The sequence below is a fragment of the Eulemur rufifrons genome, chromosome 7 (assembly GCF_041146395.1).
Source record: "Eulemur rufifrons isolate Redbay chromosome 7, OSU_ERuf_1, whole genome shotgun sequence".
NCBI classification, from domain to species: domain Eukaryota; kingdom Metazoa; phylum Chordata; class Mammalia; order Primates; family Lemuridae; genus Eulemur; species Eulemur rufifrons.
Genome location: NC_090989.1, coordinates 162,128,279 through 162,187,726, shown reverse-complemented (window position 1 = coordinate 162,187,726; position 59,448 = coordinate 162,128,279). Strand labels below are relative to the sequence as shown.

Here is a 59,448-nt window from a genome sequence, read left to right as displayed (position 1 = left end):
GTAACCCTGTGCACGCCTGTGCGTGCCCGCATGTAGATGCGCCCCCACACGCACACACACTCACGCACGCCACGCGGAGTCCCACACTCAGATACGCACACGGTGACTCTGCTCTGCCATTGTGTCCCGCACTTGCCAGGGGCTTTTTGCTCCTGTGGGCTTTTCCCTTTGAGTGAGGCGTTCTCATTCGAAACTACCCCAGCCCTGGGGAAATCATCTTCAGATTAATTTGTCTGCCTGCCAGAAACACCGGACTGTGCTCGATAAAAAAGTAACTCATTTCAGGAAGTGCCAGGGGCCTGGGGTGTTGGGAAGCCCCGGGGAAACTACTACTGCAGCATCCTGGCGCCCTCACTGCGGATGCCTGCGGCTCCCTGGGGAGGGGCCTGTGTGTATCCCTCTCTTCTACTTCCCGCTTGCTAGCTGTGCCGTCATGAACATTTTACTTAACCGCTCTGTGCCTCAGTTTCCCCATTTGTAAGTTGTATGTAATAATAGTACTCCCTTGGACACTGTTGTTAGGATGTGTTAAGATTATGCATGTATCGTATTTATTGGAGCACCCAGAAGGTGGTAAGTGCTCTATAACTGTTGAATGCTGTTATTGCTGTTATTCCTAGTTCCACACTCACCTGTCTCCCAACTGCTGAGGAACACACACACACACACACAACACACACACACACACACACACACACACACCTCTTAAAGAGGCAGTACTCAAAGTGTGGCCTTCCATTTGGAAGACATTTTCCCCCACGGTTTTTAAAGCACTTTGATATCTCTTTCCTCCTTTGAGCCTCATAAAAACTTGTAGGGTGGGAAGGCTGGAATTATTCGTCCCATTTTTAAAGAGGAGGAAATAAAGGTGCACAAAGTTCATAAGATATGCCAGTAAAGGTTCATTGTAGCATATTTGTAAGCACACACACATTCGTGCATACACACACACACACACACACACACACAAACTCTCTCTCACACCCAGAAGCCATCTAAATGCTCAGCAGTTGAGGTAGGGAGATGAAGGTGGTGCTTTATAACATGCGATCATGTGCAGTCATTATGAAATCACAACAACAAGTTTCTAATGACACAGGGAAATACGTCCGCTATGACAAGTGAAAAATGAAGGCTATGAAAGCGGAAGAAGAGCTCCACACCACAGCCAGTGGGGAGGAAATAGGCCAAGATATTAATACTAAAATCATCCCCAGGGGAGATTGTACTTGCCTGAGTTTTTTCCTTTATGCTATTTGATGTTTTCCAAAATTTCATGATGGGACTGTATTATTTTTATAATTAAATAAAATAAATAGGCTTTGTGTTACAGTAACTTCCCTAAGCGTATACAGCTGGCTGGTGGCAGAATCAGTGTCCAAGCTCATTGGCAATGAAAGAGATGGTGACAGTTCCTCCCTCCTCCTCTCTGCCATATCAGCCTTTGGCACCAGCGCCCTGGGATATGATGAAGCAACTGTCAAACACCAGTCATTGCCCTTTCAAGACCTCCTGCTGAGCTCTGCATCCAGACTTGACACTGATCCCCACTCTCTCTCGGTGTTGCCATCTGAGAGAGGAGAGAAAGCATTCTGGCCTCTTTCACCAGGAAAGTCAAGTTCACAGGTGACATTGCACCAATTAAGAAGTGATGATGATCACAACTCAGTTTACTGAGCATCTACTATGGGCCAGGCCCTTCCAATGCACTCTCTTACTTTATTCTCATGACCCCTGTAATACGGTGATTATCCGACTTCATAGAAGAGGAAACCAAGGCTTGGGAAGGGGAGGTCACCCACCAAGGGGACCCAGCTGGCCAGCAGCAGAGTGAGGACATACAACCAGAGCTGCATGAGCCAGGGCTCACATTCTCCACCCGTGTGCTGGGCTGCGGGAGGCTGGCATGCACAGGAACCAGCGCCAATGCCAGACCCAGCTGATTCCTCTCTGATGCCTGTTCAGGCTGAGACTTCAGTGGGGCCTCAGCCATTGAAAGGAAAACAAGGGATGACTTCATGACAGTAATTAACTTCTCTAAGACATGAAGCACTCAGGAAGACTGCCCTGAGTCATCCCCTCCTCCCAGGGCTGTGGTGAAAATGCCCGAGACTGAGACCCAGAGAAGGCAGGAAGGCACCAGGTCTCACAACTTGGGGGTAGAATGGGGGTCAGAGCTTCTGGCTCTCGGATCAGTGCTGTCTGCATTGACCCTGATGCAGAAACGAGCCAGCCCTCAGTCATCCATTCATTCACCCGGCACGTCTTTATTGAGCACCTGCTGAATCCTCGGCACTGCTCTAGTGAGCGGCACCAGCGAGGCCCTTGCCCTTGGGGGATTCACTTTCCAGCAGAACAAGACAGGTGACAAGTAAACAATAGTCAGAAAATATCATTTCAGGCTGTTGTAAATGCTGTGAAGAAAATAAAACAGGATTGCACTTGCGATTGGCAGAATAATGGCCCCCTGATGGGATTAGGTCCACATCCTAATGCTTGGAGCCTGTGAATATGGAACATTACATGGCGAAGGGGAATTAAGGTTGCAGGTGGAATTAGTTGCTAGTCAGCTGACCTTGAGGTAGGGAGGGTATTCTGGATCATCTGGGCAGGGGGCCCAGTGTTGTCACAGGGTCCTTAAAAGTGGAAGAGGGAAGCAGAAGAGAGAGTTGGAGGAGACGTGAGGAGAGAAGAATGGTCACAGAGATGCAATGTGGCTGGCTTTGAAGAGAAAGAAGGGGCCACAAGCCAAGGAGTGCAGGTGGCTTTTAGAAGCTGGAAAAGGCAAGGAACGGATTCTGCCCTGGAGTCTCCAGAAAGGGACAGAGCCTGGATTTTAGCCCCATGAGACATGGGTCAGACTTCTGACCTCCAGAACTGTGAGATAAACAACAATGGTGTTCTAAGCCACCTGGTTTGGGTTAATTTGTTTCAGCTGCCCTAGAAACCAAGTATAGCACCTCAAAGCACTTCCCCACAGGGAGGCCCTGCCTGACCACCTGCTGAAGAAAGTGCTCCTGTTACTCTCACAGGTTCCTTTATAGCAGCAGTCCCCAACCTTTTGGGCACCAGGGACCAGTTTCATGGAAGACAGTTTTTCCACAGACAGGGGCAGGGGGGCAGGGGGGAGAGCTCGGGCAGTGACGAGAGGGATGTGGAGCGGCTGTAAATACTGATGAAGCTTCATTCACCCGCCACTCACCTCCTGCTGGGAGGCCTGGTTCCCAAGTTTCATGGAAGACAATTTGGGGTGGGGGGCTGTGGACGGAGCTCAGGTGGTGATGTGTGGCCAGGTTCCTAACAGGAACCCAGGGGGTAGGGACCACAGCTTTCCAGAAGCTATCGATTTTAAATTATTTGCTGGTAAAATAGTTCAGGAGATGAAACCCCAAAATATGCCACTTCGGACTTTGAACTGAGGTCAATTGGGGAACAGCAAGCTCAGGGAGAGGCTTTCTGAGACCCTCGTATCTGCCTAATGACAGATCCTCCAGAGGGAACACTATCCCCTCCAGGAGTCTGCTCAGTCGGGGGATTGGCTGGCATCGCAGGAGGCTGGAGGGCCGCACCACACCTGGACAGACCTGTCTCGGGCTGTGCTGCTCTTCTGAGGGCCCACTCATCTTTCCCAGAAATCATTTACTCTCCCCTAAGTTGCCTACATCCCTCCTCCTCTCCCCTGTGAAGAAGGCATAGAAGCTTCTAGATCTCACTGGGTTTGGGGTATTCATTTTGCTTTCCTGTGACACCCCTATGAACGTAATAAACTTGTATACTTTTTCTCCTGTTCCTCTGCCTGCTGTCAGTTTAATCCCTGGCTCAGCCAAGGAACCTAGACCGGGGCGGCGGCGGGGGGGCGGGGGGGAGCCACTTCACTGCCTTACATACTTATTTGCTTGTTTGTGTCGGGAAGCAGGGGCTATGGGGGACAGCTGTCTGAAATGAGATCAAGGCACCATCCAGGCAGAGGGGAGAGGGTGAGAGGCAAGGGGCAGAGGACAAGGCCTGTCCTAAACCAGCCAGGACACAGGAAAGCACTGCCTGCCCCAGGTTGCACCCCCAGGGGCCCATGTGCCTACCTGGGGACAGTCAGCCGGAACAGCAGCACTGGGGCCACCCCAGGCACTTCTCCTGCAGGGACCACTCCCTGTTCTTTATTTCGTGACCAGCTACTGGACCCATATCCCTGGATATTCACTCCTAGGGGGCCACACATCTTTTTGGAAGCAGTCAGGGTCAGCAAATGAGGGGGAAGCCCCCAGGAGCCTGTGCCGAGGACCAAGAACTCATTCTAAGGGGAAGGAACTTGGGGATGAGGATCATAATTTGTGACAAAGCCTTGGGGTGCTGCATGGCGGGGGGGGCACAGAGCCCCTCCCAATGCACCTTGTGTCCTAGGAAGAGAGAGGGACAACAAACACTAAAAGTCTGCCACCCACCAGTCTCTTTTCTCCCTCTTTCCCTTTCTCCCTCCCTCTCTCTCTCCAGCTTTAGCCTCTGATCCAATGTGCCCCAACCCAAATCCAGAATCTTCCCCAAACCACTTCCTTTCCTTCTTCCTCCCTGTTGATCAAGGGGTCCCCCTTTACCATCATCCAGGCTCACCCTCTTGCAGTCGCCTTTGCCCCTCCTCCTTTGCCCCCCAAAGTCTGCCTTTGGTTCTTGCCCAGGTCCCACCCCCACCCCACCCGCCCCTCCAGGCCCCCACCCCAGTCCGGAGCCCTAGAGCAGGTGACCTGCACCTTCACCAAGGCCTCTACCAGCCCCACCCTTCCCCAGGGTCTGCAGAGGTTATCAGCATGGGGTCAGATTTTTTTTTCAGGGAGTTTTGTGGTTGATTTTAAGGCAGATTGTGGTATCTCATTCCTGATTAAGTTGCTTAGATCCCTACCCAAACCTCCCCTGCAGAGGCCAGGATAGCTCTGGGGGAAGAGAGCAGGCACAGCCCTTCTCCCTGCGTGTCAGCCAGGCTCCAGGCCACTCCTCCGCCAGGCAAGACTTTAGACCAACTTCCTGCTTCCTGGAGAGATTGTTTAACAGGGCAGGGAGAGTCTATGGTAAACTTCCTTGAAGGAGGGCAGAGCCTGGGCTGAGCTGAGCCCACTCGCAGGCCCATGAGCCATCCGGTCTCTCCCTCGAGATACTCTGCAACTACAGGGCCACCTGGGAGGCCCCAACCCCTCCAAGAACCAGGAGGTGGGTCTTTTAGCAGCTGGGTCAGGGACCCACGACACCTGCTGGACCATCTCACCTTCTCCACCGAAGCAGGGAAGCGAGAGCGTTGAGCCCTCAGGTACGTCTCCACCAGAACAGAGAGGGCTATTCCTCTGGGTCCACGTTATTGAGAGAAGGGGAAATGGAGGTGGGAAAGGTGGGAAAAGAGTGAAAGAGCCCGAGAGAGAAGGATGAAAGGAAAGGAAGAAGGAAACCACACAATCAAAGAGATTTCTGAGATCAGACTGAGGAAGGCACGTAGCTTTCATCTGAGGGGCCAAACCGGATCAATTGAGAGTGGACTGTGATGAAAAGGATTCTGAGGCTGAGTTCAGGCTCAGAGCAAAAGCATGCAATGATTGACTAGTTATGCCTGCCATGGGCACAATGAGATGTCAGGCACTCAAGCCAGGAATGTGATAACCCACACTGCAGGCTTTTTCATTTAACCACAGGGGCTCCCTGGCATTTATTCATTTCATTCAAAAAAACACATTCTGAGCATCAACTATGAGCCACACAAATATCTGAAGAACGAGTAAAGAAAGGAATGTTGTTCTTTGGCTCCCAATCTCATTTTTCTCTGAAAATAATGATCTGTACATTTGTGACAAAGATGCACAGACTTGAGAGATTTTTCTAGCTGTGTAATGTCAGGTTAGTCCCTTCCTTTTACTCTAGATAACACTCAGTTTTCTCACCTGTAAAATGGAAATGATAGTCTGAATATCTCCTGTCAATCCGTCATCCTCACTGTCTATGCATCTATGATATCCATCTCTAAAACACATAAATTAGCACCTAACATGTGCCAAGTGCTCTCTATATAATAACATTTACTCTTCATATCACCTCTATGAGGAAGGTACCATTATTATTCCCACTTTGCAGATGGGGAACCAAGGCACTGAGATTTAATAAGAGGCCCAGGCCGTCTGGCTGCAAAGTTTGTGTGTCTGACCACTGTGTCACACTGATTCAATGATGCAGTTGATTCTAAGTCCCCAGATAGAAGCAGGCAATCTAGGTACAGGAATGTCCTTCCAGATGATTCATCCAATGACTATTAACTGAGCGGTTCCTGCTTGTCAGGTAAACAAGATACAATGATTAACATGACAAGGTGACTATCATACATGGTTCCAGCCAGAAAGAAAAAAACTTGCATAAATAGTCCTCTTCAAAACAGTTTTGATTTATGTCACGGAGCTAGCCTGGAAGTCAAGACAGGCTGCTCCAAGGAGATTAAATTTGCTAAGGAAGGACTGGGGAGGGAAGTGTTAGGCTGGTGGAAATCTCAGAGAAGGGAGAGTAGGAGACGGGCGGGTCAGCCAGGTGGTCATGCCCAGGCCTGAGTGCCACCTGGGGAGGAGCTCAGCTCTGCCCAGCAGTTGCCCCAGATAGTCCGTCTGTCTGTCTGCTCCTGTGCAGCTGGAGGTTTGGGGTTTCTGTCTATGGTCGTCATTTACGCAGCTCTTCTGAGCTCAACTCTGTGCTGACACACAGGCGCAGTTGCTTACCCGGCAACTCCATTCCAACAGGAACTCTGGAGCCCACAGGGCTGAGGGACCTAACCTCCTCACTGGCACTTCCCTGGGTGAGGGATGCTTGAAGTCCTTGTTTGCCAACATTTCCTTGGGCTGCGGCCGCTGTCCTTGGATAAGACCAGCCCATCCAATATTGGCAGACCCGGCCTGACTTCAGGTGGGCAGGGGACAGCCTGTATGGGGGGCTGGCAGCCCCTGCCCAACCTGGAGTCCCATAGGGCAGGCCCCTTGCAGAGGGGCAGACACTGCCTATGGTTGGTATCAATCTCATGCCTTTGGAGGCCCTGGTAAGCGGGGATGGGAACTCCTAGGTTTGCTCCCCCAAGGGCAAGGCCTGGGGAGACAAAGATGTGAAAGGCGTGAGGAAAGCACCCCCTACCTTTGGATTTGCATCCCAGCTCTGCCTTTTCTCCAGGTGTGTTACCCTGGGCAAGCTGCCTCTCTTGTGGGCTTGTCTGACCCTCCCTGAAGTCAAAAGAATGGCGGCATTAATAAATTCCTTGGGGGATTGACTGGTGTGAATTTTGAAAAAACAATGTGTGTAAAGTACCTGTCATGAATACGGGCTGGTGCTGTTGTCAAAGCTGAGCACCTACTATGCACTGGGCACTGTGCACAGGGTTAGGCATTTAGAAACGATGAGACACTATTTCAGGAAGCTTGCAGTCCATCAGATAAAATAGTCACCTTGACGACTGAGAGTAAAGGGAATCAGGGTGGGTTGTAAGAGAGACATGATCAAGTTCCATGTGGTCCCTGCAAACAGCGATCTCAATAACAGGCGACACCTATGGAGGGTCGACAGTGTCTAGTGTCTTTGAATGGTGTGGAGCACTGTGCATGGATTCACTTGACTAAATATAACAGCAGCTTTGCATGGTAGGTCTTATTACTCCCATTTTACAGATGAACTACTGAGGCCTAAGGAGGTGAGGTAACCCCCCCAAGGTGGCAAGGCTGCAGACGGTAGAGAGAAGCTTTGCGCCCAGGCAGTCTGGCTCCAGGATCCCTGCTGTGGAGCGCTGCACTCCACTGTCCACGCCCCCACACAAATGCATTGACCAGAGAGCCATGCAGGCTGTACAGATCGCAGCAGGGACACCAGACAGGAGGCCACATTCCGCAAAGCACAGGGTTCCCCTGGCGGGAGGAGGTGAGGGCAGCCCCGGTGGAGGAAACTGCGTGAGCAGAGGCATGGATGTGGCAGCTGAGAGTCAATCTGCAGGGCGAGGCAGAGGCTGAGCCCCGGCACGACGCCAAGGACTTGGATCTTTCTGCAGGCATGACGGGTTCTGTCTTAGAGGCATATTCTTCTGGTGAAAATGTCAAGAGCAATGTGGCTTCTGGCGGGGAAGCCATCAGGAAGGAGGCTATTGCTAAAGGCAGAGAAAAAGCCAAGAGTTGGCCAAATTTTTAGGGCCCACAAGGATTACGGTATTCAGCCCTGAGCAGGGAAACGGTAGCATGGGAATTTAATCTGAGTCTTTCTGTTACTGTGGTTTGAAATGGGAAAAATCCTCATTTATCAGGTAGGACTCTTCTAGGTGCAAGTGACAGAAACACACTCAAACCAGCCCAACACATACAGGACATGTCTTGGCATACATAACAGAAAAGTCCAGAGATAATTCTGACTTCAAGCCAGGTGGATCTAGGGACTCAAATGACACCTGCAGAACTCTGTCTCTGTCTCAGGGAGCCTCTCCTCCATGTAGCTTTATTCTCAAGCAGGCTGTCCTCATATGGTGGCAAAGATACCCATCAATGTCCCCAGTTCTGAGTCTTCTCGACTCAGCGACCCTGGCAGGAAGGCAGCTCCTCTCTCCTGGCAAGTCTAGCGGAAGTCTGATCCCATCTCTGTGATCAAAGGATGGAGCACACTTATGAGCTAGACCTGGACCACATGGCCACCCCTGGAGCCAGAGGAGGAGGTCGACCTTACCTCATGGGGCGGTGGGGTTGGTTCCCAAAGGAAAATCAAGGTGGTCGCCAGAAGAAGGGGGGAAAGAGGCCCAACACACCCTGACTCCAACCGCCCCTGCTTCATTTAACTGTAGTTACTAAAGTAACAGATAACAATATCACACAAGTCATTCTGTCTATGTGACCCTAGGCAAGTCGATTACTTTCTCTAAACCTCAGTTTCCTCTCTGGTAAGATATAGTTCATAAAAAGAATCTGCAGACAAGATTCAGTGGAAACACTCAATGAAAAGACACAGGGCTCAGTATTGGCAGAATACTAATAATACTTACTAGAATCATTACTGATTATCATAAAGATTATCTCTTATTCAGTGAGATCTCTGGATCCCATGGCTTCCTAGGTAAGACTTATCCCCTAATATCTTCCCAAGGCTCCACTGACCTCACTATAGAGGCTGCGGCTGCCATCTTGGTTGATCAAAGAGGCCAAGACCTCTGATGGGCAGGAACGGAATTAGCCACTGGCTCTGAGGCAAATGTCTTCGTGCTTGACCTGCTGAAATGATTCAGACAGGCCAGCAATAGGCCTGCCCTGGCCAGGGCATGAACCCAGATGCTCTGGGCAGCCCCACCCTGATCCAATTAGTCCTCTGTTGACCCAGAGCCAAGCTTGCACACAGCAAAGAGAAGTTCTGGTGGCAACAACTGGCCTCTGGGGCTAATGGGCCTGAAGATGTCCAGTGTCCTGAGATGGCTCCATCGCCCCAGACACTGGGGGGAAGGGAAAGGGCCAGATAGCCCCTCCCATCTCCAGCTGCTCTGTCTGGACCTGGAGGAATCTATTACCTCTTGGGGCACACCCTGTTCTCTCAGCCTAGAGGGATTTCTGCCTCCTTGGGACGGTCGGAGGGTGAGGAACAATAGCTGTCCCTTGCAGAACACTTCCTCCACCCAGGTGCTGTGTTTTGAGTGCATTCTTGCATTTAATCTTCACTAAATTAGAGATCGTGATGGCCATGTATGAGGAAATCAAGGCTAAGAGAGGCCTGGGTCCACAATTCCACGGCAGAACCCAGAGTGGGCACCAAAGCCCCCGCTCGTATCCACCAGGTCACATAGACTCCCAACTCCAGGCCCTAGGAGGCCTCTGCAAAGTCAAAGGGTGTGACTTCGACTAGAGCTGCTGTTCACTGAGGGTCTCCTGGGCGCCTGGCACTGGGCGAGGCACCTTCAGAGGATGATCTCAGTCAGGAGAACTGGGAGGAAAGCCCCCTTAACACCCTTGTGAGGACAGGAGACAGGCAGTGTACACCTGCAGAGTGAGCAGGGGGCTCATAGATCCGCCCCGGAGGAGGGCACTGGCTGGTGATGGGGAACAGAATCTTAGAAACTTTCTTGGCCCACGGAAGCCTCCCTTCTGCCTCACCTTGGCTGAGCCAAACCCAGGCAGCTGAAGCCCAGTGTAGGGAGCACCTGGGACTTGGGTCCACCTGGAGCTGAAAGAGGCTATGCCTAGAGCAGAGGCTGGCAAACCACAGCCTGTAGGCCAAATGCAGCCTACCACGTGTTTTTATAAATAAAGTTTTATTTAAACACAGCCATATTCATTCATTTATCTATTGTCTATGGCTGCTCTCCCACTACGAAGGCAGAGTTGGGTAGTTGTGACAGAACATACCTACAGCCTGCAAAGCTCAAAATACTAATCTGGTCCTTTCCAGAAAACTGCCAACCAGTGCTCGAGAGGAGCAGGGCAAAGTGGTTAAGAACGTGGGCCCCTGGCACACATTGCCTGGGTTTATTTCTGGCATCCTTTCTATCTCTGACTCTTACCAGCTTGTCACCTCACCCCTCTGTGCCTCAGTTTCCCCTACTTCCTCCTTGAGCTGTTGTGAGATTAAATTAGTTAAAAGAAGAGTCTCAGAGCAGTGTCTGGAACGTGGTGTTGTTGTCTTATTCTGGGAGGTGCTCCAGGAACCTGAGGGGTGAAAACCCTCAGAATCGTGCACTTTTTCATATCTTCTCGCATTTCCTGCTGCACAGGTCTGACCAGCCCAATAATTCTACTACTGGCCAGAGCGGGAGGAAACCACTGAAACCAATAAATAAAATTATAACAGGGCATAATGGGAAATAAGGGGCTTATTTCCTTCCAAAGTAAATGTCAATGGAACAAATTGTCTGAGCCACCAGCCTTATTGTTTGCGGATTTATTTGCTGTTTATCTCCCTCTGTATTGGTGACATGATCAATAATTGCCCCTAAATACTGGGGGTTTCCAGAAAGACCATTTAGAGAATGAAAGGTGGGCTCTGGTTACTTTGAATACTTCCCATAAGCCTGGGCCAGATCATGGGAGTTCAACACGGCTTCTAGGGAGGATGGGAACTCAAGGCAAGGGGCAAGTGGGTGGAGCAGGATGTACATCCCCCAGTTCCAGGGGACTCTTGGCAGTGCCCTGACTCGTCTATGCTTGTATGCATGTGTGCACACGCGTGCATGTGTATGCCCATGTGTCTGTCAGTATATTGGTCACTTCCAGTCTCTGAGTGTCTATTTCTTTTTTGTTCTGTTTATGTCTGTCTATTTCAGTCTTGTCTGAGTCTGTCTCCCTCAGACCCTGTCACCACCTCTGTGGAGTTTCCACCTCCCACACGCGGCATGCGGAATGCATCCCTGGCCGTGAATCCCTGCCCACACGGGGTTGCTGGCAGAGATGAGTGGAAGAGAAAGGAGGAAGAACAGACAGCACCCCTGGCCTTTCGTGACCATGCTTGGTCTACATAATTTCCAGGGATGTTGAGGAAAATGGCCAGAGCTTGAGTTTCCAGAAGATTCTAAAGCCTGAGCACATCCTCTGGCAGAGTTCCACTTTGGAGAACAATGTTGGGCATGATGGGCAAAGGAAAAAGCCATTTAAATAGAGGGAGCAGCTCCTAGAGCTTTTCCTGCCAACGTCCTTTCCCAAACTGAAAGCTACTTGCTTCCTTCAAACACCACTTCCTGCACACATACTCTGTGCCTGGGTGCCAGCACCAGGCCACTGAAAAAGAAGGCCCTTGAGGGCAGCTGCCGGAAGGAGAAGCTGGCCCCCAAATCAGGGCTGACCATGGGGCACGGCAAGGTGCCTTCATGGAAGGATGCTTGGAATTCCCAGGGAAGGGCCAGGGCCAGGATTTAAGCAGGGAAAATAGCTGCTTATTTCTCCACCAGGTTGCTCTGCTCAACCGTCCCAGCCTGGAGAGAGAGTGTTCCTTTCTTTGTCCATCTTGGCCCTGGGGCAGGTCTTGGTTGAGATGAAAAGCACCTACAGTACAGAGAGCTCCAGGACACAGGAAGAAGCTGATGTCTCAGCTCCTGTAGGGACGTTAAAAAATGTCACAGACCAGCAGGCAGGCAGATGCTGTGATGGCATTTTGGTTCCACAGCAAGGACACACATCAATATAGAAATCCTGCCATGGAGGTGCACCAGCAGGAAGCAGCAGGAGTGCAGGGGGCCTGTCAGCAGGGAAGAGATGGGCCGATGCTGGCAGGCCAGCAGACCCCTTCCAGACAGGCAGCCTCACTGCCTGACACCCCTGGCAGGACAGGTAGACAGCATCACCCTCATTTTACAAAGAAGGAAATCAAGGACCAGACAGCTATACCCCAAAACATATAACTAGTATGTGGCAAAACCTGGTTTATCACATCCCCAAATTCATCCTCTTTCCCAATATCACAGGCTTTCATTGCTTGATTCTTTCAAGACCAAGACCAAATGCACTGCCCCAGCTGCTCAGCCCCTGGGTTTGCATCTCCTGGCAGAACGTGTCTACAATAGGAGGTGATGTATTGTGGCAGCTGAGAAAGGGACCCCAGTAGCCCCAGACTTACAGGTGTCTAGCTTAGCATCTCCGGGGAATAGCTTCCTTCTCCCCAGTTTCCATGTATCTATCCCAGGGAAGACTCTGGTTGGCCTTATTTGGGTCATGTGGTCACTCCTGAACCAATCACAAGGAGATCACAAAGCTCTGATTGGCCAGCCCCTGAGACAGGACAGGGTGCCATGATGGATGTGCCCCCACCCAGGACCACGGGGTAGGTGTTTAACCTTGACTTGGAGGGTCAGGGAAGGCTTCCCAGAAGAAGGGATTTCTCCACTGAGTCCTGAAGGATGAGTAGAAGTGTTCCAGGTGAAGAAGCAGGAGAACAATGTTCAGACAGAGGGACTAGCAATTGCAAAGGCCTGGGGATGCTCCAGAGCATGTCTTGCCTGAAGCCATATCCCCCATGCCTGGGGCCCAGCCTGCCTTCCCACGGATGCTCAGAGACACTTTAGGAATGAAATCCACAATTGGCTGTGTGGCTTCAAACAAGTTACTTGCTCCCTCTGGACTTCAGCTTCCTTCTTTATCTGGTGATTTTGCCATCCCGACCTTTTAGGACTATGCAAGAATCCAGTTCATTCAGTCTCCAAATATTCGTCCAGCACTTCCTCAATACTCATCATCCTAGGACTTCAGGAGACAAGGCATGGCATGGAAAGGAAAGCTGTGCTTGGGGCTTCTGCGCACGGCTGACCTGCAGCCAGAAATCAGAAGGGGGCTGTGGGGAGGGGCAGCACAGAGCAAGAGAACCTAGGACAGTGAGGGTGGATAATGGGGTCTCCCGTCAGGGAGGAGTCGGGCAGCTCCCAGCGATTCATGCCCTCCCCCGCCACACTGCCATCGCCCCACCACCTGCCCACTTGGGAGCTCCTGCTCCCCTGGGGCCACCTTATCTGTGCCTAAGCCAGCTAAGTAGGCATCCAGGGCAAAAGGACTTTTCTCTCTGTGCCTTTGCCAGGCAACTTTCTAACCTGAGCAACAGGTTGCACTGATCTCCAGCAGGAAGGAGAAAGGAAACCATTTCAGGTTTGGGTGGCTGCAGAGGGAATTCTTACCCCACCCTGCCTACCTATGTCTCTCCTCCTCCCCACCCCAGCAAGCCAGTCCTGGGGTCCAGCGCCAGAGCACCCATATGCTGCTAAGGTGAACAGGTTGGACACTTGGGAGACCAGGGAGCCCTGCAGGTGATGGGTGGGTAGCCGGGGACTCGGCCAGGGACTCAACCAGGAAGGACAGCAGGTGGGGAGAGCCCTCGCAGCCCAGCCAGGACTGAGCTCTGCCCCTCCCCACACGGTGCCCTGAAGCCAGAAGCCCTGCTTGGCATGGGAATGACAGCCCCTCCCCAGGTTTGTGTCCCCCAGTCCCTCTCTCTGTCCCTATCTCTCTCTCTCTGTCTCTCTCTCTCTGCTTGTCTTGCTCTTTCTTTCTGTCTCTTCCTCCCTCTCTCTCTGTATCTCCCTCTCTCCATCCCCTCAACCCCTGTCCTGGACTTGATCAGCCTGGGTGGACTCCGTCTCTGTGCACAATCTCTCCGAGAATATCCACGTCTGTCCGTCCTTCCATCCTGCCCGGCCTCCAGCTGTCCTGGCTCCTCCACACACAGGGGACCCCACAGAACGTCCTTCAGGTCTCACCCAGGGGCCCAGGCTCCTGGACTATAGGCCAAAACCTGAGCACAGTCGTGATAATAATATACTTTTGTATCTGGCAGGGGGGAAAAGGGGGTAACTTGAACTTCAGGAAGTTGAAGTGTCACAAAATGTCTGTGGGTAGATGCAGGGACAGCTCAGGTTTCTAACCCGGAAGGCCCTAAAGGAGCAGGGCCAGGTGGGAGGCCTGTTACAATCCATAAAAGGACATGTGGTTCTGCAGTTGCTGCTGTTCAAATACTAACGGCCGAGCCAGCCCGGGCACCCCCGTGTACATACAGGGAGGCCCGGAGTGGAGAGACTTGCCCAGGGTCAACGAGGGTGTCGGGGCAGGGCCAGGCATGAGCCCAGGTCTCCTGCCTCAGGTCTGAGCCCTCGGCAGTTGGGCTCTGGAGACGATGTCTGTTGAGATGGATTCTTAGCATAAAGAAGATTCTGGGGTGGAGAGGGGGCAGGAAGAGTGGTGGGAGCAAGGTCACTGCAGTCAGAGAAGGCTACCTGCTGTCCCCAGGCTGGCTGTGGCTCTGAGACCCGAGACCACCAACCCTGCCCTCCCCTCCCCTCCCCTCCCCTAAGTCCACAGACCACCTAGGGGCTTTCAAAGCTGCCGAATCGCTGGTAACTGCCCAGCACCTGGGGGTGACACAGGGGAAAGGTGGGGAGAAGGATGGCCCTGCCCCTGCCTGGGACTCAAGAAGGAAGGAAACCTTGTTTCGACCCTTGTCTGAGACAGAAAGTCCTGGACCCTGTGGGGAGTGTCAGGGAGCGTTCAGCAGCTGGAGAGGTGCATCCCAATTCTGGCTCCCACCCTTGCGAGCTGAATAACCCTGGGCTCAACCATGCTGGGTCTTGCTTGCCCGTCCCTAAAATGGGGGTTGTGAGGGCTAAAGGAGACACCGTGTAGACAGCACCTGGTGCAAACTCACCCGTAATATGTGAGTTCTGAGTACTTTTCATTTTGGCACATCAACAAAAATCACACAAGCTTCTGCTTTCTGATGGTGTCACTAATGTTGGCTGGCCAGCTCAACATCCCTTGGCAGGCAGGCAGGAAGGAAGGAAGGAAGAAGGAAGGAAAGAAGGAGGGAGGAAGGAAGGGAGGGAGAGAGGAAGGAAGGAAGGAACAAATGGATGGATGGAGGGATGGTTGGATGGATGGATGGAGGGATGGTTGGAAGGATGGATAGACGGATGAGTGGACAGACAGATGAATAAATGGATGATTGAACGAGTGAGTAAATCAAACCCTCCCGAAGACAGTGGCTAACCAGGCTGCACCTTCCTCTCCTGTCTAATCTCTGCACTTAAAACAGACATAGTAAATTGAATATAGAATTCCAGGGGCAAGAGTGAAGGAGAGGTGGAGGCAGAGAGGAAGGAGGAAAATTGCCCCCGATCCCCATGGTAGGTAGTGAGAACCCAAGTGACAGGATCACGGTCTCTTCAGCTCGAGGTACCCGTCTCTAATCTTCAGTCCTGTTCATTTCAGACCTGATGCCAGTTTCCAACTGGATTTTCTTCTCTTCATAGGTTAACGCTGACCTCAAGCAGCTCCTCACCTGGACAGGATGAGAGTGTCAGGTAGGCCCAGATCCTGAGGATTCTCCAGGGTGGGCCCTGAAGTTGGTTTGGGGGGCATCTTTCTGTCAGTAGTATGCGCCCGTCCTGGGCTCAGAGGTGGTTTGGCTTTAACTGTTCTCACACACTCAGGCCAGAATTCCCGGGAAACCAACCCGGCGGGAGCTGGGAAGAGGGAGGAGGTGACTCCCTGTCTCTAGGCCAAAGAGCAGGAGAAACTTTGGCAGGGCGGCCCCACCTGGCTGGGATCACAGGAATTAGCCTCATGTGGGAAACACCTGGCCCTGGTTAGAAATGAGGGATGAAATATTTACCTCAAAGAGGACTATTCTAGAATCCTCACACTATAGGGCCAGGCACGAGGAAGGCAAAGGCCTTCTGGTCCACACCCTCATACTGTACCCCCTTTGTACAGATTGGGAAACTGAGGCACCAAACAGGAAGTACACGTGCCTAATTTCTATTCCCAAACAGCTGTGAGGAGTCAGGAGCACATGCTTTGGAGTCAGCTGACTTCTCTGGGTTCTAACCCTACTTCTGTCACTTACTAGCCAAGTGACCTTGGGGAAGTGACTGCCTCCCCAAGCCTCAGTTTCCTCATCTGTAAAACAGGGGTAGGCAACAGTGTCCAGCACACAGGGCTCCTGGGAGGATGAATTGAGACCATGTATTGAAAAGCTGCTCACATGGTGCCTGGCGCAAAACGAGCTGCGTCACTGTGAGCTGATGTCCAGGAGGAGCGCTGGCTGCCCAGGGCCACGCTGTGGCCTAGGAGACCTGCACCCCACCTCACAGGACCCAGGGGGGCGCCTTCCTCACCCCGAGTGGTCAGAGACTAGCACGAGGCCGCAGAGCTGAAGTCAGGGCTGAGGGGCAAAGGCGGTGCCGCCAGGGAGGCCGGGGAGGAGAGCCAGGCTTGCCCAAGCCTCGAGGGTCAGAGAGAAAGGAGTGGGCCCGATTCAGAAGGCAACACGGAAGTGAAATGGACCCGCCTTTTGGTCCTTGTAAGGAAAGGGAGCGGGACAGGGAGCTCCGAGTGGCTGACCCCGTGTGTGGGGTTGTTTCACCGTGACATGGGGGATCAAGGAGTGAGCGGGCTGTGAGGCAGGGGAGGCCGGGAGCTGCGGCTTGACTGAAGCTGCACAGCAAGTCCAGTGTGTGGCCACTTGTGGTGGCCTTGAGGGGGAGTTGATGGAAACTGTAGGGGGACAACCTCACTTCCAAGCCCCCCTGGAGGCTGCCTACTGTGGACAACATCCCTCCCAACAAGCCGTGAGCTCAGTGGCAAGGGCATTCCCATGTCTGCTCTGTGACTGAGGGACTCCAGCTCCGAGAGGCTGAGCTCCTGCTCGAGGTCACACAGCACTGCTGGCTGCCCTGAGCACTGGCCACAGCCTTCCTGACTCCTGTTCCAGGGCTCCCCCCCCAGAGCCGGCCTCCTGCTCTTCTGCTGCAGTCCTCAGGCCTCACCTCAGGGGGTGTATAACAGTGCAGATTCCCAAGCCTCATATTCCTAGAGATTTTCTCTTGGAGGGCTAAGTGGAGCCCAGAAAGGTGCATTTTTAACTTTGTCTCCCAGGGGACTCACTTGGGGGAAAGCTGACACGTGACATGGCAGCATGATGTCACCATTTACCATTGCACAGATTCACACGTGGCCTTACCACATGGTCCCACAGTAGGGTCCAGGCGTGGGTGTGTCTGAACCTACAACATGGGGTCTTGTGATGTGGTCTCATTATGGGGATCTGGGAAGGACTCGCATGGTCTTGTAACATGGCCTTGCGGCATGGCCTAGCACTGTGGTCTCCTGGCAGCGTCTCCTTGCTCCGCAGGTGTGCTTCGCCTCCTGGCCTTCATCTTTGCCCTGACCACCACGTGGCTCTTCATTCGCAACTATATGAACTTCAGCATGGAAACCATACGTCTGCCACGCTGGCTGGGTGAGTGGGACTCACTGCCGGGGGCAGGGAGTGCAGACTTCCATCCCTAGGTGACCCAGGAGACAGACATGGCAAGGTGTGCACCTGCCTTTGGGTCCCCTAGCCATTTGAGGGGACAGGGAGCTTGAGGGAGGAAGCCCCCAGGCTGTCAGGAAGGCTGGAGCCTACGGGGAACAGAGGAGTGTTCGAAGGAGCTGGGGAACACACATGCCTGCACCAAGGGCTGCTTTGGAAAGGTGACGCCAAGAAGGAAGGAAAGAAAGAAGGAAAGACGGAGGGAGGAAGAGGAGAAGGAAGGGAGGTAGGGAGGAAGAGAAGGAAGAAGAAAGAAAACGGTCTCTATGTTGAGCGGCTCCACCAGCACTTGCTGTTCCTCCGCCTGGAACCCTCTTTGTGCAGACCCCACCACAACCAACCTGCCCTCCTGCCCAGCTCTGTGTCAGCCTTCAGCTCTCTGCCCAAATGTCACCTCCTCAGAGGCCTTCCCTACCCCCCAGCTACAGCCACACCCCTCCCAGTTTAGCTTCTCTTGATGTCAGCCTATTTCCTTCAGAACACCATTATCATCTGTCATTATGTTTGCTTATTTATTTATTTGTTTCCCTGGTCATTGCCTGTCTCCATCCCCTAGCATGTGGGCTTTCTAAAGGCAAAGATTTTATTTTGTGTATTTCTACCTCTCTAGCACCTGGCACACAGCAGATGCCTAGTGAACCCTTGATGAATGAAAAAAAAAATGGATGGATGGATGGATGGATGGATAGATAGACAGATGGGTGGATGGATGGAGGAATTAGTGGATGGGTAGGTGGGTAGATGGATGGATGAGTGGATGGATGGATGGATGGATGGGTAGATGGATGGGTGGGTGGATGAGTAGATGGGCGGGTGGATGGATGGATGGATGGACAGATGGCCAAGTGGATGATGGATACTATCTACTTTACATGTATAGTGTCATTTAATCTGCACAAATGCCCTATGGAGTAATTCATGGTGTGCCTGTGGTGTGGACTCAAGCACAATCCCTGATGTGGTTTCACACGTGATCTGAGAAAATAGAAGCTCAGGGAGATTAAAAACCTCACTCGAGCTCCCCTTTGAGATGTCAGACAAGAATAGAAACTCAGGTCTCCTAGATTCAAATCCTTTGTGATCAAGGAAGGAGGGAAGGGAAGGGATTTACACTTCTGGATTTGTCCTCCTTGAAGACCAAGACCCACCTCCACTGACAGAGTCAACATAATGGTCTGTAGTGACCCAGGCCAGCTCACAGCTTCCTAAGGCAGCAAGAAACCAGTCACCCCAACTTTAGCACAACCCCACAGTGAAGTGTCTGAGTTCCCTCACCTCATCTGCTGCTTATCAAGCATGATCCATGACCCACGATTTATAAGTTTATATTGGCCAGACGCGGTGGCTCACACCTGTAATCCTAGCACTCTGGGAGGCCGAGGCGGGTGGATCATTTGAGCTCAGGAGTTCGAGACCAGCCTGAGCAAGTGCAAGACACCATCTCTACTAAAAATAGAAAGAAATTATATGGACAATTAAAAATATACAGAAAAAATTAGCCGGGCATTAGTGGCGCATGCCTGCAGTCCCAGCTACTTGGAAGGCTGAGGCAGAAGGGTTGCTTAATCCCAGGAGTTTGAGGTTGCTATGAGCTAGGCTGACACCACGGCACTCTAGCCCGGGCAACAGAGTGAGACTCTGTCTCAAAAAAAAATAAAATAAAATAAGTTTATATAGATGCTTGGTGGCCAGCATGTCCCCAGCCCCAGGGCACGGCTTTTATAGACTAGAGATTGACTTGGCTCCACTGATGGCCTCAGAAAAGAGGGGCCCAGGTCAGGGTGGGAAGCTCAGGGTAAGTGTGGAGCGCAGGAGTGTCCTGAGGAGAGAGCCCCAGCCTGGGGTGGGAGACAAGCACTGGTTGAAAGGAGACCCCAGGAATTATTTCTCTCCCAGAACTCAACTGCCTGGGGTTTGACAAATCAATACCTCCAACCAACAGTCATCAAGTGACTGCTGGGTGTTGAGCTCTGCGTTCAGTTCCAGGGACCTTGAAATGAGGAACATGAGGCCTGTGCTCATGGTCTGAGTCAGAGAGACAAACAGACTTGATTACAAAATACAGAAAAATGAACGTGCGTTGACATGAGCCAGAGTCTCGAGAAGTGTAACCAGTGGGACAGATGGCTGTCAAAACCATTCACAGGCCAGCACTGACAAAGGGGTAACTTTCGTTTACTTAGAGCTTCCTAACCTGGGTACACATGCCCCCATTGTGTTATTTAATGCATTAATATAGAATTACATGTATTACTATAGCACAAAATTTTTTATTATGCTGATATATATTAATAATTGGTTTCCTTTGTAATTCAGTCTATTTTATTTTATGCATTTAATAACTTGCAATTCGTTGGAATAGAAAGTGCTCAGTGGGAATAAATTTATTCTAAGGGGAGTTCATAGTCAGAATCCAAACCACCAAAGGGATCTGTGGCACAGAAGTCAGGAGATTAAGAAGCCCTGATTTACCTGGCAAGTTAGGCAGGGTTCTTTCAGCTCTAACCGGTTTCAACAAGACAAGATGTCTTGATGTCCACTATGGGCATCTGGCTTCAGGTGTGGCTGGATCTAGGGGCCCCCTCCAATCCCCCAGAGCCTGTCTCTCTACACCCCTGGCTTTGTTCATTTCTACTTCACCTCAGCAGGTTAGAACCTCCTTCCATGGGCAGCTTCCTCCCCAAGGCAGGCGTGACGGCTACTGTCCGGATGCTCATCCTCCAGCCTGGCTGGAAAAGGCACTTCTCTCTCTCCCCACCAGGGCCATACAGCAGCCCAGGGAAGGGCTCCGTCTCCAGAGGAATGTAACATTATGATTGGCCCAGCCTCGGTGACATGCAACTCCTGGGGCCTTGGAGGCAGGGGTAGGGACGCTCCAGGATTGGGCAGCCCCCTGAGGACCAAATGGAAGTTGTGTAAATGTGAGGGTCCCCCAGAAGAGGATAGCTCCCTCTCCTGGCATTTCTGCTGCCACTGGGGCCCTGTCCAGTGTGATAGGAGATCTGACGTGGAACAGCAGAAACAACTAGGACACAGCAGGAGATGAGATGTCAGGAAGTGACTGAGGCCCTAAAGCCCAGCACAGTTGGTGCTGCAGGCAGTTAGGAAAGAGATGCCCCAACACGGTCCAAACCACCAACAGCAGCACAATCTACCCTTCGCTGGGGGCCGGGGGCCAGGCACTGGGCTTGGCCTTTACAGATCGACCTCCCTGGATCCTCTCCACAGCCCACTGAGGGTGGCTGTGCTGGTCTCCACGTGCAGTCAAGGAAACTGAGGCTCAAGGAGGTTAACTGCCACGTACAGTCACACACTAGGAGCTAGGGCTCAAACTCCAGTGGGTCTCAAACAGAGGCCGGCTTCTTTTTAACCATGGGAGAGTCATGTATGTATGTCTGTACGTGTGTATGTGTGTGTGTATCTGCACCACGTGTATGTCTGCATGTGCATGTGTGTGAGTGCACGTGTCTCTGTGTGTGTCTACAGGTGTGTATGTGCATGTGTATCATGTGTACATGCATGTGTGTGTACACATATGTGTGGGTGTGTGTTATGTGCACATGTGTGTATGCATGTATGTGAACAGGTGACAGTGGCAAGGGACTTTTATTTCATTTCAATAGTGCCATTTTAAAGTCCCTTCTTCCAGCCCCCCAGCCCCCAGCCCCCCAGGTCCATCCTGCAGGGGGCGCCAAAGTGCTTTCTCTCTAACCAAATTCTGTCTTCTCTCCAGCTGACTCCGCCCTCAAGGAGACCGGTGAGTATCCACCCAGCTCCACCACCTCACCCCTACCCCAGCCGCCCCAGCGACCCCGCCCCCTGCTCCTGTTTGCCCAGGGCACCAAGGCCCAGGGTCTCCACTCATAGCCCTGCAGGTCCCAGAGAAATCTGGGTTTCCAGATCCATCCCAGCCCTCTCCTCCCACGGCCCAGTGGTGCCCTCTGAAGCCCCCAAACCTCGTAGCAGGGGTGGGTCCCTCTCAGCCATTCAGACTCTCTCTGTTCCCCAATCCTCCCCACCCCCGGCCCTGCCTCCCCTCTCTTACATCCCCGCCCAGCGGGGAGCCTCGAGGGCTGGGTCTGTCCTCATCACCACACAGTGACCCAGGCCTGGCACAAGGGTCCTGCTCCAAAGTGCCAGCGGCCACGGCAGGCACCACAGAAGCCCCCAGAGACGAACAGAAGCAGGTGCTGACTGTCTGTTGGGGTAGAAACGCCAACTATGCCGGGAAGGGCGGGGAAGCACGCAGGGTCCCAGGAGGGTCACCTCCTTCCAGTGGGGCGGGGGCAGGGAAGGCTTCAGGGAGGAGGTGGCCTCGCAGCTGTGCCTCCTGGAGGAAGGAATGGCCTATGCAAAGGCCTGGAGGCAGGAATGTGTAGGGCTCCATGGGGGACCTCGGCTGGAGAGTCAGAGCAGTGAGGAGAGAGCCCTGGGAGGGCAGGAATGCTGGGCTCCCCAGGGGCAGACAAGGGGGGAGGGAGGGACAGCTATGACGGTAACAGTAACAGTGACTGAGTGCCTACTGCGTGCCAGACACTGTTTTCAGAACTTCCAGGGCATCTCTCGTAACCCTGCATACAGCCCTATGTAGGTGCCACAATTAGCGCCTTTTTGTAGGTGAGAAAACTGAGGCTCAGAGAGGTGAAATCTCTTGGCCAAGGTCACACAGCTTTAAGTGGTGGAGCAGAAGTCAAATCCCCACCCCCTCTTCTAGTCCAGATCCTACCCCCTCAACCCCTCTCTGCAAAAGACCCCTCCATCTTCCTTCTCAAGGTGGTGCCTGCCCCTCCTAGGGTGGGATTTTACCTAAGAAGGGCTTGGGTGCCCCAGTGCACTGCGGGATTACAGACCGCAAAGACTCGGAATCAACACAACATGCCCTTAGCCCCACCTCCCTGAAGCCTCCTTAGTCATATTCTGGAGTAGACACAAAGTGTCACAGCATCGTGGTGCCAACCACACACTTAGACATCACCTGGTGCGGGAATGACAAATTCAAGCACACGTGCTACCCTCCACCCTGCCAGCTCCCGTGGTAGACATCACCAATCACTCCCAGCATTCTTTCCCTCCAAGCCCACAGGCAGCCTCAGAGCTTTATTACTAAGCCTCTAACAGTAGGTCCAAAATGACATTTAAGAGGAAACCTGTTTGACAATCCTGATCTAAACCAACTCCCTGATTTCACAGTTGGCAGAGATAAAGGGAGAGTTTCTGGCAAGTCACACAGCAGATTAAGGGAAGAGCAGCCCAAGCCCGACTACGTGCCCACCCCAGTGCTCTAGGCAGCACACTAGCGCCACACCTTGAGCCATGGCCAAGGGTCCCAGGGAAATTGGGCCTCAAGGTTTGAGGCAGCTGGTGGGGCAGCCTTCCAAGCCAGGGCCCGTGGGGCAAATCGTCTGCCTCCCTATGGCAGAGACCTCCTTGGCATCACCTCCCTTCATCCAGCAGCTCGGCCGTGAAGGCTGGATGGTCAGAAAATCAATTCCAGAAAAGCCTGCTTAAGCCAGCCTGTTGACAACAGGTTTATCAGACTTAGCTGCAGTTGATTAGGCTCTGGGCAAAGTCCAGGGGTGGTTCCTGAGGCCTGAACCCTCTGGTCTCAAAAGTAACCGGCCTCTGGGTGAGGGGTGCCGGTGGCCGGAGGGGGCCCTGGCACACGCTCCTCAGCAACCCCGCAGGCAGAACTGGGCGTCTTCCTCGTGTCCTGCCCGCTCCCCGGCCCAGGCGTGGCAGGCCACTCTGCCCTGACAGCCCGTCCCAGGTGTCTCCACTCCCTGCCCTCACTCTCTGGGTGATCACGTCCTGGTTTCAGCTCAGTCACACCCATCGGGTGGGTGTGCTGAAACCGGACCGGGAGGGACCCTAGGAGAGTCACTTCCTCTCAGACAGACCCTCAGGGCTGCCCGCTCAGCTGAGGGGCCCCACCCCCAGCAGGGTGCCCTGGTGCGGGCTGCATTCACTTCTGCTTTCCCTACTCAGCGGTGCCTCGGGCTTGCCAAGCCTTGCACAGTGGGCTGTGTCCCCTCCAGAGGGGCATATGTTCCTGATTCACCTAAAAGCTCCCTTTAGGCTGGTGAGGGCCCTGGAAACCGCACAGTCCTTCCCAGCCTAGGCACAGCCTGGCCCAAACGCTGCATGCGTTCCTGCAGTGAAGATTTATTGAGCGCCTACTACACGCCAGGCACAGGAGTTATGGGGACAATGTAGCAAGGTAACAAATATAAAGTGCTTGCCCCAGTGCCCAGCACCCTGCAAGCCCTTGGTGTGTGCCAGATTCCTGGAGGAGCCTGAGGGTTTGCTCCAAAGCACACACCAGTAGACCTTGGCCAGACACCTGACACAGGGGCTGGAGAGCAAGGCTGCCCCATCCTGCTTCCCTGTGCAGGTGAACATTCTCTCACTCCACGTTTACCCAGCCTCCCTAATGCTGCCTTCCAAACTGTCAGGTGCTGCCAAAAAGCAGGCATTAGTATAAATTAGACCTGCCAAGCTAAAAGGGTAGATGTCCTCCCAGCTCGCAGAAAGCCCACTGAGGACGGAGCTCCTCGGCAGGGGCACTTGTGGTCCTGTCTCCTGCCCATCACCGACCTCCTGGATTTGCCCTGAAGGCTGTGTGGAGAGGACACTGGTCTCAGTAACAGCCGCGGTCACCAGAGGTGCCACATAATGAGTGCCCAGTGGGTTTTTCAAGCACCGTGTTGAGCTCTGAGTGGGAGACCCTGTTCTCTGTTGTAACCCAGGGTCCAGCACTTAGTAGGTGCTCAGTAAACAAGTGATGAATGAATAAAAACAATAGCCAATATGTACTGCACATGCTCATTTGCTCCTCACAAGAACCCAGAGGGGAAGGCACCATAGTTAGCCCATTTTACAGATGAGGAAGATGAGTGTGAGGAAGTTGAAGACTTCCCCAAGGGAGCCTGGCTAGTGTGAGGCGCTCCCAGCCACCAGGCTGGGGCCCCCAGGAGGCTGTCAACAGGGGCCTCTAGGGACTCAAAAGGCTGCTGTGGCCTGAGAGAGAATCCCTTACTCACGGTGCCTCTGGTCATTCAGTCTGGTTGCACTCAGCGTGCTGCGCTGTGCCTGGAGCTGTGACAGGAAGCCCCAAAATCAATTCAGACACACAACCAGTGTCCTGTGTGCTCTGATGAGGGACACTGGGGGCTCCGTGGCAGATCTCCCCGACTCAGTGGTCAGGAAGGCTTCTCCAGGAGGAGACCTCTGGGCTTTGTCCTGAGCCTGATCCCCGACCCTGTCCCCCACTCCTCCCATCTTCCCCACCCCTCTCCTCCTCTCCCCTTCTCTCCTCCCCTCCTCCCCTCCTTACCTCCTCCCCTCCTCCCCTCCTGCCCTCCTTCCCTCCTTCCCTCCTCCCCTCTTCCCCACCCCTCTCCTCCTCTCCCCTCCTCCCTTCCCCTCCCCTCCTCCCCTCCTCCCCTCCTCCCCTCCTCTGCACCTCTCTCCTCCCTTCCCCTCCCCTCCTCTCCTCCCCTCCTCCTCTCCTTCCCCGGGCCCTTCCTGACCTGCTGCCCACCAAGGCCGGTCTGTTCCCTCCCCAGAAGTCATAAAGACCAAGTGTGACCTCAGCAAGCCCTGCCCAGTCAACTTCTTTGCATTTAAAATCTGCAGCGGGGCCGCCAACGTCGTGGGCCCGTCTATGTGCTTCGAAAACCACATGTAAGTTCGTGAGGGGGCCTATGTTTCTTTTATTTCATTCATTCATTCATTCATTAGAAAATTCAGAGGCTGCAGGGGGCAGGCCTGTGAGACCAGTGATACCTTCCCCAGGCTTCCTTTTACTCGAGTACATGAGTCACAAATAATAATCCAAACAGCTTCTGTGTCCGCCTGTACCTTGCTAAGTGCTTTACAGCATATCTCACCGTCCATTCCCCAGTGCCCTGGGAGGTGGGGCTGTTATAAACCCTATTGTGAAGATCAGGAGAATGAGCCAGGATTTGACCTCAGGTCTGTCTAACAGCCAAGCCACTGGGCTTCCCACAAAAGGAGGTACCCGTGTAAAGGGTTCAAGATCAAGACCCAGGCATCAAAGCCCAGATGTAGCAGGTGCCAGGACTTCCGCCCAGGTACAGGAGAAAGACTGTATATCCATTAACCAACTTAGAGAGTAAAGGCCCTGGGGCAGCAAGTTCGCCCTACAAAAGAACATAGACAGGTCTTTAAACCAGGATTCTGAACCTAAATACAACTTATTTAGGCAAAACAAGGAACTTGTTGGTTCACATATCTAAAAGGGCAGAGGTGGTGGACTTCAGGACCAGCTAGATCCAGGGTTTCAAACCATGTCATCAGGGCTCCCTCTCACACCATCTTCAGCTCTATTTTCCTCTGTCCTGTTTTTTTCCCTACTAAAAATGGACTTCTTCATGTGGACAAGGGGAGAGGCCACCAGCTGGTTTGACATAGTAGCCCAGCCACGCACCCCATTGGGAAGAGAGCTTTGCTGTCTGAATTAGGCCTACAAAAATCCCAAGACTGACTCTCATTGACTAGCCTGGGTCAGTCACATGACCACGCCTAGCCCAGTCACTGTGGCCAGGCACATAGGACATTCTGCTTGTCCCGGCCTGGGAGGGAGAGGTCGGTCCCGGGAACGACCTGGCCTGAGGGTGGGGAAGGACAGAGCTCCCAGCAGCCCCAGAAGACAGGTGTGCAGGCCAGGCCAGCAGAACGCGACTGTGCCCCACGTGGGGAACCCAGACACCCGGGAATGGCAGAACTTTCTGGGTTCTGTCTCCTCGCAGCAGCCAGTCCTCACAGCCTGGGAAGGGGGGCTGGCCTGTCCCCAGCAGCTCAGAGCCCCAGGCAGGGACTTTACCTCTTCTCTGAGCAGACTGTTCTAGTCAAACATGCCACGAGAAACTCTTCAGAGAGTCTGGCCCACCACTGGTTTCCGGGAGAAAACAGATGGCCCGAATCATTGCATGTGTTTCCTGATGCGTCTGCATCGCGCCACGTGGGCCCTTTCGGAGTCCCCCGGTCATGAAAGGAGGGCATTCACTCCACACTCGGGACGACTATTGTATTGTGTTTGTCTTCTTCACCTTCAGAATCATGAGTCCTGTGAAAAACAACGTGGGCAGAGGCCTGAACATCGCCCTGGTGAACGGTGAGTTGCTGGTCCAGCCCCCGCCAGCTCCCCCCAGGCTCTCAGCACCGGGGAGGGCAGGGGGTGGCCTGGCTGGCCTGGGGGAACAGAAGGTCGCAAAGACCTGGTTCTACTGCAGACCTGGGAGGACACATGTCTTGAAACATGACCCATCCTCAAAGCCACCCCAGCTTAAACCAACACAGTTGAAGCCACAGGGGACAGCCAATGGCAATGCGCGATCACATGCTGAATGCACACCTTCATTCTTTCATTCATTCAACAAATATGGGCAACAGCGACTGTGGGCCAGGCCCTGTACAGGGTGCTGGGGTCAGCAGCCATGAACTGGAAGGACAGATCCTGGCTTCACAGCGCCCACGGGTGTCAGTGAAGCCCACAAACAATGCCAGTGCGGAGAGCATCTCGGAAGAACAGCTACGGGAGCTGGGACACAGAGTGGGCCAGGGGGAGTCAGGGGAGGCTTCCAGAGGGAGGTGGTGGTCCACAGAGGCATAAAGAAGAGTAGAGGTTGCCAGGAGGAAAGTGGGGGAGGCTCCTCCAGGCAGGGGCCACACGGTGCAGGGGGCAGGGAAGGGAGAGGGAAGGGAGGGGCTTGCGGGGCTCCACAGGGTCTTTCTGGCTGAAACCTGGAAGAGGCAGTGGGGAGAGGCGAGGCCTGCAGAGATGGGGCCCTGCGTGGACAGGTGGGAGTCAGAGGACAGCCTGGCCAGCTTCCTGGGAGCCTGGGAGGAGGGGCGGGGCAGGAGAGGAGGACGGCTGAGCACCGCTCCAGTCTGAAGAGAGCCCAGGCCTGTTCCCCTCCAGCCTCAGGACAGCGGCTGCTGGCATGATGGCTCCTTCCACGCGGGCAGCTCAGGTGGTCTCAGCACTCATCCGTGCACCAGATCCCAGATGACTGTAGGAGCCTGAGCTTACGTGGACAATCCCAGCCAATCTGCCCTCACCCCAAGGTGCGGAGGGCAGGAAACGGCTCCAGCTGCAGTGACCTGGCTGAACCTGCTGAGTCTCTCTTCCCTCAAATGGGCCCCCCCTGAGAAAACCTCTTCGAACATTCTCCCATGAGATGGCCCCAGAGTGGAAACTCCTTCGCTCCCTCTCACAAAGCCAAAAGATAAAACTAACCATCAATGACAACAAGAGTTAACATGTATTGAGCACTTATTGTGTGCTATTCATTTAACCTCATCACTATGCTAGAATAAAGCTATACTCAATAGCCCCATTTTCCAGGTAAGAAATGGGGGCTGAGAGAGGCTAAGCAACCTACCCAAGGTTGCACAGCCAGTAGAACAGTCTAGATTTGAACCCAGCTCTGGCTGACTCCAGGTGTTAATCACTCAGCTGAACTCCCTCCCTGGACTAGAAACCCAAAGCACATATGCAGCCCACCTGCATGCCCGCTCTGGGGAAGTCCAGCAAAGCATCTTGGGGCCTCAGGGCCCTCCTCTGTCTATAATGAGCCGGAACAACAAAAGAATTGCTAAAGATCCTGTAGTTTTAACCTTTTAGTGGGGCAGAGATTCCTTTGAGAAACCATTCAAACTATGTTGCCACCATCTCCCTCCAACTGCAGAAAAATCCACAAACGCACACGGTCAAAAAAGCAGTTTCAGGGGTTCTTTGGCCCTTTCCCAGACCCTCAGGTGAAGCTCTATGTGGACATTACTTGGCTCCAAGAATCCTGGAGGGGCTGCTATGTGAGCCTGGCCACACCGCCAGGACAGCTGCTACTGCCCAGGGCCGGTCCCCTGCCTGCTTCCGGAAGCCACAAGCAGAGCTGCCATCCCCTATGCAACACCCCCATCTAGTGGCGAACAGTGAGAACTGCACTTTTCCTCCGGAGCGCAGCGGTTCCTGGAGGACGTGGCTTTTTGCCGCCTCCTGGCACAAAACCCAAAAAACGCAATTCAGATTCCTGGGCCCTGGGAAACTGAGTATCATTTAGCTCCCTGCACATCTCTTTGCCTTCAAGAGTTGGAGGACTCAAGTTGCAGATTTTCTGTTTAGGTAGGAATAATGATGAAGATCATTCTTGTTACAATTTTGCAGCTAAAATCCATCTAGTATGCTTACTATTTTAAATATACCAGATTTAGTTCGCATGACCCATTGTGCAGATGCGAAAATTGAGGTCAAAATGTTAAGTCCCACGTTAGGAAGTGGCAGGACAGAGCACAGACTCGGACTGGGTAGATTCTGTTCGATTCCAGAGACACCCTCAGCCATTCTGTTCTCAGACCGCTGAGATCAGCCCAGCAACGACTGGGCAGCAGCTTTAGTCCTGCAGGCTCCGTACAGGACCCAGTTCCACTCAATGCGTATTCTATTCTTAGACTTTAGACTACAGATTAGCCATCGTCAACAAAATGCCAAGAAGATAACAGTTCTGCTCTCTTGACCCCTAGGAACCACGGGAACGATGATGGGACAGAAAACCTTTGACATGTACTCTGGAGGTAGGCGCCTCTCCTGGCACTCAGGCCACAGGGTGGGCTGAGCCCCGTTGTGGGGCAAGGGAACCATGGGCTCGGGGTGCCTGAGGCTTATTTTCCACAGGAGACAACCAGAAAGAGGCACGGTGGGGGTTGACTCAGATCCTGAGACAAGAATCCAAGTGCAGTAGTTTATTTGGGAGGTGAGCTCAGGAAATGTCGGTTGGGGAGCAAGGAGGCAGACAGGAAAAGGAAGGGAGCTGATAGAAAATGTGTTATCGGCCGGGCGCGGTGGCTCACGCCTGTAATCCTAGCACTCTGGGAGGCCGAGGCGGGTGGATTGCTCAAGGTCAGGAGTTCGAGACCAGCCTGAGCGAGACCCCGTCTCTACTAAAAATAGAAAGACATTATATGGACAACTAAAAATCTATATAGAAAAAATTAGCCGGGCATAGTGGCGCATGCCTGTAGTCCCAGCTACTCGGGAGGCTGAGGCAGTAGGATCGCTTAAGCCGAGGAGTCTGAGGTTGCTGTGAGCTAAGCTGACGCCACGGCACTCACTCTAGCCTGGGCAACAAAGTGAGACTCTGTCTCAACAAAAAAAAAAAAAAAAATGTGTTATCAAGCCATTTAACATCGCAGTGGGAACTCTGGAGCCAGCATCAAACACATGCCTCAGAGATGCCCCAGAGAAAGGAGGGAGCGGCCATACCCCTAATTCCTTGGCACTTCCCAGCACTTCTGGCCTGCCCCTGGGTGGCAGGGAGCAGGGCTAAGTGGAGTTGGAGGCCAGAGAAGACCTTCAAGCAGAAAAGTGCCAGAGCTGGCAGTCAGGGGTCAGGCAAGTGTCACTAAAGTGCTGAGGACGAGGGCGTGTGGCTACCCCCACGCACGCTCTGCTAGGTAAAGGGAACTTGGATCTCTAGTAACCCAAGGACAGGTCAAGGCCTCCTGAGGTCCACAAAGGACTTCCCTGGGGCTCCGCGCTCTCTGCACCTGCCTGCAGATGCCTTTCTTCTCTCTCTGCACGGACATGCTTTTGAGCTTCTCTGTGCACACGCTTGCTCCATGGGAAGTCGCTGCCCTCCTTGCCCTTAGCACAGACAGGCAAGACAGGGCACTGACCTCCCTAGGCTGAAATCCTGGACATCTAAGTTCCCACCAGCAGCTTCCTCACCAGTCAGCCACCTATGGTGGGGTGGGACCCTCGCTCAGCATTCCCAGCATCTTTCAAGGCGTGGTGGAGTCATTTCCGGGCCCAGTATGCCCACCCCGCCGCCCAGCTGGTAACCCAGCCTCCCTCCCACACAGGAGGCTCAAGGAGGAGTGGAAAGCAGCAGGAGGCAGAGATCTGGGCCCTACAAGGACTGGTGTCCATGAGGGCAGAGGAGCTGCGCTCCAGCCCGTTGCTGGAGCCCAGCTAGACACAGTTTCCCTTCCATCTCCCTGAGACCAGGCCAGCTCCTGGCTTGGCCACCACAGGATGCAGAGCATGTGTGACCACTGACCCCAGAAAGCCCCCCACAGAGCGGAAGGGGCATTGCTACTGCCAACAGCTGAGTTTCCTCTCTCCTGAATCCCTCCATCTTTGCCTCAGCCCCCAGGGAAAACCACCTTGCCTACGCCCACCTAAACACGTGATCCCAAAAGGGGAGTCATCAGGCAGAGAGAGCAGGAAGCCTCTCAGCTTTGCAAACAAAGGAAGGGGCTGAACTGTGGGAAGTGGGGAATGTTAGGAAGGTGGTCTGTGGTACCACTCAGAGGTGGGCAGCTGGACCCTGTCCTGGGCCCAGGACTTCAGAGGACCCTACCTGGCCTTCCCCAAGCTACACCTCAGCTCACAGGTGAGGAGTCTGTGGGGGCAGGGGACATGCCAACCCAGTGCCTGCCGCAGGGCCCACGCAGGCCTCTTCCCAGGTGCGCCCTCCCTCAAGCTGGCAGCCGGGGGGTAGTAGTTGTTGGGTGGGAGGGTGGCATGGGTGGAACTTGGTCAGGCACACTGAGGTGTCCCCATCCAGGCATGCAAGTCCCTCGCAGTACAGGAGGGAGCTGGGACGGGCTGAGAAGGAAGAGGGGCAGGCCACACACTGGCTGAGGGCCAGAGGCCTTCACTCATTCTCTGCCCAGGGGCCTGCAGACGTGCAAATGGCCTGGGGCCAGGTTTGTGGAGAAGGCCCAGCTCTGGAGTCAGAGGCTTCAGACTCATGACCTGAAGCCGCTGGCACCTCTGGAGTCTCGGTGTCTTTACTTGTGAAATAGAGGTGACCACAGTGTTTACTCCATAAGAGTGATGTGAGGATTCAGTGGTAACCTGAAATAATTGTGGGAGGGGTCTAGCCTGGCTGGCGGAGGGACCCAGGGAAGCCGATTTAGTCTCTCTTCCCTTTCTGCCTCTCTCATTCCATCCCGCTGGTTCAGAAGCAAGGAGGTCATCTGTCAGAATGAAAAGGGAAAAAAATGTTTAAAGATCAAACTAAGCTTTAAAATGCCTTATTATGAGCTTGGATCTAACCGTGGCTGCTGGAGACCCAGAAACAGAAGCATCTGGAGAGCAAGTGGCCCTTTCCCTCGGGAGACAAAAGAGGACCATGGCTTTTTAAAGCGAAGTGATAATTAGCAGAAGGCACACTTCTTTTTCTCCAAATATCCACTTTCCACATCAGACCAGCACCGGACTGTAGTATCTGCTAACGACACAAACAAGTGAATGGTGGTTTTCCAGCACACTCTCTCTGTCCTGAAAGTTCAAGGGCCTTTCATTAGCAGAGCAGCTGCAGTGGCTGACTGGAGGGCTGTGTCACTGAGTGGCCGGCAGCTGGCCTTAGCTAGGAGTTGATTCTTCCCCTAGGTCCACGGGATCCCCCCTGGAATACTAATAGTCAAGGCTGGCTCTGTGGGCCTCGGACCTGTGGGCAGAGCAGTGACACTGGGTCCTGTGCTTAGAAGAATCTCATACTTGGTTTGACACTCTGTCATCTTGGCCTAGAAATTCTTAATTTTTTTTATAAAAGACCCCTCATTTTTGTTTTGCACTAGGCCCCACAAATTACCTAGCCAATCCTGCTAACAAATTTCAATTCCATTACAGTGCACTTACTGTATGCTCAAAGTCATTGTCACATTTGCACTTTACAAAGATGCTATGAGCAGGGCTACTACTCATCCTCATTTGACAGATATAGTCCCTGCTTTACCCACAGAGCCACTCTTTCGCAAATGTCAGCCATTCAGGAGCCTCTTAAGTTGTACCATATCTAGAATACCACCTGCATTATTAGTATTTTCCTTGAAATTGGCTTACCTTTTTTATATGTCATAAATATGTCTTAAAAGGAAACTATATTACTGCCTTAAGTAGAAAGCCATTATCGCTTATTAGGCAGGGAAGGTGGTTATAAAAATAAAGATAACAGAAACAAACCATCATCCTCGCAGTGAGCTGGATGCTGCTGCCTCCCCAGGTGCCGAGCCTAGGCCCGCTCTCAGTTCAATATTAATAGCTCTGCAGGTTAGAGAGGCGTTAAAGACACAAACGAAGTCTTGCTTCTTGTTGCAGCAGGAGAGCTGGAGTAGACTCACGTCTCTCTCAGTGATCTCGGTTGTCTGACGCCATGTGTGTTCCTTCTAAAGCCAGCACAATCTGGGCACCATCCAGTGTAGAAGGGAGCCAGGGGTGTGCAAAGAACCCAGAATTCCTGAGAGATGATGGTGCCTGGTCCCCTGAGGGGTAGGCCCACAAGGACCCTTTGACCAATAGTTCTCACCCGAGTGGCACATCACACTCACCTGGTGGGACACAGTCACCAGTGTCCAGAAGCCACCGCAGATCACCTAGATGAGCACCTCTCACTGCTCACTGCTCACCCCCAGGACAAAGGCTGCAGGGGGCTCCACCCCAGGGTGCTGCTTCCTCCTGGCTTCTGAGCTCAGGGCCCGCCTGCCCCAGGCCACTCCTAGACAGTAGAAGAGAGTAAGAATGACCAGCGGCCATTTCCCCTAAGTGACCAGCACCTCATTTTCCTTCCTCCCCCAGATGTTCAGTTCCTGGTGAAATTCCTTAAAGAAATTCCAGAGGGCACACTGGTGCTGGTGGCCTCCTACGATGACCCAGGGACCAAGTAAGTAGAAAACTCCACCTGCCAGGCCACGTGGTGACACAAAGCAAATACTTCCAGACTCCACATGCCCAATCCTCCTGCTGCCAGCTCCACCTCTGGCAACTTATCCTAAGGAAATTATCAGACGAGTGTGCAAAGAAATGTCCTAGAAGGTTCATCACAGCCTCCGTTACAACAGTGTTAAACTGGAAACGCTCTCCCTGTCCAATAATAGCAGACTGGTTACAGAAATTTTGACATGGTGACATATGATATATTATTATATATACATAAATGAAGATCTACTGCATCAAAAATGATGGTGCAGAAAATATTTAGGACATGGAAGAACGTTCACCCTCTAGCGCTCAGTGAGGGAAAAACCAATATATCAAAATGCTGATGATGATTACGTCAAGGGAAAGACATGAGGATGTATTTTTTAGTTACTTCTTGGCCATGTTCTGTATTTTCCAGATGGACGTGTATTATGTTTGTCAACAGAAAGAGCACTGTTTTAGCACCTCTCCAGCCCCACCCGAGGCCCTTTTGGAGAGGAAGACTTAGACCCCTTCTTCTGTCCTTCCTGAGCATGGCCCCGTTCTCTGCGCCCCCCGCCAGGGCAGATGGTGAACAGGCAGCAGAGGGTGAAACCTCGCCCTGCTCTTATTAGCCCGCCACCTGGTGCCCCTTCGAGCCACCCCTGCACCCTGACCATCCTCTCTGGTCCTCTGCAGAATGACTGATGAAGCCAGGCAGCTCTTCTCCAATTTGGGGAGTTCCTACGCAAATCAGCTGGGCTTCCGGGACAGCTGGGTCTTCTTAGGGGCCAAAGACCTCAAGAACAAAAGCCCCTTTGAGCAGGTGGGTTCCTGGCCACTGCCCCGTCCCTGTGAAGTGGGTGGGGGGCACCAGGGGTGGACGGACAAGGAGCCGGGTGGGGGCGGGAAGGACAGTCACCCACCATGGGCCTCGTTGAGAGGAGTCTCTGGGGAGCATCACCCAGTTGTCATTTTCCCCAAAGGGCTGGGAGGTCCGACTGGCCAGTCCCCAGAAGGAAGCTGTCTTGGCCATTTTGCAAAAGGTGGGCCATACGTAAATGCGTTGGTATGTAGATGAGCACCAGAGAAGAGAAGAAGGAAAAGGAGAAAATAAGGATGAGGGGAAAGTGAGGCGTGGAAGAAAGAGGAAGGAACGCAGAAATGCAGGCTGTGTGATGGGAAAGGGAGCCGGAGCAGGGACAGGACGCCTGGCTTCTGGTCCCAGCTGTGAGCTTGGCCTGCCCCTCCCCCTCCAGCCTCAGTCTCCCCACCTGGAAAAGGAAAGGTTTGGACCAGGGGAGCCCTGAGTCCTGGAGACAGTGAACCTACAGCCAGCAGGAAAAGGGAAAGAGCCCATGAGGGCCTGTGGAAGGCGTCAGGGAGGGGACATGGCATGGAGTGGCCCTGAGCAGAGAGGCCTGAGGAGCACCCACTGGAGGGAGGAGCGAGTTGGCAGTTCCCTCGAGGGTCTCCAGGGAAATGCTGTGACTTCTGTCCCCACGCGTCTATCTCCAGGGTGAAGCAATTCCAGAAACCTGGGAGAACGGGCCAGGCCCTCCCCAGCATACGCAGGCTGGTGGCCAGTGGTGAGAGCATTTGTCTCTGCCCAGATCCCAAGACAGGGAGATAAGGGTCAAGGACTCCAGCATATGGGACACCGAGCAGAGCAGACTCTGGCCCGAGGGCAGTGGGGAGCGTGGGAGGCCTAGTCAGGAGAGTGGCGAGGTCAGACTGACAGTAAGAAAGACGAGCACTCAGCGAGCGCTCGCGCTGTGCAGACTCGCGCTGACCAAGCCGTGAGCCGGGTCACTTAGGTTCTCATCTCACAGGTGGGAAACCAGAGACTTGGAGAGTTTCTCACCAGCTTGCTCAGGGCCCAGAACCGCTCAGGGGTGCGGCCGCCTTTCCCACACGGGCCCTCCTGCCCCCACAAACGCCCCTGTCCTCATCCCTTTAGAGCGGCCTCCCTGGCCAGGCCTGCGGAACTCTGTGGAAGGGAAACGGTCCAGCCGGCAGGTGGGGGGAGGCTCAGCAGCCTGGGGCCGGGGCTGGGAGAGGCAGAGACCAGCACAGGCGGGGACGCACGCTGGGCTGGAAGGACTTTCTTTCCTTGTCTGGAAAATGTTGGTTTGGTTTGTATGTGTGAGTTTCTAAGAGAATGTGTTCACTTTTTTAAAATAAGGAATAGTTCCGTGTAGCCTGCGGTAGAGGAGAAAGGGGAGGACCCTGTTTATACCCTCTGGGTGCAGGACGCAGGAGGCCTGGGGCTCCGGGGTGTGCGTCTGGGGTGCTGGGCAGGGCTCTAGGGAGAGGCCCGAGGCCGCGCCAGCAGGCGGGCGCTGGGCTGCCCTGAGGCGCAGGCACCAGACCCCCCAACCTGGCCAAGGCAGCATGCAGGAAGTTGGCAAGCACAGGAAACGCAGCAGCGTCTTTTACCTATTTATGATCGGCTCACCAGGACCCACCACCCAAAAATAAACCAAAGACCACTAGTGACCAAACCAATGTGTCCTTTGTTCCCACACATGGGAAACTGGGTTGTAGAGAAGCAGTATCTAGGTGAATTCCTTTTTTCCTTCCTAAGGGTCAGCCATAATTATCCCAACAGTAGATCGTGCCATTTACATTTTTTCTTTCATAAACTAAACCTGAGTATTTTAGACACGATCTCAACTGATTTTGTTCTCTTCATATATTTATTACTAGTATTAATTAATATTACACAGTGGTTCCACCACTTACCACCTGGGTGACCACAGGCAGTGACCTTGGCCCTCTGTGCCTTGGTTTTCCCATCTGTAGAACGGGATGGTAACAGTGCTCGCTCCATAGGACCACTGTGCTGATTAAATACATATGGCATTTCAGAATAGCACCTGGCATACAGCAAGGGCTCAAGAATTACTAGGAGTCCTCTTTTTATTGTTGCTATTATTATTGTTATTTGGGATGTCTGGAGGGGCGGATGGAGAATTGGGGGAAGGGGCTAAAGCTCTCCAAGCCCTTCCCCAACACTTAGTGAGCTCACAGGGCATGACAATAGTAACTGGGCTCTAATCCCATCTCTGAGACCTTAGACAAGTTGCACCCACTCTCTGAGCCTCAGTTTCCCCACCTGTGAAATGGGTCAGTAATATCCAACACCCTGCCCTCCACAGGGCTACAGTGAGGATGCAGTGAGTGAGGCATTTAGGTTTTAAAGCACAATGCACAGGCAGGTGTGAGTCCTAAACAGCCTCCCCCATTGTCTGTATTTCTCTGTCTTCTCTCTCTCTAGTTCTTAAAGAACAACCCAGAAACGAACAAATACGAGGGCTGGCCGGAGCTGCTGGAGCTGGAGGGCTGTGTGCCCCTGAGGATACTTTAGGGTGGCTGTGGCTCTTCCCCGGCCGGGGCCTGAAGAAGCCCCCGCCTGCCTCAGGAGTCAGAGCCCTGGCAGGGAACGAGGAGGACGGGGAGGGGACACCCGCAGCACAGAGGAAAGTCTGACGTCCCTGCGCACTGTGACCGCTTCCCCTCTCTGGAAACAAAGCCCTCCCGCTGGGCTGACCAGTCCTGCCTAGGAGACGGCCAGCCTCAGAGGGTCCCTCGGGAACAGCCGTCTGTGGAGAGAACAGGTGTGCCTTCGTCAGGGACGCCGACGGTCAGTCCTAAGGAAGGACAGGCTGCCCACACTGGAGCAAAATTAAATTTTATTTTTGTTGATTTTGAACAAACTTTCCGACCACTCAAGTCGCCACGTTTCTCCCTGGGATTGAACTGGTCTAGACTCAGCTGGCTCGGGCCACGGGTTTGGATAGCTCGGTGACAGCTTCGGGCTCACCGTTAGGCAGCTGGGAAGGAGCTCGGTTTTGCAGAGATTGCCCTTAGGTGTGGAGGAATGCTTGGTCACCAGTGTCATGTGTAAGACGGAGGGAACAGAGACAGCTGGAGGACAGGACACAGAGGACAGTGTCATTACCAGCTGCTTGAACGAGAGCCGGAGAAAACCCGGAGCGGGAGAGGGAGAGGAGGCGGCAGATCTGAGACCAAGGGGAGAGAACAGGGAGAGCACCCTGGCCGCCTCCGTGGTCCCCGGGAGTAGACGCTGACAGTGATTCTAGGAAACACCAGTAGGGGACAGGGGGACTGAGACAGGGAAGGGACCACAGCCAATAAAGGACGTGTTGTCAACCCAACTACCACTGCGGGTGACTGGGGCTCAGTCCCTCTAGGAGCCTCTAGGAGTCCGTGTAGAACAGCCCCCATGGGCTAAGGGAGCAAGGGTATTATCCACCAACTCCCATCAGCCGTTGTTGGGGGCTGCTGGTGTTGGGGGTGATGTGAATTGCTTGGCACTTCTCGTCTGCCCTACCTAGGGAAGAGTGGTCACAAGTGGCTTCACAGCAACCCTGGGGCACACTGATGTGGAAGGCCCAAGGGATACAGTGCCAAGAACTGCCTGAAGTCGCAGAAGGGCCCAGTTCCCCGGCTCTGGGGCGAGTCCCAGGAGGGAGGCACAGGTGCAGAAAGCACTGGTACTTGGCCCCCAGGGTGTGCACCAGGGAGATGGCAAACCTCATGGAGAAGCAGCTCTCGGTCCAAGTACAAATGCCCACCAGTGTCTTGGGGCTCACAGTTCCCAAGTCCTGGGGACAAGAAGGGCCTCAAATGTGCCCAGAGGGCCTGGGGCAGAGAGGAGCACAGAGTGTGGGGCCATGGCGGGCTGGGGCATGGGGTACAGTAGCAGTGGAGTCTGAGTCAAGGCCCAGAGCCTGGGGGGACGGCTGCGAGCAGGCTTGGCCAAGGAAGTCAGCAGAAGGCACCCACCAATCCCATAGTTCCCCCACCCACCCTCAGTCACCCTCAGGTGATAAAAGGGGGAGCTTGCTGGCAGCCCCAAATAACCATTTACACCCACGTCCATATAATACTTGGAAAAGCACCTGGCCAGGAACCACTCTGGGAATGAAGGTGGCAGGAAATTTCCATCCTTCCCATAAACACCTTTGTATGCTTGGAAACTTCTCTTTACAACAAGCAAAAGAACCTTATAAAAGAACCAATAAAGACTTCTAAAGTGAGCTCACGGCCAGAGACAGGGCTAGACAGAGAGTCCCTGGAAGCGGCCACTATTTTAAGAGGACATGGGGTAGCCACCTGGTTGTAAGAGAAGACGCACGGGAACTTTTCTGGAAGCTGCATTGCGCGGCACTTTAAAGAGGACGAGAACACAACTGGCTCAGTGAGAGAATTGGGGAAAGGGTCTCCCGGAGACGAGGGAGCTCGGAAAGGCAGCACAGTGGAGCACGGAGGGCCCTCCCAGCTTTCGCTCCTGACAGTCAGTCTGAACTCTTTGGAGAACTGCCCTCGGGCTACTCGTGCCTTCTTTGCTCACAAATATTAATACAAAGAGAAGCCAGGGAAGTGCCAGGGAGTTCCCGACACCCCAGGGTGGTCCTTAGCCCATGACTGGCTGGTGTGGGAATGTGAAAGCCCAGCTCCTTGTCTCAGGGCAGGACAACCAGGAGGTGTAATTTACACTCCAGGATTCCTAGGAGGATCAGGCTGAAGCTGGGAGTTGGCCTGAAAGTGTCTCCTTGCGTGGCCGCCTCCCCTGCCCCTTCCTGCTCCTCCACTCCTGGTGTCCCTCTACCAAGGGGCCAGACCTTAAAAAATCACCTGCACGAGAATCCTCATCCCAAAAGCGCCTTCTGGGGGACCCCTCCTAAGAGAGGTTGTGGGCATGGCCAGCTGGGTGGGACTCTGCCCCAGCGGAGGCGGGGAATGCAACCTCCAACCTCTGGGTCTCTGCAGAAAGTGTTGTCACAAACAGGGCCAGTCCTTGAAAGGCTCAGGTGGAGGGAGCCGCAGGCCAAGGAGCCTGTGGAAGAAGCCACGTGCTATACCACTCCCCGGAACAGGACTGTAAATCTCGCCCCCTCCCACCTCCTCCTGCTTGACAAGGTGCAGGGCTCAGACGACACACCCTCGTACTCGGTTAAGAAAGTCCAATGGGCCATCAGTTGTTCCTCCAAAACCCACCACGGAGACCACATTCGCCAGCCAGCCCCTGGGCCTCCCTGGGGTGCACAGCACAAAAGTGCAAACACCCGTCAGACTCTCAACATCATTTTAGGACACTTTTGCCACTATAGGGACCCCCAGGTCAGCTTGGCTTTCGGGCAGGACAGAGAGCCCCAGGATCCGACGGTAGGGAGTTGGGTCCACGTCCCCAGTAAGAGGCGGCTTCCTCACTCCACAGCTTCGTCACTTGCGGTGCCTCGGGAGTGAAGAAAACCGGGTCCAGCCCCCGCGCAGTGTGGCGGGGCCGCGGATCCGCAGGCCTGTGGCTTAATGAGGGCTGCGCTGGCGGAGAAGCTGCGGGCCCCCTACGCCGGCTGCGGGGATCTGGGAAGGCGTCCGGTGGAAGCAGCGTCCACACCCAGCCCTTGGAAGGCCCACGGGGAGGGAGGAGCCTGTCCGGCCAGGGACAGGCAGAGGGCCGGTGACAGGGCTGAGTGGCGGTGAGAGCTGAGGGGCCCTGCGAGCTGGGCAGAGGGCCTGGACCTTGTCCCTGGGCAGGGGAGGGACACACTGAGATTTAAGCTGGGTTGTGGCATCATCAGATCTGCATTTTTTAAAAAATTCCTGGCCGCTGTACAGAGAAAGGAGTGGAGGCAGGGAGGCCAGTGAGGCAGCTGCTGTGTCACTGGGGAGAGACGGTGGTGGCCTAGACCAGGAGGGGGCACGGAGAAGGGGAAAGGGGGGCCGTCCCTGGATACTGAGAAAGTAAAATGGATAAGACTTAGGACTAATTTTCTCACTGGGGCAGACAAGCCTCAGGAATCTCTGCAGGCCAATCATGGCCTCAGAATTGGGGGCTTGTGTTTACCTCCCCTCTCCCCATCAACGTGCCCCCGACCCGACCCCGGGAGTGGGGAGGGGGCAGTGAGGGGCACGGATCTATCTGTTCCCTCCGCCTCGGCCGGAGCTTTCCAGCGCTGTAGTTCTGGTCCTGGCCAGTAGGTGGCACCAAGCTAGAAAGGGGAGGGCCGCAAGGCTTCCCCCTGGGAGATGGCCCTGTGCTTGACGGACTAACTGGTTGTCTGGGAGCGGATCTGTCATCTGTGTTATCTTATGAACAGCGCAATAACAGCAACACTGACTTCTATGGAGAACTGCTGCTTTCCAGATGCTCTGCTCAGAGCTTTACATGAATCACCTCATTTCATCCTCATAGCCCCTCATTCATGGGCCGGGAACCTTGTTATCTCCTTTTACACATGAGGAAAACGAGGCTCAGAGAGGCCAAGTGACTTGTCCAAAGTCACACGGATAAGGAGCTTCAGAATAAAGATTGGAATCCCAGTCTGTCTCCATCACTACGTGGGACAGAAACTAAAACTACTCTGAGGTGAACAATGTTCCTCCCCCTCCTCCTCCTCCCTCCCCTCCTCTTCTCCCTCTTCCCCCTCATCTCCCTCCTCCTTCTCCCTCCTCTCCATAACCTGCTCCTCCTGAACAATTCTGAAGACATTTGAAGGTCGCACAGAACCTGAGTCAGCATTCTCCACATCCACCATCATTGCTTTGGGGGAGATGGAGGGAAAGTGGGCTTGGGGACCAGAAACTGCCCTGTGTATAGCCCCTCACACTCTGTGAGCCTTGCTCTCTGCCACAAGGTCAGGGAGGAGCAGGTGTTTATTCCATTGTGCAGGTGGAGAGAGAGAGGCTAAGAGGTATGTCCAGACACACAGTGAGATGGGCAAAGATAAATCTAAAACGCCTGATCCTTGGCCCTCCACCTCGTCACTCCATAAATCCTCTGGGTATGTGTTCCCAGTGCCTCCCCTGTGCCAGGCACTGTGCTGGGCTGTGGGGCCTCCACCCCTGTTACTCCTGCCCTTGCCTTGTGTTCTGAATGCTGCATTCGAACCCTCATCCCGCCAGGAGCTGCGCTTTCAGAGCAGCGCTAAGTCATAGTTCAGCAGGACTGCAAGCAGATGGAAAATATTAACAAATGTGTCAAATTCCTTTTCTCTCCTCCCATCCCACCAAGAGCCAAGCTGGTGGATAATTAGGGGATGGCTGCCAAAGGAGTTTGATCTTCAGGGTTGACTTATAGCATTTTTACTGCTCCAGCTGACAGCCGATTTAGTCATTGCCCTTTACAATTTTGTGGACTCTCCTTACTGCAGGAAGTCACAAGCTGTGCCCAAGTCACTCTGGAACAGGCAGAGGAGACATGGGGGACAGCTGAGGCAGGGCTGGACCCAGGAGAAGGGGCAGAGGAAGAAGTTGGCTGGAGGGATCGTGGAAAAGGAAATACAGTAACAATAATAACAACAGTATTAATAACTAAGTGAGCACCTACGACGAGCCAGGGCTGTGTTAAGCACTCTACGTTCTTAGCCTGTTTCATGTAATCCTCCATCATATGTTCTTCCACCAGTATTTGTTGAGCAACTACACTGTTCTAGACGCAGTGAATAAACTGACGAACAAGACAGACCAGGTCCCAGCCTCTGTGGAGCTGCCATTCCAAGCAGGGAAGACAGGCAATAAACAAAGAAATATCATTTGGGTAGCTGATAAATGCTATAAAAAATAATAAACAGAGGGTCTGGGAGGCTGCTTTGTATGGGGGGTCAGAGAAGGCTTTTCTCGTTGAGACTGAGAGATAAAAAAGAAAAGAAACAGCCGATCGCGGTGGCTCATGCCTGTAATCCTAGCACTCTGGGAGGCCGAGGAGGGAGGATCACTTGAGGTCAGGAGTTTGAGACCAGCCTGAGCAAGAGCGAGACCCCATCTCTACAAAAAATAGAAAAATTATCCAGGCATGTTGGCATAAGCCTATAGTCCCAGTTACTTGGGAGGCTGAGACAGGAGGATCACTTGAGTCCAGGAGTTTGAGGTTGCAGTGAGCTATGATGACGCCACTGCACTCTAGCCCAGGAGACAGAGCGAGACCCCGTCTCAAAAAAAAAAAAAGAAAGAAAGAAAGAAAGAAAAGAAACATGCAAAGATCAAAATATGGTGGGGAGGGGCGAATTCCAGGCAGAGAGGATAGCAAGTGCAAAGGCCCTGAGGTCGGGGGAGGTGCTGTGATGCAGGAGCTGCCAGGGAGAGAAGGGAGCAGGAATGAGACCCTAGAGACAGGTGAGACGAGATAGACAGACCCCGTGGATCACGGGGGATTTCGGTCTATTGGCAAAGCTGGGTCCAGAACGTCTAATTCATGACCCTCCACCAGCTGCCGGTCCATAAGTCATCTGTGTGTGTATTGCAAGCAACTTCTCAGTGCCAGGTGCTGTGCTGGAGGAAAGGGGAGGGCACCAAGGTTTCCCCAGCCTCCCACCTCCGGGGAGAGGGTGTGGTGCTTAATCAAACTGTTTATCCGGGAGTTCCCAACGGGCAGCGGATCCATCATTTGTATCATTAACAGTGTGGTAACAGCAGCACCTAACTTCTGTGGATAAGCGCTGTCCAGATGTTCTGCTCAGAGCTTCACTCGAATCATCTCCCTTTATCCTCACAGCCCCATGGGCTGGGGCCTTTATTGTCCCCCTTTGGTCAAGTGGAAGGTTATAAAACAGGAGGTGACATGATCTGATTTACACTTTAACAAAACGATGGCTTCAGCTGCACACACTTTACCCCTTTCGGCCCTGTGTGGTGTGAATGATTATCACACACACAAGGAAACTGAGGCTCAGAGAGGTCAAACATGTCCCCAAGGTCACACAGCTTCCAGGGACAGAGCTATGGTTCAAGCCTAAGGTGACTCCAACCTTATCCTCTGCCGGCATCAAGGAGAAGAAAGAGGATGGCAAGGGAGGCGGAGGGTGACTGCTGGGGGCACTTTGAGAACTTGGCCCCAGGCCTGAAATCCGGCCTCCTGATATTCTCCTGGCATGAGCCCAGACCAGCTGCCCTCCAGCCCTCCCGGTCCGCCTGCCGCCCTGTTGAATGAAGGAGTCTGCTCTCAGTCTCTGCTCTGGGAGAGCCCCAGACCCCAAGTGTCTTCCCAGGCCTGTTATTAATGGGGCTGTCCAGCCGAGGTTGACTTTGCCACACAAGCCCGCCCCACGCAGCCTCCACTGTCTGGCCCTGTCTGCTGAGCAGCGCCCAGCCAGGCGAGAAGGCCAAGTCCTGCCCGCCAGGCCAGCCAGAGGTCACCCGCCACGCCTGCGCTGCCGGTGTGTGGTGAGAGGATTGCCCTCCCTCTCCCCCAGTTTCCTGGCTGCCTCGGTTTCCCTTTCTGACAGAGTCAGGAGCCTGGGAGGTAAGGAGCGGCAGGGACCCCAGAAGGCGTGCGGGCCGCCTGGGGACACTGGCCCCTCTGTCAGAATCAATCACCCTAAGCCTGTCTGAGGCTCGCTGGGCTTAGGAGCAGCTGTGAAAGCCGCCTTTGTGCCCGGGAGAATGAGCTGCAAGAGGACGGGGGGCCCTGGCCCTGGGAGCCCCTCGGGCCCCGGCTCCTGAGATCAGTGCCAGCAGGGAGGACCCCAGCTCAGCCCCGCAGCCCACCGGCCTGGTGCCCACCTCGTGCCATGGGAGCAGCCATGGGGAAAAAGGTAGGAGCCCCTGAGCGTCCCGTTGGAGTGCTGGACGCAGGAAAGGAGGCAGGACCTGCCCAGTGGGAGCCCCCACCCACCTCAGCCTCGGCCAGCACTGCCCACCGGCTTCCCTTCTGAAGCTCCCAGCCAAGATTTGCATCTTGAAACCTGTCTGGGGCTCAGAGCGAAGCCAGTGTCTGATCTCCCCATCTAGAGACGGGGCGGGGGGGGGGGGCAGCCCCATCTCTCAGGCTCCCTGGTCTTACCCACACACGTCTCTACTCCCCTGAATACAGGCTCCCTGGGCACCCCTCCCCCTGCCCCAGGGCAGTGTCTGGCACAGGTGGATGCAGGGGAAAGATAAACAATAGTGGTAATTGTCAGAAAGTTGGCTAACCAGCTGTTACCAGCTGTAGGGCAATCAGCAAGTTACTTAAGCTTTCTGTAAAATCAGGACAATAACAATCACTACCTTGGAGGACCATTGTGAGAATTCAATGAATTAAAGTGCTGAGGACAGCACCTGGCACATGGTGGGCTGCGTATAAGTTTTGCTCTATTATTACTAGAATTCTGTTCTATTATTGTCCCTCACTTCTTAGGTCTGGGCTCTCAGCTGGGGGTTTTCAGACAGCACAGCCTGTGCAGTGTTTCTGAAAATGTGCTCTGCGGACCCTCTGCGTCAGCATTAGGGGGTGGGGAGGAGGAGGGAAGGTACTAAACAGTCACTTTCTCCGGGCCCAACCAGACCTCCTGGATCAGGGTCTCTTAGGCACAAAGGGAGGGTGCCCTGCCTTTATTCACCAGCTCCCAGGGGACTCTCGTACATGCTCAGCGCTCGTGGCCCACAAGGACCCAGGACTGCAAGAGCAGTGGTGTGGTCAGGCTGCCGGTCCCACGTCACCACCCCCCTACTGTGGCAAGGCCCTGACCTCTCTGGACATCAGCTCCTTGTCTGTAAAATGGGGCTGGTTCCCACCTTGTGAGGGTTCAACGAGATGATGCCTGTGAAGTGCTCAAGGCCCTGCCTGACACCCAGAGGACCCCATAAGTGGGAGGTTCTAGTCCTCAGACCACCCATGATGACCTGTTACATCAAAGATGAGGGGATGCAGGCAAGAGTGTTTCTCAGCCAGGGCCAGGCAGCGTGTGCGGCAGAGGGCAGGATTTTGGCCCCATTCTGCTTGTCTCCAAACTTTCTGACAACGCGGCCCACCCGCCCTCTCCTGGCCGTGACTCTGTCCACCGCATCTTCGTCTGCCCCCACCCCCACCTCCCACTGAAAGCTGTTGTTTGGTCCCTGCTGCCCTGTGCCAGACCCCGTTCTGGAGCTGGGCCCAGGACAAAGGGACATGAGACTGACAGGCAGGCGTGTGTGACAGAGGCAGGCGGCTGACTGGTCAGATGAGCGTTTTAGGTGAAGTCACTTTTGTGCCCTGAGGAATCCTGAACCTGGCACCGGCAAAGGATGGAGATGAGGTCACGTGGTTGGCTGAGGCCAACCAGAGCCCCACCTTGGAGCTGGAGATCCACCCTCCAAAGCCACGCCCGCTACTCAACCAGAGAGGGGCAGGGTGGGTGTGGACATGTCATCGTAATGGCCCCCCGGGAGAGAGGCGGTGCTGTCTCCAACCGTGGTGTGGGCACAGAGAATGGTGACAGAAACACTAGTGGACCAGAAGTCCAGCCACAGGCATTGTTGCTTCTATTCATCTTAGATAAGGTATGAAATTCCCTTGGACTTGGTATTTTTTAATCCAAGTGGGTACCCTGGCCACTATCAGAATATTTGCAAGGATCAAATTAAAGTATTTTTAATACATGGAAGCCTGAACCTGGCACTGGCAAAGGATGGAGGTGAGATCACTCTAACACTGTTTGGAACATTCCAGAAACTTCAAAAATTGATCAGTTGGGCATACATTGATACTAGAGAGATGAGTACAAGAGACGCCCTAGATGGGAGCCCCATTTTAAGCCCTCGCACTACACGGCGAAGTGGCAGGTCCTCGGGCAGCAATGGGTTCAGGAAAAGCAACCCCCGTGGACCTCAGACACCAGCTGAAGAGACCGACAGGGTCTGGGCACTCCATCCTCCACCCACCATCAGCAGCGGCCGACATCCCTCCACCAGGATAGGGGACACAGCCACAAGCTTCCAGGGGCTGCCCCTACACAAGTCCAGCACACTGGGATGTGACCCTAACTCCACCCATAAAGGGATCAACACTAAAATTAGATATTCAGTGGTACCCAGATACTATAGAGAAAACTAAAGAGATAACAGGCACGGGCACTGCAGCTTTGGCACCGACCGGTTCACTCATTCAGTCTTCAAACAGCTCTTGGAGGTGGATGGTTTTATTACCCAAAAAGACAGAGGCCCAGAGAGGTTATGCAAGAGGCTCAAGACCACCCGGCTAGTAAGTGGTGGAGTTAAAATTTGACCCAGGCCGTCTAAAGCGCCTGACCTCTCAAACAATGAATGCCACTGCTGAGGGTGGGCTCTTGCGCAGGCGCACCCAGGCTCAAATCTCACCTGGGACCCCTACCAGGACATCTTGCTTAACCTCTCTGAGCCTCCGTTTCCTCATCTGTCGAATGGGAAGATGATTTTACCTGCCGCAGTTAGACGGGGTGACATGCCTGGCACACAGTAGGCGCTCGGGGAATGGCAGATGGTATTTGTTGCTGCTCTCTGGGTGCTGCGCATGGAGCTTCAGTGGGGAGGGGGAGGCTGAGTGCCCAGGCTCACGGTGTAACCCCCTGAAGCCTCGGACACTTGGCTCTCATGCTCTAAAACATTTCTCCGCACTCAACACCAGCCTGGTTTTTTCATGGCCCCCAGAGTCCTGTCTTCCGACCCTGCTGATGTTTGCCAAGCAGCTCATCGCTTTGCATTCATCTTCATTAAAAGAAAGTTTCCTTGACTGAAGCAAAAGGGGAAAAAATATGGGAGATACGGCTAAATTTGATGAATGGCCTGAAAGGGAGTATTCATTCTGACGGAGCCCAAAAGGCACACATCTGGCTGGGCCTGCTGGCCTCCCAAACAATTATCCCCGCCGATGATGGATGGGCCTGCCTGGCGCTCAGGGCCGCCCAGCCCAGCCCAGCTCAGCAGGGCGTGAGGACCTCGTTAGGAGGCCCATGTGACCCATGCGGCCCATGCCGGCCCCCCACGCCCACTCTGCCTGCCCCCTCACACTGCTTCTCCGAGGGAGCAGGGCCAAGCACCCCACTCCTCAGTGCTGTGGGGCATCCACAGGTGGCTCCCAGAGGTGGCTCCCTCCGGGGCCTACAGTAGGAGGCTCGAGGACAAGAGAAGTTTGTCAGGAGCCCATGAGGAGTGAGGCGAGAACACCCCCCCAACGAAGGTAGAGCCCCCGTTCCTGCCCAGCAGCCTCCCCACAGAGCCCTGGCCTCCCAGGACCACCCCAGCTCTCGCCTGTGCACACGGTGCCCTCCGACTTCCATCCTCAGCCTCACGCCCTCTGCCTCCCAGGCCCGGCGCTCGCCCGCCTGCTCTCGTAAGCCTCTGACCGTGTGTGCGCCGAGTTCCGACTGCCCTGACCGATATTCCAGCCCAAGGTGGGAGGGAGGAGGATGGAAAGGAAGAGGAGGAGAAGGTGGAGGGAATCAGCGAATGAGCACTGACCCCACCGGCCACCACGCCAGGCGCTCTTGCTTGCTTTCCCGCCAGCACCCCCCAGCCCAGCAAGCTGGGGCCGCTGCACCCACGTCACGGATGAGCCACACTCTGAGCCGCTCTGCCCTTCATGCCTGCTCTGGTCATCCCTTGTCTGGGCCTCTGTGCAGTTCCTGAGGCCTCTGCCCTGCCTGATGCTGAGCAAGGCACTCACCTACCTTTTCTCATATAATCTTCACACATGCCCCATGGAAGGGCTACTATTCTCAGCCCCATTTCACAGGTCAAGACATTGAAGCTCAGAGGTCACCAGCAAGGAAGTGGCAGGGCCAGGTGTCACACTGAGATCTGCCTAGCCAGGTGGCACTCACTCGGGCGGGCCAGGCATGTCACGCCCTTGTCTCAAGGCCTCCCCACCACCCTGCAACTCCCATCTTACAGATGAAGAAACTGAGACCCACGCTTCAGAGTTCAGGTTGTCTGCAAAGCATCTGGACGGGGAGAGAAGAGGCCTGGGGTCAAGTTCAGGCTCTTGATGCTCACTCTCTGGGTGGTGTCCAAGCCTTGGTTTCCTCATCTGTGAAATGGGGATAAAGGTAGTACCAACTTTAGTATTATTAGTATGAGAATTAAAGGAAAATTAAATGAGAACATTCTTTAAGTGCGTTGGATATATTCTGTCCGTTTGGATTTCAGTTTCCCTAACTGGGAGCTGAGGAGTTGGATTAAATGACTCCCAATGCCCCTCCTCAAAAATGATGAACTCCAATTACCTTTCTGGACTCTTGGGCTAATGCCCAGGGATGAGGCTCAGGGCGCTGCCTCGTCACTTTGTCCTTAGCAGGCCCCAGTGGAAAATGAAAATGTGGGGCCCCTCGTTCAAAAATTATGAAGAATCTCAAGGCAGCAACAGCAGAGCATTTAACCGAGCACGGGGCCCATCTGAGCTCGGAGCCCTGTGCAACCAGGTCACACGCCCAGAAAGCCAGCCCCAGTCATTAGTGCCAGCCAAGGGGACAGCAAGCGTGGAAGGCCACATGTCTGAGGGCTCTGGGATCAGGCACACACACACACACGTGCTGGGTTGTGAGCACCATTTGCAAAGCGCTGGACTTTGGCATTCAGTTCCAGGCTCCCCATTTCACTCCATCTGGTCGCCCCCTGGATTTGAAAGTCCCTGAAGGTTTTCCTCCCCAGTCTGAGCAAACTGGTAAACACACTGTCCTCCTCTTCACTGTGAACTGTGCCCCCACCTCATTCGCCCCACCCTCAGAATGGCCGGGGCCAAACCCTTGAAAAAGTTAGAGTTGAAATTTCTTCCCCAGGGAAGCCCAGGGACAGAAAGAGGGGTGGGGGGGACTGGACAGGCAGCAGCCAAAAGGGGCATTTGAATTCAGGATAAGTGGTCTTGGGAGACAAGGAAAGGGCACAGTTTTCCTGTCCCCCAAAGCCTCCCAATAGGGCTTTCTTTCTCCTCTGTCCTTGGCCTTCCCCAAGCTGGGTTCAGCGGTTGAATGCCAAAGGTTGCTTCAAACAGGTGTATGGGTTGGGCACTGCACAAAGACAACCTGTGGCTGAGTTAGTGGGGTGGACATACAGCCCACCCTCTGCCAGTGGAGCTTTGTGCCCAGGTGCTGGCTAGGTCTGCCCAGAGGAAGGAATTCCACAGTGTCACCACTTACAGCCCCGCAATCACCTCTTCCAAGACTAAAACTTTTCCTGTCCATCCATGGTGGCTGGAAGCGCAGCTTGGGAGGGAGGAGAAATCAAAAAAGAAAGAAAGGAAGAAATACAGCAGCTTGGCTGACACTTCTTCCAGGAAGACTTCCCTGAGTGGATCTCAAGTGTCTATGCAGGGCCGGGGCTTAGATGAGCAGGGAGAGGAGCGAGCTTGTCTCCGTCTCGCTGCTGCTGCATTTGCATAACTGGCTGCAGGTTTTGCTAAGCCTGTGGGATTGTGGGGAGGAGGGGGGTGTCAAGCTCCTCAGGAAGCCCATGGCACCACCACTCTCCTGACTCCCCCAGACGAGGGCAAATCCCATCACACTCTAAAAGCTCTCTGGTTTCTCTACCACACTGAGCACGGTTGTGATTTCCTGTTTAGTTCTGTGATTTATTCATGAGGGAAGGGAGACTGTGTTTGATTTTTGGCTTAGCATCGGGTCCCCAGCACCTAGCACATAGTAGGTGCTCAATAAATTGAGGAAGAAGGGGAGGGAGGGAGAGAGGGAGGCTGATCTCCCATGAAGTTACTCAAGGGTAGGGTCAAAGACTATGCAGAACCTGGGGCAGGGGACAGGGACATAGGCTGTGCCCCTCAGTTTCTCCCACATGTCCCCTCCTTCCCCTCTAATGGCTCCAAGGCTCTGACCCAAATGCCCACATTCCCCACCCTGCCTCCACCTGCCCACCACACACGCACGCGCACACACACACACACACTCACACACACACATTCACTCACACCTTCCACCTGTACAATTTCCTGGCCAAATGCAAAATCTCTCATGGCTTGTTCATCGTGTGTTCAACAAACGTTGACAGGGCACCTGCTGGGTCCCAGTGTCCCAGGCACTGGAGACAGACCAGTGAATGGGACTCAGGCCCTGCCCTCGGGGTGTACGGCCCACCTGGAGAGAAACAAGCCACTAGCAGTGACAGGGCACTGGTGCTCCGATGAGGGAAGCACAGAGGACCCAGGGCACTGAAGGGGCACGAGGCTGAGCTCTGAAGGATGAAGAGGGGTTGACCAGGCCAGGGGCAGGGGGAGGCTTCCAGGCAGGGAACAGCATCTGCCAAGGCCTGGAGGTATTAGTATAAGAGGCTGCCACACATCCCAGGAGGTGAAAGAATTTTGTGGTTTTCCAGCTCCTCTTCCAGCCTCGTGGGGGCTTCCTAATCCCTGGTTCTGGGGCTGGGGACTGCCACGGGGCTGGCTCAGTGGCACCTTAGCTCCCCCACCTGCCCCTCCACTCATCCTGCCACGGCACCCCCTCCGCTCCTACATGTCTGCCCCAGATTCTTGGATTAAGCACATTCTCTTTTTTCCTCTCCTTTCTTTTGCTTGATTATTCAAAATAGACCTGAGAGGGAAAGAAAAATACTGAGAAGGGGAAAGAGACACAGAGACAGACAGAGACACAGAGACAAAAGACACACAGAGAAAGTGCCCCAAGAGCAGAATGAGGAAACCCCAAGCCTGTCCTCCAGACCTCAGCCCCTGCTCCCACACACCCCGGTGCCCGCTTGGGCCTCTTCTCCACCCCCAGAGGTTTTGGCGCCTCAGAGAGGAAAAAAGGAAAAGGAGCCAAGATGGCTGCCTTGACCCCATCCTGGGGCTGCGGGGGCAAATCTCATTTCCCAGTCGGGGGAGAGAGAAGGAAATCATTTTAATTCTTTTTAAATCCACCTTAATCTTAGTCCATCTCCTCCTAGTCCAATCTTCCTCACCCACCTGAGGTGAGGAAAAAAATCTTTACCTCAGAGGCCCTGAGTGACCCTGGGTGAGAAGGTCTCCCTCTCTGGGTTCCAGGTTTCCTTCCATGTCAGAGTAGGGCTGGTAGCTGTGCTACCCACTGGCGTAGGGGGGAAATGAGGCAGGGGAGAGGACGGGAGAGCAGGAACAAATATTCTCCCGAGGGCCAGCCCTGCCCCAGGTGCAGAGCCAGGGCCTCACACAAGCAACGTCATTGGCCCCTCTCAGCCACCTGGAGCAGGTTATTTTCCCCATTTCACGACCATGAAGGGGCCACACAAGATCACGCTGTGCAAAAACCAGCCAGTCTTCAGATTCCTCCCACATTAACCAAAAAGTCAAGTCCTTGCAGAAACCTTGCATGGCGCAGCTCAACCTGGGCCTACACCCTCTAGCTGGACTCCCTCCTGCCCATCTGTAAAATGGGCACTTTCCGAAGATAAAAATGTAATTGGACTCCTTTGGAACCCTTGCCACAAACCCAGCCACAAAGGCATCAATGCTCGCATTTCACCAAGGCAGAAACCCAGACTCAGAGAGGTTGAATTTGTGCTCAAGATCACGCAGCCAGCAAGTGCCGGAGACGGGACTTGAACCCCGATGCACCTGGCTCCACGACCCACATTCTCAACGATTTTTTTCAAGCCTAGGGATGGAAGCTGTTCATCTCAAGCCAGGATAAATCTTCACCCTGCTGAGTAGAGTTAAAAGTAGGTAGTGGCCCCAGTCCCCCAGGAGCAGGGCTGAAGAAGGGCCCTTAAAGTTCAGAAGAATTTAATTTCCATCTTGAAAGAGTTTGGAAGTGGAGTGGGAGGGGCCAAATCAAAATCCGCTTTCGCTCAGGCAGAAACCCAAAAACACAGCTCCCTCTCGGGGCCCAGGGATCGGCTTTCAGAACATTGTGTCTCCTAAACCGACATGAACAAGGGGCTTTGTTGAAGCGAGAGATCAGATCTCAGGGCTCTGGGCGGAGGGAAAAGGGCAAGGAGCTGGAACTTTCTTTTTCATCTAAAACCTAAGAGGACTGAGGCTGCCCAGGGAGGCTGGAAGAGCCTGGCTTGGTCTCGGTGACACCTTGCTACTGGGGAAACTCAGGATGGGGCCCGAGGTGTCCCACAGGGGGTGTCACACCCAGAACCTGCAGGAACTCAGCCAGAAACGGGGTGGGGAGGGGGGTACCTGCCCTGTTGAGGGACCGTCCAGGGGTTTGTCTCTACCCACCTGCGCTCCTGGGACGGCTTTGGGGTCACTGGGGGCATGTGGTGTAGCAAATGTTCGTGGAGGGTCCTGCCATCGGGCCCTGCAGGCCCTGCAGCAGCCAGAGCTTGTGAAGACCCCGTGGTGACTCTGTGATCACAACCAGGCCCTGCGAAGTGACATATTAGTCTCCTGGGGCTGCCATAACAAATTACCAGAAACTGGGTGGCTGAAAACAACAGAAATCTATTCTCTCACAGCTCTGGAGGCCAGAAGCTGAAATCAGGGTGTCAGCGTGGCCGCGCTCCCCGGGAAGGCTCCAAGAGGGATCTGTTCCCTGCCTTTCTCTTAGCTCCTGCCGTTGCCGGCAATCCACGGCGTTCCAGGGCTTGTAGATGTGTCGCTGCAGTCTCTGCTGCCCGTCGTCACATGGTGCTCTCCCTGCGTGTGTGTGTCTGTATCTCTCCTCTTCTTATAAAGACACCAGTCAGGTTAGATTAGGGTCTACCCTCATGACGTCATCCTAACTTGACTACGTCTGCAAAGACCTTGGTTTCAGATAAGGTCACGCTCACAGGTACTTGGGGCCGGGACTGCAACATATCTTTGGGGGGAAAACATTCAGCGCATAACAGTGACACCTGGCCCACTGGACCTCTGCACGTGGTCGACACTCTTCTTAGGCACCTGAAGTTCCATGTTACTCTGGCTGAGACCTGTCCATCCTCTGCCAGCTGCTCTCCTGAGGCCTTGAGTTCAGTTTAGCTCTTAGCCAGCTGCCGTGGGTGCCTATACAGCAGAGCCAGAGCGAGCTGTTTTGATCCGGAATCTGATCCTCTGTTCTCCTGGGTAAAACAAGGAAATCCACAGGCCCTCGGTGATCTCACTGTGGCCTCCCTCTCACTCACCTACTCCAGCCACACCGGACTCCACTGGTTTCTCCACCAGGCCACTCTCTTGCCCACCCCAGAGCCTTTGCCTCTGCTGTTCCCTCCACCTGTGCACGCTTCCCTAGGTCCCCTGGGACTGACACCTTCAGGTCTCAGCTCAGAGAGGGGCCTTCTCTGATCTTCCAGCTAAAGTACCTCATCCTGGTGCTCATTCCTACCGTTGCCCCGCAGAACTTACCACCATCTGAAATTACTTTATTTGATTATTTCTTTAATTGATTTTTTCTTTAACTGTTTCACATCTAGCTTTTGAAACCTGCATGTCAGCTCTGTGAGGACACAGGAAAACCTTTAGACTTGAATGATAATGAAAATATTAAGGTTGGTGCAAAAGTAATCGCGGTTTCAGCATTGTTGACATTTGCCGTTTGATATTGGAATACATGCTTAAATAAATGTGGTTATGTTATACATCATTTTAATGAGCATTTCCCGCTTTATGGTTTTTTTTGCTAATGACTTATTACTTGCTATTTATTTTATATGTATTTTAGACTATGGAAATGATGTTAGACAAAAAGCAAATTGGAGCGATTTTCTTATTCAAGTTCAGAATGGGTCGTAAAGCAGCGGACACAGCTTGCAACATCAGCAACGCATTTGGCCCAGGAAATGCTAACGAACGTACAGTGCAGTGGTGGTTCAAAGAAGTTTTGCAAAGGAGGGCCTTGAGGATGAGGAGCGCAGTGGCTGGCCATCAGAAGTTGACAATGACCAACTGAGAGCAATCATGGAAACTGATCCTCTGACAACGACACGAGAAGCTCCCGAAGAACTCAACGTTGACCATTCTGTAGTCATTTGGCATTTGAAGCCAAATGGAAAGGTGAAAAAGCTCGACAAGTGGGTGCCTCACGAGCTGACTAAAAATCAAAAAAATCGTTGTTTTGAAGTGTCGTCTTCTCTTCTAGTATGCAAAAACGATGAACCATTTCTCGATCGGATGTGACAAGCGATGAAAAGTGGATTTTGTACGACAACCCGCAATGACCAGCTCAGTGGTTGGACCAAGAAGAAGCTCCAAAGCACTTCCCAAAGCCAAACTTGCACCCAAAAAATGTCATGGTCACTGTTTGGTGGTCTGCTGCTGGTCTGATCCACTACAGCTTTCTGAATCCCGGCGAAACCATGACATCTGAGAAGTCTGCTCAGCAAATTGATGAGGTGCACTCAAATCTACAGGGCCTAGAGCCGGCATTGGTCAACAGAAAGGGCCCGATTCTTCTCCACAACAACGCCCGACTGCACATGGCACAACTGAGGCTTCGAAAGTTGAACGAATTGGGCTGCTAAGTTTTGCCTCATCTGCCATATTCACCTGACCTCTCACCAACGGATTACCGCTTCTTCAAGCATCTTGACAACTTTTTGCAGGAAAAACACTTCCACAACCAGCAGGATGCAGAAAATGCTTTCCAAGAGTTCCTCGAATCCTCAAGCACAGATTTTTACGCCACAGCAATAAACAAACTTATTTCTCATTGGCAAAAATGTGTTGATTGTAATGGTTCCTATTTTGATTAATAAAGATGTGTTTGACCCTAGTTATAATGATTTAAAATTCACGGTCCAAAACTGCAATTACTTTTGCACCAACCTTTAATTACTATATATTGAAACTTCCACCATGCAACTAAAACAGTACTTGAGGAGAAGTTTGTGGTTTTAAACGCATACAGAAAAGAAAACTGAGAATTAATGAGCTAAATGTCAAAGTTAAGAAGTCAGTAAAAGAACAACAGAACCAATCCAAAGATTGTAAAAGTAATGAAAAAATAAAAATAAGAGCAAAAACTAAAGTTGTGGGGAAAAAAATAAATGATAAGATCAGTATACCCAAAAGTTTGTTTCTTGAGAAAGATAAGAGAAAATGATATGGCTGACTTTATGCCTGTAAAATTTTGAACTTTCTGGAAGCATCTGGAAAACATTGTTGAACAAAATTGGCTTAAGGAGAAATAGAAAATCTGAAAAGTTAGTTAAAGAAATTGAATCATGAGTTACTATCAGAACATCAGTTTTATAGGTACGTTCTATTAAACTTTAAAGGAATTCATCAATTTGGTTTCTTACAAAATCTTCTAGATAATAGAAAATGAGGGAACACTTCCTACCTCATTTTATTATAATAAAATAATTTTGATAGCAAAATTAAACAAGGACAATGAAAGAAAAGGAAATTACTGGCCAATCCAGTCATGAGCATAGATGCAAAAAAAAAAAAAAATACCTAAGCATGATTCCAAAATCCCACAGCCAGGACCTGGTGGCACTGAAATTATTTTTAGCCTGTGTGCCACCAACACCTCCTGTCTGTGAGTCTAGGCTGGGACAGTGTAGCTAACAGGCTCAGCCCTGAAATGGCCACAGGCTCTCTTTGCCTTGGAGCCAGAGTCAGACCAGAGTCAGTGGAAAGTTCCAGTGGAAGTTTTTCCAGGGATGCCCCATCCAGGGAGCCAGGTAAACACTGAGACTTACGCAGTGTGTCCAGTCCAGCCCACTGGCACCGTGGCTGCAGGCACTCCTCTGGCCCTGCCTGCATCCCCAACGGCCACGAGCTGTAGGGAGCTATGGCGCCTGCAGGAGCCAGAGCCAGAGGCTGTGTCAGGCTGTAGACCTTGGACAGGCCACAGGGCTAAAGCTTCCTGCCTTCTGCCTCCTGCCGGCACAGTCTCCACCATCCCAGGGCAAGGACTTGGCAGCCACAGGAAGCCGAGCTCCTTCGGAAGGCTGGGCATCCCCCAAGCTCACCCCTCCCAGGCAGGTAACGGCCCTAGGGTACCCAACTCTAGGGAAGGAAGCATCAGGGAAGACTTCCTAGAGGAGGTGCCATCTAAGCAGAGTCCTGGAGGAGTGAGCCAGGCAGAGAGAAGGGTAACAGTGTTCCAGGTAGAGAGACCTGCTTGCACAAAGGCTGGAAAAGAGAGGCCTTGCTTTTGCTCTGGGTGCTGTGAGCAACTTGGCCAGGCCGGAGCAGGAGGCAGAGGCTGGGCAGGGCAGGGGGAGGGGTGAGAGCTGTGCAAGAGAGGACACAGGGGCCAGAGGTTGAGGAGCTTGGGAGGGCTGAGATCAGCTGGCTGGAGTTGGCTCTGGTGCAGCATTAGGAGCCTGGGCCATGAAGTCAGACAAACCGCCGTGTGACTTCTGCTCCCCTTCTCACTACCTTTGTAACCTTGGCCACCTTGTAACCTTGACCTCTCTTAGCCTCAGCCTTCTCATCCATAAAATGGGTTAATAACAGAACCTGCTGAGCACAGTGCTTGATAGTCTGAGCTCAACAAATGGTTGCTATTTTTGTTATTTTTCTCTGGCCAAATGGGCAGTGGGCTCCCTGGGGCTGCAGTTCAGGGCAAGTCGTGGCTGGCAATACGGAGCGTCTTCAGCAGCAGCATGCATCCTTCCAGAGAGGCGAAAACTGACGCCCAGCGCAGGGGGGACGGGGAACGGAGGAGAGCGGCAGAAATCACTCCCTGCGCTCCACCAGCTGCGCAGAGTGGGAACGGGGAGTCAAGCAGGGCTGCTTCCTAGGCGGGAAGGGACTCCACACGCCTGCTGGTGCGATCAAAACCAACCCGTCCATGCAGGGCACGAAGATGAGTGACAACAGGTGTGAGGGGATGGGAGTTAGAGGCAATTTGGTTTTTTCCTCTTTATTTTCTGAACTTTCCATAATACTCTATTTTTATTGTTTTAAAAAGTGAACTTTGCTTCTGTCATTTTCTAAATTTTTCTTATTTTTTATTACCCAAATGATACATTTTCACTGTAGAAAAATCAGGAAGCATAACCACTGTAATGCTGTGTGTGAATCCCTTCAGACTCTCGCCCCCCGCGTGGTGCCTGTGCCGTATGTGAGACCTGGGGCGTGGCCGCCTTTCTCTGCTCCACAATGCCTCATGGGCCTCTGCTCATGTCCATACGTTTTTCATGGGTGCATAGTATTCCACTAATGGGGACATGCCACAATTCGTTTGACCGATCCCTGATATTTGGATATTTAGGCTGTCTTTCATCCCTTCACATCCTAGCAGATACATTTTGGTGTAAGTCCTTTATCCATTGCCTGGGATAAATTTCACTTTTAGGCTCATGGGTGAGTTTCTGTGACATTGGGCACAAAACGCTGTGTGTACATGAGGACCTTCCCAGGAGAGAGAACCTGGCCTAGTCAGATCCTTAAGGGAGCTCGTTTCCCAAAGTCAAGAACCTCTGCTCCAGAAACACACTCTGCAGCGCGTGACTTGTCCCCTCCCTTTCTTCATTCTCATACAGGGCAGTTTAGCAACTTCATCTCAAGGAAATAGTAATTTCCTATTTAGTTCATAATTAATATGTGCAGAGCTCCATTGAGTGCCTTACCTGCACCATCCCACGACAACCCCATGAAGTCGGCACTACTGCTATCCCCATTTTACAGCTGGGAAACTGAGCTCAGAGAGGTTAGGTGCCTTGTGAAGGTCACAGAGCAGGTCAGTGGTGAACGCAAGACCCAGGCAGCCATCTGAGAGTCCACTCGGAGCCACGCACCTGCCCAAGCATGACCACCTGAACCTAGAAAGCAAACCCTGAACAGCATGTCCCCAGTCGAGTTGTCAAGGCTCTCTGGGCCGAGTTTCCGTCAGGGACTTACTTGCCTATAAGCAGATGCTGCAGAAAACCAAGAGTATCTGCCTGATTGAAGGAGCCATTCACGTTGGGCAAACATCACACTGGCTGGGCCGGTCCTGATGAAGCTACACTAGCTACACCCCCACCTGTTTAAAACAGCACCCCATCTGGGAATATAGGGGCAGCTGTCAAAATTCTGCTAACCTCAGACTGGGAGGGGAGAGTGGAGGGGCTGGAGCTGATGTTGGGGGCCTCTGGGCAGGGCCCCCTTTGCCCCCCTACCTCCTTGTTCACTGGGGCCAAGAGCAGCATTATCTGGCACGAAGAAGCCAACTGCAAATGCCGAGGGTAAGGCCAGAATCTCCCTGAGGTTAGCCAGCCACTGCTCTGCCCACCCGCTCAGGTGGAAGGGAGGGTGGCCCTCAGAAATTCAGTAAGTCCTCAGGGCACAGTATCAGTGGTAAAGCTAGTAACAGCCGGATTTATTGAGCCTTTACTATGCATCACACCTACGCTAGGAGTTTAAGTTATTTCATCTTCTCAGCAACACTTTCATTATCCCCATTTTACAGAGGGAAACTGAGGCCTGGAGAAGTGAAGCGGGTGACGGAGCTAGGCAGTGTCAGAGTGGGGATCTACACCAAGGCAATGTGACCCCAGAGCCCACAGCCTTCCCCTCTACCCCTCTACCCCCAGTGAGCTCCCTGGGGGCAGGGAGCAGGCCCTCACGGGTGGGCATGAGGGATCCTGCATTGGACAAACCTGGGATGAAGTCTCTGTTTACCACTTGCCAGCTGTATGGCCTTGGGAGAATTACTTAACATCTCTGAGCCTCAGCTATGAAAGGAGACTAAAGATAGCCATTTAGTTTGGTGGTTGTAAGCAGCAAATGACCTGACTGAGCACAGCGTCTGGCCCGTGGTGTTAGACTCTGCAGATGGAAGTGGCTGTCATTAGCGCTGTTGTTATTTCTATCCTGCCGTTGATTCCGCTGCTGTCTCCTCAGGCTCATTACAGACCAGTCTCCAAAGGAGAACAGCCTCATGTTGTCTATCCGCCAACTAGTAATAGTAATGATGTAACGGTCATACTGGCGGCTCCTATGTGTTGCCCGCACAGTGTATACAGGCGCCATGCTAAGCACTTTACATATTAACCATCTAGAAAGAACCCCGAGAGAGGGCAGCTGCTTCCTGCTCTGACCCTCCGGGAAGGAGACAAAGGTCAGCAAGGCCAGGCCAGCCCTGTGTCCTAGCCCTGCTGGAGTGAAAGGTCACAGGTGGCCCCAGCCGGAGACTCTAGGCCCCAACTTTGGCCCCATATCCCCGTCTGGGACCCACAAAATGGCTTTCCCTCCTCCACACCCCCCTAAGTGGCTCTGAGTGAGGACTTGGGGTCAGGGAGTGTTGCCAGAGGGCTTGAGAAACAAAAAGAGGGTGTGGAGGATGTTGGGGGAGCCTGCCTCCGCGCTGCCCCAGGGCCCAGGGCAGTGAGTGTTTGTTGACTGATTAATATTG

General features: G+C 53.4%; 1 protein-coding gene across 1 annotated transcript; it reads left to right on the top strand.

The window, feature by feature from the left end:
- The first annotated feature begins 5,239 nt into the window (after window positions 1–5,239).
- On the top strand, window positions 5,240–36,968 carry LOC138386963 (protein FAM3D-like). The gene is made up of 10 exons (XM_069473754.1): window positions 5,240–5,293; window positions 15,737–15,787; window positions 17,620–17,727; window positions 21,536–21,559; window positions 25,368–25,485; window positions 26,880–26,938; window positions 29,347–29,397; window positions 33,407–33,491; window positions 34,208–34,334; window positions 36,789–36,968. The coding sequence occupies exons 2-10, from the start codon at window positions 15,775–15,777 to the stop codon at window positions 36,876–36,878; spliced, it is 675 nt and encodes a 224-aa protein (XP_069329855.1). The 5' UTR covers window positions 5,240–5,293; window positions 15,737–15,774; the 3' UTR covers window positions 36,879–36,968.
- Window positions 36,969–59,448: the final 22,480 nt, after the last annotated feature.

Coding starts and splice junctions, on each gene's coding strand:
- LOC138386963 (XM_069473754.1), top strand. Junction 26,939..29,346: donor GAACATCGCCCTGGTGAACG/GTGAGTTGCTGG, acceptor CTTGACCCCTAG/GAACCACGGGAACGATGATG. Junction 34,335..36,788: donor ACAAAAGCCCCTTTGAGCAG/GTGGGTTCCTGG, acceptor CTCTCTCTCTAG/TTCTTAAAGAACAACCCAGA.